The sequence below is a fragment of the Lissotriton vulgaris genome, chromosome 3_1 (genome assembly GCF_964263255.1).
Source record: "Lissotriton vulgaris chromosome 3_1, aLisVul1.2, whole genome shotgun sequence".
Taxonomy (NCBI): Eukaryota; Metazoa; Chordata; class Amphibia; order Caudata; family Salamandridae; genus Lissotriton; species Lissotriton vulgaris.
The window spans coordinates 1,083,808,652-1,083,880,740 of NC_141689.1; the positions used below are offsets into that span (position 1 = coordinate 1,083,808,652).

At 44.1% G+C, this 72,089-nt stretch overlaps 1 protein-coding gene across 1 annotated transcript; it reads left to right on the forward strand.

Moving 5' to 3' along the window:
- The first annotated feature begins 27,084 nt into the window (after window positions 1–27,084).
- LOC147727452 (interleukin-8-like) lies at window positions 27,085–34,204 on the forward strand. Its single transcript, XM_086963120.1, has 4 exons — window positions 27,085–27,217; window positions 29,231–29,366; window positions 31,951–32,034; window positions 33,275–34,204. The coding sequence occupies exons 1-4, from the start codon at window positions 27,148–27,150 to the stop codon at window positions 33,288–33,290; spliced, it is 306 nt and encodes a 101-aa protein (XP_086819246.1). The 5' UTR covers window positions 27,085–27,147; the 3' UTR covers window positions 33,291–34,204.
- The last annotated feature ends 37,885 nt before the right edge of the window (window positions 34,205–72,089 follow it).

Genomic DNA, 72,089 nt, shown 5'->3' on the forward strand with positions numbered 1-72,089 from the left:
AACGGTCTCCTGCGCCTCTCCCAGACAGGATTCAGGCCAGGTCAGGGCACCGACATCGCCCTCATAGCAGTGGTCGAAGAGGCAAGATCCATCTTGGACGCAGGGGGATCAGTGGCAGTGATCCTCCTGGACCTCAGCACCACATTGGACATGGTGGACCACGCCATCCTTGTCCACCGGCTGATCAGGGCTGGAGTCACTGGCCTCGCTCTGGCCTGGCTCGAATCTTTTTTAGAGCACAGAACCTTTGAGGTCACGGACGGACACGCCCGATCCGGAGCGTTGCCCCTTCAGTGTGGGGTCCCCCAGGGCTCCTCCCTGAGCCCCACACTTTTTAACGTGTATATGTCACCTCTGGAGGAAATCGTGACACCTTTTGGCATGAAGGTAGTTATGTATGCCGACGACACTCAACTTGTTGTCTCTCTAAACCAGTCTGCCCAATGTCAGGAAAACCGAGCTGCGTGCCTCAAGAACATCTCAAAATGGATGAGCGAATCTCTCCTCAAACTTAATGGGGAGAAGTCAGAGATTCTACTGTTGTGTTGGGCAATCCATCTAAACTCCCCACTAAGTTTCTGTGGCCACCCTGCATGGGAATAACCCCCACTCCAAAAAAAGAAATAAAGAGCCTAGGTATCTGGCTTGACCAGGACCTCGACTTTAAGACACAAGCCAGGAAAACCACTGGAATATGTTTTGGCCTCATGCGCACTGGACGCAAAATTCTCCCCCTCATACCCTCTCAGTTCAGGAAACTTTTCATTCAGGGCCTTATTATATCAAGGCTATATATACTCCCTAACCTACCCTATGAACAATTGTACTGACAATTATTTAATGTCTACGTTTCCTAAACATCGTTTTCGCGGTAGTATCACTGGTTGTGCCTTACTAGATGCTTGCTCCCCTATCAGGGATTCGAACTCCGATTAGCACAGCACTACGGGCCAAGTCAAACTACAATTCCCGATATTCAACGCGTTAACCGGCGCGCGTGCCGTGATGACGCGCAGGTGGACTCTAACTAACGCGGCATCTCGGGCCGAACGAACTACAAATCCCCAAACTCCAAGCGCGATGATTGATGCGCGTGCACTGATGACGCGCGAGGGGCGTCAGAACTTGCCCGACGCCGGACGCTGCACAGGGCGGACCCAGATCAGACATTAAAAGCCCCGTCGGTGCACCGAGTCGTTTCCTCCCTACGAAAGAGCTTAGAGGGACGACCGGTGTACCGACGGAGAGGTGAGTCACATTATGGGCTATGCAAGGATAAACCAATGTAGATCTTGTTGGTCTAAAGAGCGTTTGAGACCATCTTTTCTATAATGACAAACTCGACCAGGGAGAGGGTACTGGTGGCTGTATGCGTGTGACGCAGGGGTGGCGCCTGCATGGAGATGTTTTGCCATGGAGTGTATATAGATGTAAATACATCTCAGTTTGTTATCTTTTATAGTGCGGTGCATCCACTACCTGAGCTCGTGCCAGGTGAGGTGGGGCTGTTCCTTCTCATCAGTTGGGTGAGTGAACATATACTTATAAAATCACTATACTTGGTGTTTTCTGATTGACTCTGACGGTCTGTATTTTTTGGTCATTACTCACTGGATGACTGGCACATTGTAAACTTGTAGCATAATGTGGATGTCATTTGTTGTTTTTAAACTGTACCTTTACACATACCATTTTCTTCCTATATTTCAGGATGAGAGGATGATAATACATACACCTTCAGGTGATATGATTTATTTTATTTAACCTAGCAGTAGCTCTAATGGTCCTGAGGAAGCAGCAGGGGATCCTTAGACCTCATTCGTCTGCAGAAACATGTCGACCTTATATCCTTTTATAGTGGACATTTGTTACACCACTATTTAGCACTGTTTTTATTGACTTAGGAGTGTGAGGGTGCTTATTAAATTGTTTTCCCAATCACGACCTAATTTTAGATCTCCTTATCTTTTTTTCACAATTCACTTTTTCTTAAGCACTGCTATTCAGTTCACCACTAGAAACGCTATCCTATTCACATTAGCATTTCACATCAGCATTAAATACTGGGTTTTTCCTGTGTATGGTAACTAAGCACCAACACAGGTTTTTTCACCCCTGATTGTGAATCATTTATGCCAAAGAGATCCCAAATGATGAAGGGCGGTCTCGATGGTGGACTGATGGGAACTCGTTTTAGTTAAAACCACTTCCTTTCCTGCATGTAAAGGTACTTTGTTTTTGTTGGACTCTCTGTTAATCTTTGGTTGGTGTCAGTTCTGTTTAGGGGGCTTAACAGATAGGGTCTATAAACTTTCCCCTAGGACCTCTTTTGTGTTTAATGGATTATGGAAACGCCTTATACCTGGGCGCTCAAAAACTGGTCATCAATAAACTCCAATATGTCCAGAACGCAGCAGCCAGGCTGCTTACTGGCACTAAACTTAGATGCTCTGCAAAACCCGCTCTCAATTCACTACACTGGCTGGCAATTCAGGAAAGAATTACCTTTAAAACCCTCTGCATCACCCACAAAATCCTTCACGGCAAGGGCCCCCCTTTCTTGAGACCCCTCGTCAAACCATATAAAGCCAATAGACAGCTGAGATCCAGCATTCTCTCCTTGGCTAGCGTCCCGAGAATCAAAAGAGCGTGGTCAGGGGGTCATCTCTTCTCATACAATGCCCCTAAGTTATGGAATGCCCTACCTCTCAACATCCGGAGGGAAACTAATTTATTAGTCTTCCGTAAGCTATTTAAAACCTGGCTGTTCCCCTGAATCACCCCGCCCTGGATCTAATCTGACGAGTCACAGCGCTGGGACGCCCACGGGAAGCTACGCGCTTTAGAAATCCAAATCAAATTCAAAATTCAAGATCCTGCAAATAAAAATCAATATATTGGGAGATATTTTCACTCATACTGCTGAGTGCCGAGATAATCGGTCTTCCAGGTGTTGTAGATTTCATCTTATTTATTTTCGGAATAAGATACATACTTGGTATCACAGGGTTTTCAGAGTAAAGGAAGCCAAACTCTGTTGGTGATATCAAACCTTCCCTTTTATATGTTGTCAAACGCTTTTTCAATCCTTCTTTTGCTTTTTTGTATTCCATACCGTTCGTTTTAACATATCAATCAACATTTTCCAACTGCCTCATGGCTTCACTGATGTAATAATTTTTTTGCCAGAGTACAATGTTCCCTCCCTTATCGGATTTATTGATTACAATTTCATGGTTTTTGCTGAGTTTGTTGATTAGGTTTACATATTGTACTTCATTATATGTTTGGACGCGCTTATGACACTTTACTTTCCAATTCAAATGTTTGAGTTCCTCGACCATACATTCATGAAATATGCCCACCGCGTCTTTAGGCATCATTGGGACAAACATACTTTTCACTTTGAAAGGGCTTTCTCCTGCTCCTTTTTGGATAATGCTCAAACCTTGTAGAGCTCTCTGAGTACTTGATATTTCCATTACCTCTGGCTGTGATCCGGTGCTGGGTGCTTTTCCCAAATCACATAGTGTTAATAACAATTTTGTGTCCGCAGCTGCGGCTAAAGGTAGTTTGCCTTGTGTTTTTGCTGATGCAATGTTGCTGTCTTTTTCTGCTTCATTGGTTGATTTTATCGCAAAAAACTTTTTTAACTTCAATTTTCGTATAAAACAGAAAATGTCCGCCCTAGTACTTGTATAGTTGAAAGTACTCTCAGGGCAGAAATTCAGGACCAATGCTAAGAGTTGGTCTTCAGCTGCCGCAAGAATTTCATTTGTCAAATTTGTGATTGTGCAATTATTTATTGCTTCTTTTGGTACCACAGTTTCTTTTTTTGTTGTGGTGGCTTTTCGGCATTTCCTCCTTGCTCTCCTCCTCGCATTGCGACGTTTTTCCTGCTTTGTTGTTCAGTGTTCTGGGACGTAGAGTTTGCAGATGGTCCTCCACTAAAAAATCTACCTCCTCACCCAGATCCAGTATTATGTTATTTGTACACCCTTCTGCTGCACTTAGCTCAGAGCCCGATGTCCTTGACATACTTGACACGGGTACTGCGTCGGTATCTGACTCTATTGCATTACCCCCTTGGCTCCGTTGTCCATGTTGTTGCACTTTGTTCGCATTATTAGTGTTTAACCTTAATCTTTTGGCATGTTCGAATTTTCGAGAGAAGGTATAAATCTGTCCCAATTCGTAGTCCTTCTGGTCTCGCGCAAATTTGTGCACTTTACGTATTTTTATTTTTTCCTCGTGTTTGCGCAACCTTTCACTAATTTCTTTGTGAGATTTCACAATGAAGTCTTTTTGCTCCACTTGAACCACTTTATCTAATTCTTCGTTAATCTTGGCAATTTCTTCCAATAATGTTTGACTGTCAAGCAAGGCATACTTCATTAAAATTTTAACCAGGTTCATCGAGGCCAACAAATTACTCTCTCCCCATTCTTTCAACATCGCGGGGTTTGGAGCTTCAAAACTGGGTGCTAATAATATCTTCAAACCTCTGGGCACTCGTCCTATTTCCTCATATTTGGTTAGCGATTTGTGCTTCCACCACTTTGTGATTTCTGATTTGGTTTTTTCTCCAGGGTTTTCAACAACTGTTTTATGTCCTGATTCACACTGTTTGTTTCGCTAGTTGCCATTTTAACGCTTGTACTAACCTGCGGCAGATTACCAAATAACTCTTCTGCAGCCGCTTCACGTTCCCGTTCCAGACTACCTGACATGACTGTTCGGTGCAGAAAGGATTTATGTATTGAATTTTCGGCGTGAGCCGTTTTTAGGGCTCGGGCCTCCGCGTCACCACGAAGTGGTGGGCGGAGCTTCCGAGATCCTAATGTTAAAGAAAAAAAAAGGATATCTAGGGCTCTGGCCAGACAAATTCCTTACATTCCTTAGTGTTTTATGGCATCTGCCTAGTGATTCGTCTTCGCTGTGCAGTCTATGTAGTAGCCTTGATGTGATAGGCTATATTTACTTTTCGTCCGTCATTGATGTTAGTTTCATGGCATATTCTGTCCGTGAACGAGCACAGCAGAGGGATTAATCTTAATTAGGAGCTGTCAGAGTGCCCGTGTAATGCAATCCAGATGATGCGAGCGCGTTCACCATTGCATTGCATGTGCACGGCAGTCCATTCATTTTAATTAGGAGCTGTCAGGGTGCTGCGTTCACGGCGGAGATAATGGAAAGAAGTGCGTCCTTCTTCCTGTTGTCCTCCGCAGCTCTTTAATATTAATCCCATTCCACACGAGTTCCCCTCCAAGCAGAGTTTGCCTAAAGCACAGCATACAAATGGCTTTGCTCTGCTGATTGAAAATGCTCGCTTATTTGCTTCTAAGTTCACTTTACAAGGACCACCCGTGAAGGCAACAACATGCTGTCCAATAATAAATTAGTAACAGTAAATAACTGTCTCTGTATTGTCACTACTTCCTGCGTCTACAGAGAGCCACTTACATGTCTAAACATTTTCGAGGACTCTGTGGGGGACTCTTTATGATGCGAAGAGACTGTTCCTTCCTCAGTGCACTTTGCCTAAAGCCCAGCATGACAAATACCTTTGCTCTGCTGGTGTAAAATGCTCGCTTATTTGCTCGTAACTTTACTTTACAAGGACCACCGGTGAAGGCAACATGCTGTTCATTCATAATTTATTAACATTAAATAACTGTCTCTGTATTGTCACTACTTTTTGCGTCTACAGAGAGCCACTTAAATGTCTAAACATTTTCGAAGACTGTGTGGGGGACTAGTTATGTGTAGAGTGATCTAGGATTTGAGTATGCCTTCTATCTCAGCCAACAGAAATGCTTATTGCCTGCAGAGTCCACTCTTAACAGTTAGTCCGGGAAAATGGTGCGGGATTGTTAAAATGCGGGCCTCATTTCACTACTTTACTTTACTGTGTCTCTACAATGCATCTACAATGAAGGCAACCTTTGTTCACTCCTACAGTAGGTATGGAAGAGTACACACACTACACACAGACATATAGGCACACCCATATGCATTTAAGGTAGCAGCATTGTTGGTATTTCCACCAAAAGTATTCTCCTTTTATCCACATCAAAAGGATGAAATGCTGAGCTAGTCCCCGCTTTCATTCAAAACGGCGAAGTGAAGCTATCACGCTGTACTCACAACCTGCCACACGCGACTGCAGCAGGCGCACGCTGCCACTGAGCTATACGAGGAGAGCGGGAAATTAAAGGAGGCGCTTCAGGGTGTTCTGGCAAAACAGAGAATATTCGTGCAGTCTGCACTATTTTCAATATTAGCATTACTGCTTAAACTCGGTGCTTTTATTGTCAATGTCTTGTGTATTTGCGTCGGAGTGTGGTGAGCCTGGACTCAGGAGTAAATATAATATTTTTCAAAAAGTGATGTAGAGGACACTGTGCGGTGCTTATGGCGCTTTACTGGCCGTTGTTGGTATTTCCACCAAAAGTATTCTCCTTTTATCCACATCAAAAGGATGAAATGCTGAGCCAGTCCCCTATCCACATCAAAAGGATGAAATGCTGAGCTAGTCCCCGCTTTCATTCAAAACGGCGAAGTGAAGCTATCACGCTGCACTCACAACCTGCCACACGCGACTGCAGCAGGCGCACGCTGCCACTGAGCTATACGAGGAGAGCGGGAAATTAAAGGAGGCGCTTCAGGGTGTTCTGGCAAAACAGAGAATATTCGTGCAGTCTGCACTATTTTCAATATTAGCATTACTGCTTAAACTCTGTGCTTTTGTTGTCAATGTCTTGTGTATTTGCGTTGGAGTGTGGTGAGCCTGGACTCAGGAGTAAATATAATATTTTTCAAAAAGTGATGTAGAGGACACTGTGCGGTGCTTATGGCGCTTTACTGGCCGTTGTTGGTATTTCCACCAAAAGTATTCTCCTTTTATCCACATCAAAAGGATGAAATACTGAGCCAGTCCCCTATCCACATCAGTCCGGGAAAATGGTGCGGGATTGTTAAAATGCGGGCCTCATTTCACTACTTTACTTTACTGTGTCTCTACAATGCATCTACAATGAAGGCAACCTTTGTTCACTCCTACAGTAGGTATGGAAGAGTACACACACTACACACAGACATATAGGCACACCCATATGCATTTAAGGTAGCAGCATTGTTGGTATTTCCACCAAAAGTATTCTCCTTTTATCCACATCAAAAGGATGAAATGCTGAGCTAGTCCCCGCTTTCATTCAAAATGGCGAAGTGAAGCTATCACGCTGCACTCACAACCTGCCACACGCGACTGCAGCAGGCGCACGCTGCCACTAAGCTATACGAGGAGAGCGGGAAATTAAAGGAGGCGCTTCAGGGTGTTCTGGCAAAACAGAGAGTATTCGTGCAGTCTGCACTATTTTCAATATTAGCATTACTGCTTAAACTCGGTGCTTTCATTGTCAATGTCTTGTGTATTTGCGTCGGATTGTGGTGAGCCTGGACTCAGGAGTAAATATAATATTTTTCAAAAAGTGATGTAGAGGACACTGTGCGGTGCTTATGGCGCTTTACTGGCCGTTGTTGGTATTTCCACCAAAAGTTTTCTCCTTTTATCCACATCAAAAGGATGAAATGCTGAGCCAGTCCCCTATCCACATCAAAAGGATGAAATGCTGAGCTAGTCCCCGCTTTCATTCAAAACGGCGAAGTGAAGCTATCACGCTGCACTCACAACCTGCCACACGCGACTGCAGCAGGCGCACGCTGCCACTGAGCTATACGAGGAGAGCGGGAAATTAAAGGAGGCGCTTCAGGGTGTTCTGGCAAAACAGAGAATATTCGTGCAGTCTGCACTATTTTCAATATTAGCATTACTGCTTAAACTCGGTGCAGATGTGCAAGCTTCTCACACTCGCAAGAAAGACATCATAAGCAGCTGTGGTGCTAGGCAGTGGCTTTTGCAGGCGCAAGAAGGATGAAGACACAGAGTAGCCCTGCAGATTACATTAGCACAGATCAGGCTTCAGTGCCAGGCTTGGTTGTTTGCATACTCAAGAAGGATGATGAGACAGAGGAGCCCTGCAGAATACATCAGGCAGCAGCAGTGCAAACTTCTCACATCCACTAGGAGACCACAGGCAGCTGAGATGCCATCTTCTCCCACTCACAAGAAGCACATCACAAGCAGCAGTGGTGCAAGCTTCTCACACTCACAAGAACGACATCACAAACAGCAGCAGTGCAAGCTTCTCACAATCACAAGAAGGACATCACAGGCAGCAGCTGTGAAAGCTTCTTACACTCACAAGGAGACCGCTGGCAGTTGAGATGCAATCTTCTCCCACTCACAAGAAGGACATGACAGCCAGCATCTGTGCAAGCTTTTTACACTCACAAGGAGACCACAGGAAGCAGCAGTGCAAGCTTCTCACATTCACAAAGAAATCACAGGCAGCAGATGTGCAAGCTTCTCACACTCGCAAGAAAGACATCATAAGCAGCTGTGGTGCTAGGCAGTGGCTTTTGCAGGCGCAAGAAGGATGAAGACACAGAGCAGCCCTGCAGATTACATTAGCACAGATCAGGCTTCAGTGCCAGGCTTGGTTGTTTGCATACTCAAGAAGGATGATGAGACAGAGGAGCCCTGCAGAATAGATCAGGCAGCAGCAGTGCAAACGTCTCACATCCACTAGGAGACCACAGGCAGCTGAGATGCCATCTTATCCCACTCACAAGAAGCACATCACAAGCAGCAGTGGTGCAAGCTTCTCACACTCACAAGAACGACATCACAAACAGCAGCAGTGCAAGCTTCTCACAATCACAAGGAGACTACAGGCAGCAGAGGTGCAAACGTCTCACACGCGCAACAAGGAAAAACAGGAATAGCACAGAGATGCACAATGCTATATTCTCATACTCGCAGGCAGCAGCTGTGCAAGCTTCTCACACTCACAAGAAGGAGATCACAGCCAGCAGCTGTGCAAGCATCTTACACTCACAAGGAGACCACAGGCAGGTGAGGTGCAAGCTTCTCCCACTCACAAGAAGGACATGACAAAATGTAGTGGTGCAAGCTTCTCACACTCACAAGAAGGACATCACAGGCAGCAGCTGTGAAAGCTCCTTACACTCACAAGGAGACCGCTGGCAGTTGAGGTGCAATCTTCTCCCACTCACAAGAAGGACATGACAGCCAGCATCTGTGCAAGCTTTTTACACTCACAAGGAGACCACAGGAAGCAGCAGTGCAAGCTTCTCACATTCACAAAGAAACCACAGGCAGCAGATGTGCAAGCTTCTCACACTCGCAAGAAAGACATCATAAGCAGCTGTGGTGCTAGGCAGTGGCTTTTGCAGGCGCAAGAAGGATGAAGACACAGAGCAGCCCTGCAGATTACATTAGCACAGATCAGGCTTCAGTGCCAGGCTTGGTTGTTTGCATACTCAAGAAGGATGATGAGACAGAGGAGCCCTGCAGAATAGATCAGGCAGCAGCAGTGCAAACGTCTCACATCCACTAGGAGACCACAGGCAGCTGAGATGCCATGTTCTCCCACTCACAAGAAGCACATCACAAGCAGCAGTGGTGCAAGCTTCTCACACTCATAAGAACGACATCACAAACAGCAGCAGTGCAAGCTTCTCACAATCACAAGAAGGACATCACAGGCAGCAGCTGTGAAAGCTTCTTACACTCACAAGGAGACCGCTGGCAGTTGAGATGCAATCTTCTCCCACTCACAAGAAGGACATGACAGCCAGCATCTGTGCAAGCTTTTTACACTCACAAGGAGACCACAGGAAGCAGCAGTGCAAGCTTCTCACATTCACAAAGAAATCACAGGCAGCAGATGTGCAAGCTTCTCACACTCGCAAGAAAGACATCATAAGCAGCTGTGGTGCTAGGCAGTGGCTTTTGCAGGCGCAAGAAGGATGAAGACACAGAGCAGCCCTGCAGATTACATTAGCACAGATCAGGCTTCAGTGCCAGGCTTGGTTGTTTGCATACTCAAGAAGGATGATGAGACAGAGGAGCCCTGCAGAATAGATCAGGCAGCAGCACTGCAAACTTCTCACATCCACTAGGAGACCACAGGCAGCTGAGATGCCATCTTCTCCCACTCACAAGAAGCACATCACAAGCAGCAGTGGTGCAAGCTTCTCACACTCACAAGAACGACATCACAAACAGCAGCAGTGCAAGCTTCTCACAATCACAAGGAGACTACAGGCAGCAGAGGTGCAAACTTCTCACACGCGCAACAACGAAAAACAGGAATAGCACAGAGATGCACAATGCTATATTCTCATACTCGCAGGCAGCAGCTGTGCAAGCTTCTCACACTCACAAGAAGGAGATCACAGCCAGCAGCTGTGCAAGCATCTTACACTCACAAGGAGACCACAGGCAGGTGAGGTGCAAGCTTCTCCCACTCACAAGAAGGACATGACAAAATGTAGTGGTGCAAGCTTCTCACACTCAAGAGAAGGACATCACAGGCAGCAGCTGTGAAAGATTCGTACACTCACAAGGAGACCGCTGGCAGTTGAGGTGCAATATTCTCCCACTCACAAGAAGGACATGACAGTCAGCATCTGTGCAAGCTTTTTACACTCACAAGGAGACCACAGGAAGCAGCAGTGCAAGCTTCTCACATTCACAAAGAAACCACAGGCAGCAGATGTGCAAGCTTCTCACACTCGCAAGAAAGACATCATAAGCAGCTGTGGTGCTAGGCAGTGGCTTTTGCAGGCGCAAGAAGGATGAAGACACAGAGTAGCCCTGCAGATTACATTAGCACAGATCAGGCTTCAGTGCCAGGCAGCTGTTATTTGCATACTCAAGAAGGATGATGAGGCAGAGGAGCCCTGCAGAATAGATCAGGCAGCAGCAGTGCAAACCTCTCACATCCACTAGGAGACCACAGGCAGCTGAGATGCCATCTTCTCCCACTCACAAGAAGCACATCACAAGCAGCAGTGGAGCAAGCTTCTCACACTCACAAGAACAACATCACAAACAGCAGCAGTGCAAGCTTCTCACAATCACAAGAAGGACATCACAGGCAGCAGCTGTGAAAGCTTCTTACACTCACAAGGAGACCGCTGGCAGTTGAGGTGCAATCTTCTCCCACTCACAAGAAGGACATGACAGCCAGCATCTGTGCAAGCTTTTTACACTCACAAGGAGACCACAGGAAGCAGCAGTGCAAGCTTCTCACATTCACAAAGAAACCACAGGCAGCAGATGTGCAAGCTTCTCACACTCGCAAGAAAGACATCATAAGCAGCTGTGGTGCTAGGCAGTGGCTTTTGCAGGCGCAAGAAGGATGAAGACACAGAGCAGCCCTGCAGATTACATTAGCACAGATCAGGCTTCAGTGCCAGGCAGCGGCTGCTTGCATACCCAAGAAGGATGAAGACACAGAGCAGCCCTGCAGATTAAATGAGCACAGATCTGGCTTCAGTGCCAGGCAGCGGCTGCTCTCAGACCCAAGAAGTATTACGGGCAGCAGTACCACTACCACCAATGCTACTGCTACCAGTACCACCACCACCAGTACTCCCGCTACCAGTACCACCACCACCAGTACCACCACTACCAGTACTACCACCAGCAGTACTACCACTACCAGTACCACCACCTCCAGTACTACCACTACCAGTACCACTACCTCCAGTACTACCACTACCAGTACCACCACCACCAGTACTACCACTACCTGTACCACCACCATCACCAGTACTACCAGTACTACCACCATCAATACTACCAGTACTACCACCACCAGTACTACAACTACTACAGCCACCAGTACTACCACTACTACAGCCACTAGTACTACCACTACCACCACCAACAGTATTACCACCACCGCCAGTACTACCAATACCAGTACTACTACCACCACCAGTACCACTACCACCAGTACTACCACTACCAGTATTACGGCCAGCAGTACCACCACCACCAATGCTACTGCATGCAGACCCAAGAAGGATGAAGTCACAGAGCAGCCCTGCATATTACATCAGCACAGATCAGGCTTCAGTGCCAGGCAGCGGCTGCTTGCAGACCCAAGAAGGATAAAGACACAGAGCAGCCCTGCAGATTACATAAGCACAGGCTGCTTGCAGACCCAAGAAGGATAAAGACACAGAGCAGCCCTGCAGATTAAATGAGCACAGATCAGGCTTCAGTGCCAGGCAGTGGCTGCTTGCATACCCAAGAAGGATAAAGACACAGAGCAGCCCTGCAGATTAGATCAGCACAGATCAGGCTTCAGTGCCAGGCAGCGGCTGCTTGCAGACCCAAGAAGGATAAAGACACAGAGCAGCCCTGCAGATTAAATGAGCACAGATCAGGCTTCAGTGCCATGCAGCGGCTGCTTGCAGACCCAAGAAGGATAAAGACACAGAGCAGCCCTGCAGATTAAATTAGCACAGGCTGCTTGCATACCCAAGAAGGATAAAGACACAGAGCAGCCCTGCAGATTAGATCAGCACAGATCAGGCTTCAGTGCCAGGCAGCGGCTGCTTGCAGACCCAAGAAGGATAAAGACACAGAGCAGCCCTGCAGATTAAATGAGCACAGGCTGCTTGCATACCCAAGAAGGATAAAGACACAGAGCAGCCCTGCAGATTAGATCAGCACAGATCAGGCTTCAGTGCCAGGCAGCGGCTGTTTGCAGACCCAAGAAGGATGAAGACACAGAGCAGCCCTGCAGATTACATGAGCACAGGCTGCTTGCAGACCCAAGAAGGATAAAGACACAGAGCAGCCCTGCAGATTAAATGAGCACAGATCAGGCTTCAGTGCCATGCAGCGGCTGCTTGCAGACCCAAGAAGGATAAAGACACAGAGCAGCCCTGCAGATTAAATGAGCACAGATCTGGCTTCAGTGCCAGGCAGCGGCTGCTCTCAGACCCAAGAAGTATTACGGGCAGCAGTACCACTACCACCAATGCTACTGCTACCAGTACCACCACCACCAGTACTCCCGCTACCAGTAACACCACCACCAGTACCACCACTACCAGTACTACCACCAGCAGTACTACCACCAACAGTACTACCACTACCAGTACCACCACCTCCAGTACTACCACTACCAGTACCACCACCTCCAGTACTACCACTACCAGTACCACCATCACCAGTACTACCAGTACTACCACCATCAATACTACCAGTACTACCACCACCAGTACTACAACTACTACAGCCACCAGTACTACCACTAATAAAGCCACTAGTACTACCACTACCACCACCAACAGTATTACCACCACCGCCAGTACTACCAATACCAGTACTACCATAATCAGTACCACTACCACCACCAGTACCACTACCACCAGTACTACCACTATTACGGCCAGCAGTGCCACCACCACCAATGCTACTGCATGCAGACCCAAGAAGGATGAAGTCACAGAGCAGCCCTGCATATTACATCAGCACAGATCAGGCTTCAGTGCCAGGCAGCGGCTGCTTGCAGACCCAAGAAGGATAAAGACACAGAGCAGCCCTGCAGATTACATAAGCACAGGCTGCTTGCAGACCCAAGAAGGATAAAGACACAGAGCAGCCCTGCAGATTAAATGAGCACAGATCAGGCTTCAGTGCCAGGCAGCGGCTGCTTGCATACCCAAGAAGGATAAAGACACAGAGCAGCCCTGCAGATTAGATCAGCACAGATCAGGCTTCAGTGCCAGGCAGCGGCTGCTTGCAGACCCAAGAAGGATAAAGACACAGAGCAGCCCTGCAGATTAAATGAGCACAGGCTGCTTGCATACCCAAGAAGGATAAAGACACAGAGCAGCCCTGCAGATTAGATCAGCACAGATCAGGCTTCAGTGCCAGGCAGCGGCTGTTTGCAGACCCAAGAAGGATGAAGACACAGAGCAGCCCTGCAGATTAAATGAGCACAGATCAGGCTTCAGTGCCAGGCAGCGGCTGCTTGCAGACCGAAGAAGGATAAAGACACAGAGCAGCCCTGCAGATTACATGAGCACAGGCTGCTTGCAGACCCAAGAAGGATAAAGACACAGAGCAGCCCTGCAGATTAAATGAGCACAGATCAGGCTTCAGTGCCATGCAGCGGCTGCTTGCAGACCCAAGAAGGATAAAGACACAGAGCAGCCCTGCAGATTAAATGAGCACAGATCTGGCTTCAGTGCCAGGCAGCGGCTGCTCTCAGACCCAAGAAGTATTACGGGCAGCAGTACCACTACCACCAATGCTACTGCTACCAGTACCACCACCACCAGTACTCCCGCTACCAGTACCACCACCACCAGTACCACCACTACCAGTACTACCACCAGCAGTACTACCACCAACAGTACTACCACTACCAGTACCACCACCTCCAGTACTACCACTACCACTACCACCAGTACTACCACTTCCAGTACCACCACCATCACCAGTACTACCAGTACTACCACCATCAGTACTACCACCACCAGTACTACAACTACTACAGCCACCAGTACTACAACTACTACAGCCACTAGTACTACCACTACCACCACCAACAGTACTACCACCACCGCCAGTACTACCAATACCAGTACTACCATAATCAGTACCACTACCACCACCAGTACCACTACCCCCAGTACTACCACTACCAGTATTACGGCCAGCAGTACCACCACCACCAATGCTACTGCATGCAGACCCAAGAAGGATGAAGTCACAGAACAGCCCTGCATATTACATCAGCACAGATCAGGCTTCAGTGCCAGTCAGCGGCTGCATGCAGACCCAAGAAGGATGAAGACACAGAGCAGCCCTGCATATTACATCAGCACAGATCAGGCTTCAGTGCCAGGCAGCGCCTGCTCTCAGACCCAAGAAGGATGAAGACACAGAGCAGCCCTGCATATTACATCAGCACATATCAGGCTTCAGTGCCAGGCAGCGGCTGCTTGCAGACCCAAGAAGGATAAAGACACAGAGCAGCCCTGCAGATTACATGAGCACAGACTGCTTGCAGACCCAAGAAGGATAAAGACACAGAGCAGCCCTGCAGAATAAATGAGCACAGATCAGGCTTCAGTGCCATGCAGTGGCGCTTGCAGACCCAATAAGGATAAAGACACAGAGCAGCCCTGCAGATTAAATGAGCACAGGCTGCTTGCATACCCAAGAAGGATAAAGCACAGAGCAGCCCTGCAGATTAAATGAGCACAGATCAGGCTTCAGTGCCAGGCAGCGACTGCTTGCATACCCAAGAAGGATGAAGACACAGAGCAGCCCTGCAGATTAAATGAGCACAGATCAGGCTTCAGTGCCATGCAGCGGCTGCTTGCAGACCCAAGAAGGATAAAGACACAGAGCAGCCCTGCAGATTAAATGAGCACAGATCTGGCTTCAGTGCCAGGCAGCGGCTGCTCTCAGACCCAAGAAGTATTACGGGCAGAAGTACCACTACCACCAATGCTACTGCTACCAGTACCACCACCACCAGTACTCCCGCTACCAGTACCACCACCACCAGTACCACCACTACCAGTACTACCACCAGCAGTACTACCACCAACAGTACTACCACTACCAGTACCACCACCTCCAGTACTACCACTACCACTACCACCAGTACTACCACTTCCAGTACCACCACCATCACCAGTACTACCAGTACTACCACCATCAGTACTACCACCACCAGTACTACAACTACTACAGCCACCAGTACTACCACTACTACAGCCACTAGTACTACCACTACCACCACCAACAGTACTACCACCACCGCCAGTACTACCAATACCAGTACTACCATAATCAGTACCACTACCACCACCAGTACCACTACCCCCAGTACTACCACTACCAGTATTACGGCCAGCAGTACCACCACCACCAATGCTACTGCATGCAGACCCAAGAAGGATGAAGTCACAGAACAGCCCTGCATATTACATCAGCACAGATCAGGCTTCAGTGCCAGGCAGCGCCTGCTCTCAGACCCAAGAAGGATGAAGACACAGAGCAGCCCTGCATATTACATCAGCACATATCAGGCTTCAGTGCCAGGCAGCGGCTGCTTGCAGACCCAAGAAGGATAAAGACACAGAGCAGCCCTGCAGATTACATGAGCACAGACTGCTTGCAGACCCAAGAAGGATAAAGACACAGAGCAGCCCTGCAGAATAAATGAGCACAGATCAGGCTTCAGTGCCATGCAGTGGCGCTTGCAGACCCAATAAGGATAAAGACACAGAGCAGCCCTGCAGATTAAATGAGCACAGGCTGCTTGCATACCCAAGAAGGATAAAGCACAGAGCAGCCCTGCAGATTAAATGAGCACAGATCAGGCTTCAGTGCCAGGCAGCGACTGCTTGCATACCCAAGAAGGATGAAGACACAGAGCAGCCCTGCAGATTAAATGAGCACAGATCAGGCTTCAGTGCCATGCAGCGGCTGCTTGCAGACCCAAGAAGGATAAAGACACAGAGCAGCCCTGCAGATTAAATGAGCACAGATCTGGCTTCAGTGCCAGGCAGCGGCTGCTCTCAGACCCAAGAAGTATTACGGGTAGCAGTACCACTACCACCAATGCTACTGCTACCAGTACCACCACCACCAGTACTCCCGCTACCAGTACCACCACCACCAGTACCACCACTACCAGTACTACCACCAGCAGTACTACCACCAGCAGTACTACCACCAACAGTACTACCACTACCAGTACCACCACCTCCAGTACTACCACTACCACCAGTACTACCACTTCCAGTACCACCACCATCACCAGTACTACCAGTACTACCACCATCAGTACTACCAGTACTACCACCACCAGTACTACAACTACTACAGCCACCAGTACTACCACTACTACAGCCACTAGTACTACCACTACCACCACCAACAGTACTACCACCACCGCCAGTACTACCAATACCAGTACTACCATAATCAGTACCACTACCACCACCAGTACCACTACCCCCAGTACTACCACTACCAGTATTACGGCCAGCAGTACCAACACCACCAATGCTACTGCATGCAGACCCAAGAAGGATGAAGTCACAGAGCAGCCCTGCATATTACATCAGCACAGATCAGGCTTCAGTGCCAGTCAGCGGCTGCATGCAGACCCAAGAAGGATGAAGACACAGAGCAGCCCTGCATATTACATCAGCACAGATCAGGCTTCAGTGCCAGGCAGCGGCTGCTCTCAGACCCAAGAAGGATGAAGACACAGAGCAGCCCTGCATATTACATCAGCACAGATCAGGCTTCAGTGCCAGGCAGCGGCTGCTTGCATACCCAAGAAGGATGAAGACACAGAGCAGCCCACTCGAATTTATAAAAATAGGTAATATTTTTATCTTTTAAATGACACCAAAACGAAAATAATCCACTGTAGGGAACTAGAGATATGAATTTTTAAAGATTAGTCACTTTCTAGTGCTTAGAAACCAACAGTGCCCCTTTAAGTCATTTTGTTTTCTCTGGCAGGGACACACCTTGATAAATTGTTCTGAAGAATTCTCACCACTGTAGTGGGCCGCCTTCTTCAGCAAGCGGGGTCCAGTTAGAACACCTTCCTGACGTTCTGCTTGCAGGTACCAAAGTATCCAACACACAATCCAAGGTTCTGGAATCTCCAAGAGGGTCCTTGAAAGTGTGAAACTTCAATTCCGCAATCCAGTTTAACAAAACCCTTACAAATCCACACTGGTACTCCAGGCTTTGAATTCTTTGTGGGGCTGTTCAGGTGAGCTCTGTTAACCTGTAGCTTGCAGGGAGTTTCCACTCTTGAGTCTTTTGGCAGCAAGGTAATCCACAGGGCTGTAGTTTCAGAGGGTGCAGTCTTCATAGGTCATGCCTTAGAGTTCCTTGCACACAGCAAAACCTTCAGCAGGGCACTTCTTGCTTCATTCAGTTTCAAGCAGCAGATCTGGAGGGCTCTGCCCCTCTCAGATACGTATTCAAAATTCTCTTGGTGAAGCACCAGGTCACTGCTGACCAATGAGAGCAGGGCAACTCCTCCTAGTTATGACCACTTCCGGTGGAGTGTGGCATTTAGTTTGTCCCAGAGTTCATCATCCTTCCAAATCCATAATGGCTGATTTTCCAGCAAGGAGGTAAGAGCTGGCTAAACACACCCCCTGGGATATCTCATTTCCATGGATCCTCCCAGTAACATCTGCAAATTCCTTTCTTAAGCCTAGTCCTGACTCTGGGTCACTACTGTCAAAGTGGACTAAAACCCAGGCCTCCCCTCTTGCCTTTGAAGAGCGTAGTTTACGACGCCACCTCCTGGCCTGGAATTCCTATAGAACAGATCACTGCCTTCCCAGCAGCCTGGCTAATCCACTAACTCTGACCAATCAGGGCAGACCACTGAAAGGCTGAATTTGGACTTACAAACAAGAAAGTCTCTTAACTTATTGTATGTACACTTTAGGAGAAATTCAACAATATAATATCGTTGGATTTAATACGACCATTCTGGGAAGTCTTTGAATGGTCCGGCTAGTCCTCTCCTATCAATATTTATTAATCAATCACTTACTACCATGTTAACCTATGGGCCATGGGGTTTGCAATGGGGAAAATGACTTGCGCCACTTTTGTAGCACCAGGGCTTATAAAACCATATTTTATAAGTATTTCCCTAATTTCTACCGGACCACCACCCCCTGTGCAACTAGGGGAGACTTCAGGGGTTCTGAATCTGCAGAAATATTGCAGATCACCCTTACCTAATTCTTCCAGCATCAAAGTCGAATTTGAGCACCTCTTTAAGACAATGTGGGGAGTGAAATGTAAAATTTCACTTTACCCAGGCTTCTAAAAACTCATTTTATAAGGGCGCTGCTTATAGATAACTGACCCCCCAACCCCTGGAATACCTAGTGGTGACCCTGGGGGTCCCTAATATGCAAAAGCATGGTAGGTTTTTAATGTTTAAGGGCCCCTACCCCCAAAGTCGAGTTTGGGCACAATTTAAGGTTTAAAAACTGTCCTGGCCACCAGTGCAGCTTTTAAACTGACCTCAGGCTTCAGCGCTGCACACATGCTGGTTCAGAGAATCTGCTGGCCTCTAAACTGCCATGCCCCAGGATACTGGAGACGTCTAGGTAATTTCAATCCCCTGATTGTTAACGCATCCACAATTAACTATTGTAGCAATCGCTGTATGGTACTCTTTACTTTTAAACATATTCATCTAAAACACAGCATGCCACCATTGGTAAAATTACAATCTAACCCACATAATTCCACTACACACCACATGCACACACTCCATAACACATGGCGAAAACACATTGGCATTTACAATGCCATTCGCTCAAACTCAAATAAATCCGAGCCCGATTGCATTTCTAATGCTTGTTTCCTCTTGTCTTTAAAGCCGTTACCTCCCCACCTGCACAATGCTTAATTACACCACTCACCATTGGTTTCGCGCTCAAACCGGTCCTCCGACCCGTGGTCCTCGCTTGCCGTCCGGTTTCAGTGGATAACTACAGAGCTGCAGGGGGCCAAGCGTAATACTCCTCCCCGGAATCACGACACCTTTAGTTTTATCACGCGGCCACATTTTTGAGGAGGGTTGTACCACCAATGGAGACAACTCACTTCCGTAATGAAATCACCAACAATCTTCAAAACCCCCAAACGGCGAAATGAAGAGGGGGACCCCATCGCTTCAGGCAAGGCAATGATTTTATTCTTGCAACCTTTCTAGATGACGCGTTTCAAGCAACAAGTGCTCTTGATCACACGAGCACCGCGTCAGCCTTTCTTTTTAAAGTTTGTTTCATATGCCACCTCCTTCTGTGAGTCACATGACCACACTCATGGACATAATAAAAATACTATTTACAAAATTGTCCGAAACATTAAATCAATTTCTAAATGTTTCTGCTTACAACGTAAACTTTCATTATTGTGTAAATACATATTGTTGTTGTTGTAGATCAGTTAAATTATCAACCAATGCAAAAAATATTTTTCAACCGCATGAATGCTGTTACTTATAATATGCTACATGAAAGTAGCTGGTGCAATAAATATCTATAATAAACAATAAATACATATATACAATATATACATCTTAAATACATTCCTACATTTAAATATCTAAAATCAAGAGTGGCACTCATTTATACCTGCTTGATGCATAATATGCGGCTCATCGTGAACTTACTATAAACTTATAAAACATTTGCTCTCATAAGATGCAATTCATTATCCTCAGAAATGCATCAAAACTATTATAAGGTATATAACATGCTACATTAATACCCGTAATACACATAATGTTTAGTTTATATTTTTTTTGTAAGTTTATCCAACCATCTAATAATTGTTGCCATTACCTTGAACCCAGATTAGCACCGTCCACTACAAAATTGCATCAACCAATTTGCATAATTAGTGATCTACACTTAGTTTTATATCAAAGCTACATACTTAATTAATTACACTGCTGTTTTTTTTTCTCCTCTTTTTCTTATATTTCTTTCCATGAGTCTGTGTGGCATGTGCTTATATTTAATATTTAACGCGTCATATTCTGTGATACCCATTACCGGGGCTCTGAAACGTGTCTGGAATGATTTTAAAAAAAGGACTGAGGAGGCATGTTTTTTTCTTAATAAATGGTGAAAGGCCAGCTTGCAGTCAGCGAATCCTTGCCCCAGAGCACTTGTTTTTGGATTTAAATGTGGCAGCCCAGCCGCAAAGGAGATGCCACCAGGGGAGTTTTTATTCTTGGGCCAGAGGCTCAGCATCGTGTTGGGACTCTTATATGGCACTGCAGCGAAGGAGTGATTACAACGTGTCGCCCCGGTCCTGCAGCCCACTGGGGCAATACATTTTACATGAATAGTGCAGTCTGACTGGACCTACGGGGGATAATGTTGCTCCTAGAATATGACTACAAGTACCAGCATGCCGTGGAATTACAGGAAGGGGGCCCTGGGGACGTTTGCGAATACATTACCACCTACTTGAAGTAGGTGATAATTGCGAGTGTTTGGCGACCGCAATTGCAGTCGCAAAACATTATTACATGGTTTTGAGACTCGCTATTTGGAAGGAAACTCCCCTTCCAAATCCAATTCCAAACCCAATTCCAAAAATCCAAAACCTATTAAGCAAGTCACAAATAAATTGTGACTCTCTAAATAGACTTTGTACAAGGCCCATTATGTTTTTGCATGCGTGAACGGGTTTGCGAACCAGTTTGCGCCTGCAAAAGCGGGTCGTACATCTGGCCCCAAGTGCTTTGAGGAGGTTTACATGCGTAAACAACCCTTCATGCATATCTGTGGTAAATGTCCCATTTAAATGAGGGACTAGCTCCGTATGACTGTATCAAAAGCTTACAATTGTAGGTTTTTCCTGTACCACATAAGTCTGTATGACTACCTTCAGGAGTACCATTCTGCAGAGGATGCCAAATAACTTCTGCGAACAGGAGATTATGGTGGTTTGTGCGCTGTGCACAATAAGCATGAGGAACCTCGTCCCTTAATGCTCTTTTTGTCTCCCAATCGTTTACTTTTGTTATTGTTCCATATGGCTGACCATTTGCTCCATTGTGTCCAGGGCGGTGGGTTTCCTTCTAAGTCCTTCACCGTGACTCTACTCTGGTGGCGTGTGGTTCATATAAATACGATGTGCTTCTCCCATGTCGCCTTGTACTTCTGCACTATTTCCGTTTCATAACAAATTACCTTGCATTGAATATTAGTTTTCCCCTTCCAGACACTCTTCCGGCGCATTGCTCCAGCGAGAATTATGTAGGGGCTCCAGGAAAGCCTGCCAGAGGGCTTTGGAATGCGGATTATGGCCAGTACATGTGCGCCGGGCGCGCACTCGCCATTTGCCCCCCCACACCCCCATCAGACTTGAAAGGAAGCCGCGCGCACACCACCATTTGTATGAGCCTCGGCATCAGACTTCAAAGGAAGCCGCTCCTACTCACCCATCAGACTTCAAAGGAATGCACTCCCGAACTTGCTGGCCTCGCTTTCATGAGCCTTTATTTACTTGTTTCCTATTTCTCCTCAATCCCTTCAAAGTTCTTCCTACTCTGTCTTCACTTCCCCCGCTCTCTCTTGCTTCCTTTTCCCACCTTTCTCCTAACATTCCATGTTGTGCTGTTTATGTTATGCTGTTATATTATACAACGTTATGTAATTTTGTGACACACTTGTATGTAATGTTGATTTGTGCAGCGCTGCCAGTATTTCTGCTCCTACACAATATTTGCTCCTGTTCCTTCTCTCACCTTCCGCTCAATTACCCATTTCTCTTTTCCATACGCCCTCTGCCTACTTTCTCGAACTTCTCCGTTCTGTCCCTTGCACTTTTATTTTCAGTCCGTCACTCACTCCTTTCATCTCCTCACCTCTAGCCTCATTCTTTCCTCCTTATTCATTTATTTTCGTCTTCCTCATCCCACTTTTCTGCTCTTCGACTCTCCTTTCTCACTTAATCTTGCAGTTCCTCTCGGTTTATTTCCTCGGCGCTCTCATGCCGCAGTCCTTCTTTGCGGTCGTTCCTTGCATTGACTACCCACGTAGCCTCTCCTTGCTTTCCCTCTTCTGTTACTCCACTGCTTGTCTGCTGTCTTTCATTCTATTTCCAGCTGTATTGTCTGTCCCTGTCCACTGTCTTTTGTGGCGCCCCGCCTGTTCACTCCTTTATCTCTCCTCGTAATGTTACCTCTCTTTGATTTTTTTCTCCTCTGCGATCCCTCAGTTTTTCCCTGCTGTCTCCTACCCGTCTTCTACAGGTATGTCTCTCCCTTCTTCTCCGTCCACTCCTTCTGTCTCCTACAGGGCTGCCCTCTCCCAGCTCTGAGTCCTTAGCTGAGCTCCATTCCTTCTCTGCAGTCTTTCTTCTCTCTACCGCCCACCTTGCCTCTCCTCCCCCTCTTTCCGGTGTGCTCCACTCTGTCTTCCCTTCTCTCTCCTACAGATATGTTCTCTCTCTGCTCTCTGTTCTTCGAGGTGATTTTACTCCCTCCCTGTTGTCTTCCTGTTTCTCTCTCCTTTATATTGTCTTTCCCTGCTCTCTTTCTTCTGTTGTGCTCTGCACCTCCTCTGTTGTCTTTCCTTCTCTTTATCCTCTTAAGCCTTCTTCAGTGCTGTCTCGCCTTTTTTAGGTTTCACATAAAGAGAGCATGCGCTGTCAGCGAAAACAATTATCCTAAAAAGGGAGCTTAGAGCCCACCCATTACTTACCTTTATTTACCATTGGTAGACTCACACATCATTCTTGCTTCTTTGTTTACCATTCGTCAGCTGCTCCTCCTGGCACCCTCACATCCCCTCACCCACACATCCCCTCACCCTCACATCCCCTCACGCTCTCATCCCCTCACCCTCACATCCCCTCACCCTCACATCCCCTCAATCTCCCTCACACACTAACCCTCACACCCCCTCACTCTCACACCCCCTCACCCACACACCCCCTCACACACCCCCTCACCCTCACTCACCCTCTCACCCACCCTCACCCACCCTCTCACCTTCACTCACCGTATCTCACCCTCACACACCCTTTCACCCTCACACACCCTCTCACCCTCACATACACTTTCACCCTCACCCACCCTCACCTTCACCCCCCCTAACCCTCACACCCCATCACCCTCGCACACCCTCACACCCTCACCCTCAAACACCCCCTTACACCCTCGCACCCTCACTTCCCCTCACCCTCACACTCCCACACCCTCGCACCCCTCACCCTCACATATCCCCTCACCCTCACACCCCCTCACCCTCACACCCCCTCACCCTAACTTCCCCTCACCCTCACACCCCCTCACCCGCACACCCCCTCACCCGCACACCTTCACACACCCTCACTCTCACACCCCCTCACACCCTCACACACCCTCACCCTCACACCCCCTCACTCCCTCACACACCCTCACCCTCACACCCCCTCACCCTCACACACCCTCACACACCCTCACCCCCTCTCACCCTCACCCTCATACACCCTCACCCCCCACCCTCACACCCCCTCACTCCCTCACACCCCCTCACCTTCACACCCTCACACCCCCTCACCCTCACACCCACTCACCCTCACACACCCTCACCCTCACACCCCCTCACCCTCACACCCCCTCACACTCACACCCCCTCACCCTCACACACCCTCACACACCCTCACCCCCTCTCACCCTCACACACCCTTACTCACCCTCACACTCTCACCCTAACACCCCCTCACCTTCACACCCTCACACCCTCACACCCCCTCACCCTCACACCCCCTCAGTCACACACCCTCACTCACACACACCCTCACACCCTCTCACCCTCACACACCCTCACCCTCACACACCCTCACCCTCACCCCCTCACGCTCACTCACCCTCACACACACTCAGACACACTCACACACCCTCACCAGCATAGCATAACAAAACATAGCATAGCATATCAAAACACAGCATAGCATAGCATAACAAAACAAAACATAGCATAGCAAAACACAAGAAAGCATAGCATAACAAAACACAACAAAACATAGCATAGCATAACAGAACATAGCATAGGATAGCAAAACAAAACATAGCATAACAAAACAAAACATAGCATAACAAAACACAACATAGCATAGAATAACAAATCAAAGCATAGGATAGCAAAACATAGCATAGCATAACAAAACAAAACATAAGATAGCAAAACAAAACATAGCATAGCATACAGCATCACTCAGTACCACCACAGCATCACTCAGGGCTACCACAGCATCACTGAATGCCACAGCATCACTTGTTTGCCATCATAACATCGCTCAGCGCCACCACAGCATCAATCTGTGCAACCATTCAACAACAACTGATTCACATGTGTTCTCTCAATGTTTAGCAAAACAAAACATAGCATAGTATAACAAAACATAGCATAGCATAACAAAACACAACAAAACATAGCAGAACAAAACATAGAATAACATAACAAAACATAGCATAACATAACATAAAACAAAGCGTAGCATAACAAAACAGAGCATAACAAAACATAGCAAAACACAACAAAACATAGCATAGCATAACAAAACACAACAAAACATAGCATACATAACAACACATAGCATTGTAAAGCATAGCAAAGCATAGCATAGCATAACAAAACACAAAGCATAGCATAGCATAGCATAACAAAACACAACATAGCATAGCATAACAAAACATAGCATAACAAAACATAGCATAGCAAAACAAAGCATAGCATAATAAAACACAACAAAACATAGCATAGCATAACAAAGCAGAGCAGAGCAAAACCCAACAAAACATAGCATAGCATAACAAAACACAACAGAACATAGCATAGCATAGTATAACAAAACAAAGCATAGGATAGCAAAACTAAACATAGCATAGCATAACAAAACAAAGCATAGGATGGCAAATCAAAACATAGCATAGCATTACAAACCATAGCATAACATAACAAAACATAGCATAACAAAACACAACAACACATAGCATACCAAAACATAGCAAAACATAGCATAGCGTAACAAAACACAACAAAACATAGCATAGCCAAACAAAACATATAATAGCATAGCAAAACATAGCATACCAAACACAACAAGACATAGCATAGCATAGCATAACAAAACATACCATAGCAAAACAAAGCATAGCATAATAAAACACAACAAAACATAGCATAGCATAACAAAGCATAGCATAGCAAAACATAGCATAGCATAACAAAACATAGCATAGCATAACAAAACACAGCATAGCATAACAAATCAAAGCATAGGATAGCAAAACATAGCATAGCATAACAAAACAAAACATAGGATAGCAAAACAAAACATAGCATAGCATACAGCATCACTCCGCACCACCACAGCAAAACTCAGGGGCACCACTACATCACTATGTGCTACCACAGCATCACTGAACGCCACAGCATCACTTGTTTGCCATCACAACTTCAATCAGCGCTACCACAGTATCAATTTGTGCAACCATTCAACAACACCTGGTTCAAATATGTTCTCTCAATGTTTCAAGCTTTATTACAAATGTAGCAAAAAGATGTTAATATTTCACTTCTGTTCTTGGATTTTCGTCACAATAAAATGCACTGAACATAATCTTTACAAACGTTATTTACAAAACTTTAAGCTATTGCCATTATAAATTACAATAACTTTTATTTAAGTATTAATTATTGAAAAAAAATTAAAAGCCATTGTTATTTGTAATATCAATACATGTAAGTCATGTAAATACAACACATATTGCATTACAAATGCTATAGGTGTCACATTCGCGAAAGTTATAACTATTGGCATTGTAAATGACAAAGCATTTTAAATATAGTATCACATCTCAGGGTCGTCTGCAATGTATGTCACTTTTTTTATTTTCTTTTTTTAACTTTACCCCTGTCAGGTAAGGCGATACTATCACAAGTGTAATACTTCTCGAAAGAACACATGAAAATATTTTAAACTGCATTTTTCAACATTTTATACCTGTGTCTCGTCCATTGGTTTACATGTATTTTCTATAATGGATGCAAACCTTAATAAAGTTATAGGATGCTCTTTGTACCGTTATGGAGATGAAACATCGGAAACATTATTTTTGTTTGAAAAACACAGCAGGATGCGATTGTATTTCTACATTGATGACTAATATTCCCCCTCTTTTTGTAACTTGGGAAATATCCATTCTTTAAATTTGGAATTTCCCCCATTCACAATGACCTTATTTTAGTTAAATAATGCCGTGACCTGGTTTAAAAAATATCTCTGTGCGAAAACAGGCTTGCCGTTATCATTTAAAAGAAGACAGGCGTTGTGTGTGATTGAAAACCTGTCTTTGAAAATAACAAGATAATTTGCTTGCAACAGCCGTTTAATCAAAATGTTATTTTTCCCTTTGTTTACTAACGGGGACGCTTGGTCTTTGAATCTCGTCACCCACGTGTGACAGGGGACTTTGTGCTGGAATAGTTGGAAATTCCTACAGCGTCATCCCAACATGATGTGTCACCCACGGTGCTGGGTGCACTATAAATGAGCCCACTTCGCCAAACGGGAGAACAGAAGTCCTCAGAGAGCAGAGAACGCACTTACTTCAGCGTGGCCTTAGGGGAGAGAGTTAAGAGGAAGCAAGCTCTTACGCAACCATGACAAGCACAGGAAAATGCATGCTGGCTGTTTTAGCCATTTGCATGCACTATGTGGCTATGACTGAAGGTAAGGCCTGTTAAATATTAGTAGATGATTCTCCAATTTGTAAATGACTTGTTAGTAATTGTCTTTTGTGTGTGTGAGTGCTTCTATGTATATTTAATGAAAGAAAGGCAGCAAAAACGCCTTTGCAGTTATGGTTAAGATTGATTTTGTATAGGGAAAGCACATTTAATTTTGTGACTAACTTTGATATATCTGCACAACACTTCCTAAAAAGTAATCTTTATTTTTGCTTGATCGATAAAAGTTTTGATGACTGCTGTGAGGGTGGAGCGAGGCAGTTGTACAGGTGGGGGCAAGTGCAAAACGTTAGCTCTACAGTTTAAGTCGCAATGAATTTTGGAATAAGCACTCAAAAATGCATCGTGAAATATGACCAATTTTGCATGGTTTCTTTTGTGTGCTTCCTAATTTGGTGTAAATCTAGAAAATAGATGTATAGATATCTGGGTGGGAAAGTACCGAGTCAGCAGATATTTGGGGAAACCACAATAGTATTTTTTTTTTTTAAATACATTTTTATTTCAGGACATTCTGTTATAAAACACTCGCATATAACAAAATGGCCATAAAACCAAATGCAAACATTAAAGTAGACAGACCTACAGTACTAACAAATCTAAAATTTAAGATAGGACATGTTATGGAGACCAAATAAAGAGCTAGCGACTTAGGGGCTCATTAGGATGGTGGAGGGAACACCACCTCCGGGCCGCCATCCGACTCCTGTTTCCCCCTCCACATTAGGATGGCGTGGGAAATTGCTTGTGACTGCGGCGGTCACAAAGACCGCTCTCCACACTTCTTCCACAGGCAATCGTCACGATTAAAATGGCACTGCCTGCCAGATTACAATGCTAGCGTCAGTGGTGGAACTGCCATAGAAAGGCTGGTGGAGGCTGGGTTCGGGGGCCCGTTGTGGGCCCCCTCTGTGTAGGGAGGATGTATGTGCACTGAGGGGGTACCCATGGTACCCTCCTACATTTCCATGCACAAGGTGGCAGGCAGCGCGTGGTGCCTGCCACGTTGTGCATGGAAATGCAGCACATGGTATTTTGGCGTTGCGAACGGTGCTGCAGTTAGCAGCAACGTCCGCAATGATCAGGGCCCCGGATGCCCCTGTCATAGTGGCGGGCACATCCTAATTCACTCAGCGGTACTGCTGCCTTATCGGCGGGCCGTCCCAGAACCGCAACGATGGCGGGCGGACTGATGTTCTACCGCCATCGTAATGAGCCCTATAGTTTTGTAATTTTTCAGCATAATGTGGCACATTCTGTGGCAGTACTGTTGTGCTATTTTCCCATTTTAACTGGCAAATGAAACTCTGCAAGGGTCTACACTTCATAGATTCACATGTGCTGCAGGATTTTTTTAATGTATTGTTTTGTAATTTTGGATTATTTGAACTACAAACATTTTCAGCTGTGCAACAGGTGGTGATCCTATACCAATGGCATTAAATCCATATTTTTGCGTAACTAGACCAACAGCAAAGTCACATATCTACAGTGGCCTATTCCTCATAAAAAAGATCCATTCACATCCTTCTAATGATCCTAATTGGCAAATCAGTTATTAACTCTGCCAAATGTGCCAACCTCATTGTCATTTTTTTAACTGATGTGGAATCTGATTGGCTGTTCTCAGGTGAACACTTTTATCTATCTACCATATTGTGATGCTGGTATCTGAAAATGTTTTTTTTTTGGGGAGGGTGGGGAGTCATAAAAGGGAAGTGTAGGTCTGTGACTGTGTCTTGTTTACCAGTGATATCCTCAGTGGTGTCATTTAGGTTAACCTAATTTACAGGCATTGGTTGTCCACCTGACATTTACTAGTTCTCACCTCACAGCAAGAATAAATCAGGAACCCATTTTCTTAATTGACATCTAAGCCCTACAATGAGAGTACTAAACATTGTTATCCCTTATAGAACTAAAATAGGGATCTCATGCTGATACTCTGAGTTTAATATGCCTGTTTAAACTCATGGAAGTCTTCCATGTTCTTCAGGTATGTCATTGGCCAGAATGGGAACGGAGCTGCGCTGCCAGTGCATAAAGACGGAGTCCAGAATTATCCACCCCAAGCACATTCAGACTGTGGAGCTCATCCAGAGCGGGTCTCACTGTTCAAATATAGAAGTCATGTGAGTATCTTAGGCACTTCCTTTTGCTGTACCTTGCTATTCAAATTAATGATATTGACTGAGCTTTCACAGATCATTGTGGATGGAATAGAAGCCTGCAGTCTTATATTTCCTGCGAGACATCTGGACTCGCACTCACTTCTTGGCTGTCACCTGTCTTGGAATCAGTTGTGCCTTCACAGTATGCCAAATGCTTAACATACACTTCAAAGGGATTGTCTGAAGATAGCAGATATTTCACACTACCAGCCTACTAAAAGAGTTTATCATTGATAATTCCTTTCTTGACATCCTTCAATATGGCGTCAGAGTTGGCTGCAGCACCAAGGCAACTACTGTACAATTATCAATGATGCCTTATGTGTCTTTGATAAAAGTGATCCTTGCCTTCTGATTTTTTTCAACCTATGGACAGCCTTTCACACCTTAAACCTTGTCTTACTTATGCAAACTTTAAGAGGTTGCATGGGTTTTAATGATAAGTGTTGTGATTGGTTTGATTGCTACCTCAATAATGAATGTGATTGGATTACTACTGGCAACACAGTCTCTTACCCACTGCCTCTTTCTCGAGAAGCCTCTCCATGGTCTATTCTAGCACTTGGACTATTTGACCTCTATTTTGAACCTCCCAGAGACACCCCAAAAGGTTCTAGCTCAATATATCACTTAGACCAAACCAGCACTCTTTACTTTGTAAAGGTCTCCTTTGCTGATGGTATCTGCTGAAGATGCTAGAGAATGTCCTGGCTTAGCTGTCCTCACACCATTTTAATTCACCCCTTCCAAATCTGAGTTATTTCCCATAGCACTTCACCTCTTTTGTACCTCAATGAAAATTAGAAGATTACACAAATAATCTTAGAGTTAAATCAACCAATATTCACAGAGTTAAATATCTTGGTTGTATTCCAGACAACCACCTCACCTTATGTAAATACATATATAACATGTCGAGAAATGCCAATCATCAACTTAGTTTCATATGAAGGATACAAATTTTCATTCCTCAGCAAGACATAAATGATATGGTGTAGTCAGTGGTTCTCACCAGACTGGCCTATTGTAATTGCATTTTCTCATGAATGCCAAACTTTTTCTATGCTCCTATAACCACGACCCTTCCAACAAAACAAGTCTTGTCTCAGAAAGCCCTCACTTTTTAAGATGGCTTTCTGAAAGGGGGGTGTCAAATTTACTTGATTGATTCACACTCATATGCACTTTTAATCCTTTCGCACTATCTGGTCCAGAAACTGAAGATTCCTGTGGGATCATTTCTGCTTTGCAGTTCTCAAAACACTTCTTGAGATCTGTGCTTTCACCCAAAAAATCACCACGAAACGCCATTCTCTGCTTGCATCCCAAACATATCGACCTCCACGCCCCATCTACATTGGTTCATCCTATCCGTCCTTTAACTATGATCTGACAATTCCTTTTCAGTCACCATTATTTCCTCTTTCTCTGATTCTCTGCATATTCCACTAATTTCAGTTCTTGTACTAGGCTCAAGGATATAACTAGAATATAGACATATAACATAGGGACCCCATTTTGACTTCATCCTACTGTTTAATGATTTGTGGTTCTTTTCATATGTGCATGACGGTCGGAATTGAAAAATCATGCAAAACAATAGCATCCCATTTTACATGCTTAATATAATGATTTATGCTTAATGTTATTATTTCTATCAATCAGTAACTATATTTAGAAAAATAGAATGGGCTATTTCATCCCATATAAGTGTTGCCTGTGTTTTATTTAACTTTGCCAGGATAGGTCCAATTTTATAGTGAACATTTTGTCAGTAGCAGGGAATTAAATGTGCTCATCTTAGTTGCATTATGGGAAGCTATCAAGCAGCATGTAGGAACAGTCCAATATGGTAAAACGACCTGAATATGATAAACGTTTAGTTGAGCAATATTCTATACCCTTACCATAATTAAGAGGCAAGTGCTATCATTAATACAAAGGGATTCTTCAGCAGAATGTACCATCTATGTACCTGTTGAGATAAGAGGTGGTGCTTGTAGAAAAGCAATAGCTACCTTGAGTACTCGCTGACAGATCCCAAGGGCCATACCAAGTAGGAGTTTTACTAATTGTTACAAAGAAAATGCAAATAATCACCAATCAATATCCAGTGACTGTTATTTTATCTCATACATTAAATCCAGCAAGCCCGACCTGTGGATTCTTGACCATAAACAAGTAGTCCGCCACATATTTATGAGATATTATAAAACTATTATAGAGAAAGTAATAATGACAGCTTCATGAATCAAGGTGAGTAGTTTGAATGGAAGATTGGAGCCATGCCACCTAAATTCTTAAGCTCACTAGTAGTGAAACTTGTTATTTATCTCCCTACTCTTAGGTTTGAGATCATAAGTCCAAATTAGCACCACTAATTGACACTGTTGGATTGAACAGGACATTTTTCACGTTTCTGGAAATATTCATAATAGACATAATTATTTCTGAAAGTATTACTGTAAATTAAATAATAGACAACATCACCTGACACAGCTGACTGATATTCTGAAATAACTTTCTTGTCTTTCCCCCCGCACAGTGCCACGCTGAAGTCTGGGCAGGCGGTGTGTTTGGATCCCGCGGCTAAGTGGGTGGAGAAGATCATCAGGAGGATCCTGGAAAGGTAATATTCAGTGCTTTTTTAGAAAAAGTGTGTTGTATGTTAGGTGTTCTGCCACCCAGAAGTGGTCTGATTTCCATCCCAAGCAAGGAGAGTAGTCTCAACTTTGAAAAAAGCTGCTGACTTTAAGATGTTTTGGGAACACAGAGGTGGAAAATGAATCCCTCAGGTCTACATGACGTATCCACAACCACATATTATAAAACGGCTCAAGGTAATTAAATGTTTTAGATTGAACACACAATAGGGCTGGAACACATAAAATGAGCCTGAAAAGTGCTAATTTAAGACAGGTGTCTGCCACTGATTTGAGCTGACTAGTGTCTTAAATAGTGAAAGAGGTTGGTTATCTGCCTGTCTGTCACTGAAACCTAAAATGCTTGTGTTCCCCTGGCTGGAAATACAGCAGCATTTTTTGATATCTCTAAAGTAAATATGGAGCACAACTGAACACAAAAAATAATATATCACAAAGCAAAAAAAACACAACAGAACTGAAACACAATGGCAGAATGCAACAAAACAGTCAAAACCAAGTGCCATACAACAGCAGTACAGTACAACAAAAATACAGAGCAATAATGCAGCCCAAAAAACACACCAGTCCAAAATAACCAACATAACACACCACCACCTCAAAAAACATGCAGCAGATCAAATATGGACGAACATTCTTGTCATTCATTACCGCCTTCTCAAATCTGCTTTCAGAATATGGGAGTGAGGGATGTGTGTATTATGTAATGCATTGCTTACCAGCGACAAGTCATTGTGCCAATCATAAGCATTTCCTGCTCTGACCCTCAAGAAGCAACAGCAGATAAATAGGCTACTCTTTAAGACAGCCACATTCATGTGTATTCACCATGGTCACTGACTTCTTGGAGCCCTCTGGAAATCATAGGAAACCGTTTGTATTCAAAATAAATCACAACAGTTTTACTTGGAATTTCCTTTAAGGAATTACACAATCAGCCTTCAAAGGAATCTGAGTCAATCAATTATTGATGCAAATTAAAAAGTAGTTTGCTTTCTATTCCAAAATGTTGCCTGCACTAGCCTAATAGGATTGATGTTAATAAAAAAAACTTGCTTTTTTAAACAGGCGTGTAAAACGTATTTCGCAAGAGATTGGTCGGGATGAGGGAAATACCCTAAACTCGGGACTGACGTCTCTGTGTTTGATGTGGGGCTTGCTTTGTATAAACACCTTTAAACCTTGTCTTCTTTTAATCTTTTACAGGGCCAAAAATCAGTGATACAAATCTGAGAAGGAAAAGAAACAGGACTCAACAACTTTGCACGGGATTTTTTCTAATTGTTGTTATATTTATATTTATTTATTTTTATAATATAAACAATATATTTAAATTAACTTTATTCCAAGCTACACAATTATTTTGAAAAACAATATTCGAAACATTATACCCAGCTGGCCCTGGGGACAGTTCTTGATGTTTATGGGTGAAGGTTTTAACCTTTCACCTTTCAAGTTTATGGCCTGACACTTGGCAGTAGCCTGATTTGTGGAGCCTTTGAAGACCTCGCAGAGTTTGGGCCAAATTGATATCAGCACCGGAAGAAGTATTGTAAACACTGGATCCTATTTTATGGAAAGGGAAAAAAGGCACCAGAGGCAAGCACCTGTGTGGACTGGGTGCGGGCATCGACAACTACACTGCAAATTTGTCTTGATATAAGATATTAGCATCTACCGATTGAAAATTACATTTTTTTGAAGAATGTATTTTTGCAATTGTGCTCACAGGAATGGTACTTGAATTTTCTTCGCTCCAGGCAGAATTATTATCAGACCCTGGTGCATGTCGCAGTTGTTACCAATAAGGTATTTTCGATCTTTTTTTTTACTAATCTGGCACCCTGTAGCGGTGGCACCCTAAAACTGTAGCTTTACCTTACCTTAAAAAAGCACCATCTTGTTTTTTTCTAAAAATGCTTAATGTGGCATTCCACTTTCTGAACAGTGTTTTGCCCTGTTCATTGACATCTGCACTGATTTAACTTATTGTCTATATGTTCTCGATTGTTTATCCAATGCACTTGATTAATGTTTTTAAGATTATTTAAACATAAGTTATTTTTAACATGATTGTATCATGTTAGTATATGTTTGTGTATTTATGATTTCATTAAATGCACTGCTGTCCTGTTCCAGATTAAAAGTGAGCATTTTTTTCTTTTATGTATGTGTTTCGGTTTGATTTAATGAATGCTGCATGCTACATGCAGAGACTAATGGAGAAGCATTAGCAGTGGTATGCCAAGTATAATAGGTGATTTGCGACTGCTTGTAGGAAACATGTACACAAGTGTTATGTTTTAGGCATTGAGTTTAGCTTTTGCCCAATAATCAGGTTGCATTTGCTAGTTTCATTGGTCATGCTGATATAAATAAGGATTTGTCTTTAAAGAAACTATTCCGAAGGCACATCTTGACTTTGAAAGCCTCCATGATACATATGAAAATAGTGGCTAGATGATAACAGGTGACCGGTTTCTAGGGTGCTCTTTTTACAGACCTGTACCAGTAAAATCATTAATTGACTGGGACCATAGAAAAAGTAAACACAGGTAAATTCATCATCATCATCATCATCATCATCATCATCAAATTACGTTATTCGGTATACAACAATACCATAAAAATACAATACAATTAAAAAGCACAGGAAATGGAGCCTTCTACCGGAAACCTTTACAATTGATACAAAATTTTAAAAGGTAACAATACAATTCATCAAAGATAAAAAAGCTGTGCTAAAGGTTAAAGGGTCTAAAACTCCTAAACAAATTACATTTAAAATGGGCTGGTAGCGGAACAAGGGAAATATAAAACCAGCATATTAAAAGGGGCCCCCCCTCTAGAAATTCATTTATATGAAAAAAGAAAAGAAAGAGACATCATAAATACTAGTGCAAAAGGATTTAACAACCAATGCCATCATCACATATCTTTAGTTTTTTTCAATCTTGCGGCCATCCTTAAAAAATTAACGGTACAAAAGAGTGTGAGTGCCTCTTTGGATAATTTCAGAAACAACAGTGCCACCTTTGCGTGTTTGAACCTAGAATTCTTTAAATACTTTTTAAAAATAGCTTCCTGGGGTGAGCGTAGTAAGGGCACAGTAAAACAAAATGCTGCGTGTATTGCGGAGACTTATAGTCGCAGCCGCAAGGGCCCCTCAGCTCAATAGATGTTAAATACTCCGAAGGATGCCCCAGTGTGTGCAGAAGTAGGTTTAACCTAAATCGAGACATAAAAAATCTGTCTTGAGCATTATTAAAATAAGACAGATATGGCACCATACCTGGGCTAGATTTAGCCAGGAGGTGGGCTCTCACAGACAGCTTTACCATCTCTGTGTCTTCCCTAATGGAGGCCTTGTTCTTTAGGAATGCGGACTTCACAATCGCCTTATCCCGGGCTGACAGGTTTCTCTGGTTGTTGAAATAGTCAGCGTAGCCCAGGCCAGACAGGGTCTCCCTTACATTTTTAAGCCAGGGAATATTGTGCCCGTAGTCCTTGGTGATACAATCTGTTATTATCTGCTGGTTTAGAACTGCTTCAGGGTTAGTCCATATTTTGAGCAAGCAGATGAGAGGTTTCAGTTGAATCCTGTCTCTAATGTAAGTGAGACCTAGCTCTTCGTGGATCGAGTAGGAAGGTGTGCTCTGGGGGACTCTAAGTAGCCGTCGAAGGAATTTGTTTTCTTCAATTTGGATTCTTGATGGGTCAATGATGCCCCAAACTTCACTGCCATATTGTGTTTTGGCATTACAAATGGCATTGTACAAGTTCAGGATTTGCTCGGGAGCCCAGCGACCCAACCTGTGTGCAAAATTCATAATTGCCCCAGAAGTGCTAATAAGAGATCTGCATTTGTCATCTGACAATGTATTAAACCTGGTGCGGCTGTCAAATAAAATTACCAGGTAGGAAAATACCTGCACTTTTTCCAAACAGTGATGTATGATTTGGAGAGATTAGCGGACAGGTCCAGGTTCTCCATAAAGATGACAAAGCCATCAATGAGGTGCCGCAGGCCCCCGCAGTGCGTGACAAAAGCACTGTGTCGTCCGCATAAAGCAGAACCGGGACCCCTCTTCTGCCTATCCTCGGACAGTCCACCCCTAGTGCTCCTAGTGCCTTATCTAAACCATTAATGTATAAAGTAAATAAAAAATGCACCAGGAGGCAACCCTGTCTCACTCCCCTAGTGCAAGGAAAGGAAACTGAAGTATCTCCCTCGTCATTATATCTGACCTGGGCAGAAGTGTACTGGTGCAGGGTGCCTAAAATATTAACCAGACCTAAATCAACGCCCATGGCCCCCAATTGCTCCCACAGTTTTTTGCAGTTAACCCGGTCGAATGCTGCTGTGAGATCCATGAAAGCCAAGTACACCATCTCATCACTAGCGACAGTGTACTTGGCTACCAGGAGATAAAGGTTGAGACATTGGTCAGAGGTTGAACGACCCGGGCTAAAACAATACTGTATATCCAAAATTATGTCGTGTTCGTCTGCCCAGTCCATTAGCCGATTGAGAATTGCTCTCCCCATGACCTTCACTGTTACATCGATAAGGGAGAAGGGCCTGTAACATTGTGGGTTGTCTTTACTACCTGCTCTTGCACTACATTCACATCTTTTTCAGTGGCAAATTCTAATCCTACTTCAGAGCTTCCCTCCTTCTTAAAAAGAGGAAGAAGAATAGGTTTCCACTGTTAGAGGTACCATTTATTCCATGATTCCCTTTCTTAATGTGTTTTCTCTCAAACTTGCACTCACTTCCCCGTTGTGGGTATGAGCGACAGCAAAGCCATGTGGAGAAGTGGAATAGGTGATTTGGAACGCAACTACCAGGAAGTCCCCAGGACCCCAAGAGATGTCTATACTCTCAGCCTGGAACTCTGGCATCCCCTGACTGGAAGGGTTTTCAGTGGCAGTAATCCATAGAGTGAGACTACCAGTTCCTTCCAGTGTAATCATTGCCTTCTTTAACTCCATGGCTGCTAGAGCAATTCCCGCTGGGTGCTGAAATATTCAGAAACCCATGCTCCATGACAAGCTCAGCTCGTCATGAGTGTATGAGAGGTGTACATCATGACGAGCTGAGCTCGTCATGAGCGTCGAAGGTGTTAAAAAGAGTGATAGGGCTGATCCTGGTTACTAATGCCATGTCTTTCTAGACGTTATCAGTGAGATGTTGGACATTACCAGTGAGATGTTTGCTGTTAACATTGGGATGTTTTAAGGAAAATTAGGGAGTCAGTATAATCCATAGGCGCACTGACTACTGTTCAACATTGGTTTAGTAAAGGGGTGTCGTACATGCAAACAAGCACCCAGTATTTATTTACCATTTGGTAAATAAGTATATGGCCAGAAGGGAAGGCCAGGGCTGCTATTTTGGACATATGGGTTGCTTTTGGCAGTGTGAATGTCTTTGCTGTTTGGAAACAATGCAAGTTAAAAAAACAAGCATTGTCAATGCCCTAGGTATGGCTTTAAAAGAAAGTTGTATGGTAATGTGTAGCATTACAAGTAGATAATCTAGGAATGGATATGCATGTATTTGTTTGGAAGTAAATAATAGTAGAATGATATTGGTGAAGGTTAAAAGGTCAGGTGACAATAGCACTATCAAGCCAGACCTAAAAATCCATGTGGGGAATGATCGCGCTCCTTATATCTGTGCTGCTCCTGAAAGATCAGGCTCAGGCACTTGGATAAATAAACAAAATGATCACAGAAGAATGGAGGGTAAGCACTTTTTGTGGAAGCGCACAGCTTTTGCCCAATCAAAACATGCCCTCCTGACTCCCAACATGTGGGCGGAGCCAAAGCCTCTCTCCTGGTGACACTCACATGATAGTCTGGTGACAAGTATGCTTTCAAGCCAGACCATAAAAATGGCCTCTTTAGACAATTGAAGCAGCTGAATGAGGGCCTTGTCACACATGTAGCCCATAGGAAATAGGAAGCATTATAAACTAATTTCAGGAAGCAGTTAGAATGCACTAATGCGCATACCTAACTTATTTCCCTTGGCTCCCATGTGAGTGAATAAGATTGTTGTTAGTTCATACCTCCATAGCACATCCAGATTTAATTATAGCCTGTTTGCATGTTGAGCAGGCAAACAATGCAACCAGCAATGCAGAAAAATGCAGTGTTCTCATGGAGGGTGATATAACTGGGATGTCACTGAAATCCTAATCTGATGGTCAAGTGTGTCCACATTCTGGAAAGTATGTCTAATTGGAAATACACTTTTCTGAATAACTCTGCTGGGCACCCTACACAGACATAGCCTCGTGGCAATTGTGCAAGAAGAGTCCTGCATATGGAGTACCACAGGGCTCTTCTTTGAGCCCTAATCTGTTTAACATGTATTCAGCTCCATTAGCGATTCTCATTGAATCTCATGTAGTGGCTACCATCTTGTATGCAAATGATACTCAGCTGCTGCTTACTTTTAATAATTCATATCCACACAAACTTCTCTCCTTTGCTTCTTGCTTGAAGGAATGATGTCTTTGGATGCAGAGGAACTTTATTACTGATAAGACATAGATTCTCCTGTGCGGTAAAGCAAGAGATCTATGGACCAATTTTATTTGTCCACAAGTACCCCATCTCTTACCTTCCCATCAAGGACAACTAAGAGCATGGGAGTAATTATCAATGAGAGATTATCTCTTGAAGCTCAGATTGGTAAAAGGGACCTGTTATGGTTTCCTACTTTCCTTGAGGAAATTCCTGGATTTCATCACAGTGGCAAAACTGAGGACTGTAGTCCATGCTTTGATCACTTCAAGGGTGGACCAATCTATCTGTCTTTACATTGGCTTGCCTGACTATTTGCTCTGAAAACTGCAGCCTGTCCAAAATGCTGACACCCGGCTTAATATAAGCCTATCTAGAAAAAGACTCTGCCTCTGCTGTTCTGTGTGAACTGCACTGGCTATCCATTAAACAAGCATTTGCAATGCAATAGGTCTCGCATTTACGAAAGTTTGAGCTATTGCATTGTAAATGGCAATAGCTTAAATTCTCACAGATACAAGACCTATTGCATTGCAAATATTTTTTGTTTCCAAGCACTCCATGCCACACTTGCACATTAATCAATGCCACATCCCTTCCTTTAGACAAGACCCGGGCTAAAGAAAGTGGCACGTACGCCATTAAAATGAAAGTGCAGTATGGGGTGCTTTTACAAAAAAGCATTTGTTTTTCAAAAGTTGAAAAGGAAATGCTTTTTTGTAAAAGCGGCCCTAACTGTGCTTTAATTTTAATGGCGATGGCACCCCTTTCTTTGGACGTGGCTCATCTAAAGAAAGGGGTGTTGCCTCTATTAACGTGCAGGCATGGCTTGTGGCACTTGGAAACAACAAAAAACAAGCATAACAGCAGAGGTGGGGTCCTGAGAGTAGTGTCAGAGGAAAGAAAGCTGCATTATGCCTCGCTTACCTCCTCATTTATGAAGGGACCAACGCTGTCTCTGCTCCTAGTGCGGGAATCTTAAAAAAAGACGAGCCGGTTAAATACAAAGGCATGTGCCGCCTTTGTGAAAGTGAAAGCGTGCTGAAATAAACAAAAAGCGACCGCCATGGTTCAAGCCGCAGCGCCACTGCTGATGTGTGAGTGCGGAGCTGTGGAAAAAAACATGATTAATTAAAATACAAGGGAGCCTACTGTGATGGAAAAAAGCTGCGGTCGCCATTGTTTGTATGCGCCCATGTTAGGAGTGGCATGCGGCCAGCGGCTGCTGTGAAAAAGAATATGCAGCGGACACCATTGTTTGTATTGCACTGTGCTTTGCTAAAACATTAAGGTATGTGGAGCAGACAGGGGAGAGTACAAAAGCGGTCCCCCAGCGATGAGAAGCTTGAAAAGCCGTCTTCGGCGATGAGGAGCAGAGAGTTGAAAAGGGGTTCCCTGCAGGAAAGCACCTACTGTGTTCAATAGGAACAAGTCATTTAAATACAAGCATTTACAATGCAATGGTCTCGGCATCATTAAAGGTAGAGCTATTGGCATTGCTCATGACATTTCTTTTTTTTTCTTTAAATCATAAATAAATGGCATTGTCATTTACATTGCCAATACACAGCACTCTGCACTCAACAGCACTCACTACTCTGCACCTGCACTCACAACTCTGCGCACTCACAACTCTGCACACTCACAACTCTGCACTCACAACTCTGCACTCACAACTCTGCACTCACAACTCTGCACTCACAACTCTGCGCACTCACAACTCTGCACTCACAACTCTGCACTCACAACTCTGCACTCACAACTTTACCGCCTGCTTTCAAAGAGGAAGCAGTTTCCATTCTAAGGAGCTCTGACAGTCTTATAGTGTTGAAGATGTCAGCAATGTGAAGCCACTTCTTGCCATATGCTTACAATTTGGTGAGTGTTGGTTTGGATTGGAGTCCTACAGTCCATCCACAACATCAAATACACAGTGGCACAAGTGTCAATGAGGGAATCAGTTCGGATGATGTATAGTTGCCACCTTGGTTTTGTTTGTTTCTCACGCCTGCCACTTTTTGTAAGAGCTGAAACGAGGTGCAGGCTTTAGGCAACTAGGTGTTTCAGAGATTTCAGTGATTTTATATGTTAGTTACAATTACAGGTTGTGTGCGCAAACCTAAGGATCCCTCAATTGACAAATGCCAAGGGGCTGTTTGGATGTAGGAATAAATCACAAATTGCACATGCCTCAAATCCATTTAAAAGAGCAGTCATGATAAAGAGTAGCATGTTGATGAAGAAAACTTTAAGGTGTGCGGAATTGAAATGCGTGGAGGTGGTCATCAGGGATGAGAAGCAAATAGCATGGCTTAAGAATTAATGTAAAGTGGGGCTGGCGTGGCGCCTTCTCCACAAACTGTGTCTGTTACCACCTTTTGCTTTTTTCCCCATGCACAGCATTAAGGGTAGAAGTGGTCAAATACAACTCCACTTTCACTTGTGAAAATTTCCCGAGGCATATGGGACTGGCTCACTTAATATCAGAAAGTCTGGGAAACATCTCCAGAATAACGTCAGCTACTTACACCACTCTGCTTCCTTTTCGGATAGGTTTGGGGGAAGAGACTCGGGGGGAGCGGGGAGAGACTCGCGCGGGGGGGGGAGACGGGAGAGACTCGCGCGGGGGGGAGACGGGAGAGACTCGCGCGGGGGGGGGAGGGAGACTTGCGGGGGGGAGGGGGGAGAGTGACTTGCGGGAGGGGGGGAGAGTGACTCGCGGGGGAGGGTAGAGACTCTCGCGGGGGAGAGACTCGCGGGGGCAGGGGGGGGAGAGAGACTCGGGGGGAGGGGGGAGAGAGACTCGGGGGGAGGGGGGGAGAGACTCGAGCGGGGGGAGAGAGACCAGCATAAGCAGGCAATAGAGCAAAGACACCTACCACAGCGGGAGCCACGAACAGCGGGAGGGGGCGGGAGGGGGGACAACGGGAGCCACGAATGGCGGGAGGGGGCGGGAGCCACGAACAGTGATACACCGAGACCGGCCGAGCCCAGGGGACATGTCATGAGTGCACGCAGAGCTTCAAAGGGCCCCCGCGCGCCCGCTCCTTTATCTCTGACATCAGCCACTCTGCTAATGGAAAGAAAAATAAAACGGCAAAAACAAAACGGCGACCACAACGACTTTCGGATTCGGGGCGGGAACGAGGACAGCGGGAGCATGCGACCTACCTCATGTACAACAAACAGCTTAATGGCGGCCGGCGCTCCTGAAATTTTTCGGAATTGGGGGCGTGGTTTTGATGTTCTGAGTGACGGACAACGTCACTGTCTAAAGAACATCAAAAATGACGCCCCCAAATCCGAAAAGGACGGGGCTACATCGGAGTGACTGATCTCTCCTCCAATAGCTGGCCTCCGTTTAGGAAGCCAGCCAATGAAGGAGAGACAGGGCAGGGAGGCGGGACCTTCTGCGCTACTGAGAGTCATTAAATCTCAGACCTAAGTCTGCGCAAGCGCAGCCTTTTAGGCCTTCGACCTAAAAATTGTACTAACAGACTGAGATTAAAAGGTCCAGTCCTCATGAGTGGTTACAAATGCAGTCAAGGCGGTACTAAGGAGGGACTACTAAGCCTATTTACTAACCAAAAGCAACCACTTAGAAAGGGCAGTAATGTTAGCCATTTGAAAAGATAGCAGATTTCAGCGCTACAGTGGCAGGAAGTAACTCTATGCCACAATCCATATTAAAAAGCAGATCCTTTGCTGATCAATTGTTGAGACTTGAATCACATAGCCTCTAAACTAATTTGAATTTAGCCTGACTTTGTGGAGGAAACACCGGGCTCCAGCTAGGATAACAGTCTCATCATTGAAAGTCACCCCATTGGTACCCCATGAGCCCTCCTATGCTTGTTCAGGCTGTCCTATTACTGTCCAAGTCCTGATGAAGACCCGCACTGACACCCCAACAGTGCAGACCCTGGGTTGAAAGTTCGACAATCTGAACCGTGGACCGGTTGAGATACCATGCGATGAGACTTATTAATTCAGTCCGCAGAGTGTTTTGAAATATTGTGTTCTCTGGCTACCACCCCCACCTTCCGTTCTCCAATCCCGAAAACTACAACTATAATGGTTGAAACACATATTCGGAGGGCAAGAAGCTCAGGAGCCTTTGGTCCAGACCAAATCCCTATAAAGGCCCTACAAATAAATTCCAGGGAATGGAGCCTTTTTCTAACTCCACTTTTCAACCATATTTTTTCCACTGGCCAGGTTCCCAAGTCATGGCAAGGGAGCACTATAATTCCTATCCACAAAAAAGGTTGTAAAAAGGTAGCAGGCAACTACCGCCAGATAGCCCTGATGGACGCCACCGGAAAAATCTTCGCGGCAGAGATATTATTGCAATTAAAAAACTGGGCCTTTTCGATGGGTCTGATCCCTATGTTCCAGGCAGGTTTCAGACCCAAACACTCTGTCACGGACAACATTGCAATAATCCAGTTCTTTCTGGACAAATACGTCACAACAAGAAAACAGACGGTCTACATGGCTTTTATAGATTATTCAACCGCATTTGACCGTGTGGATCGTCCTACTCTATGGAAAAAATTGAGGAGTCTGGGAATTAACGAGCATTTGCTACAGGCAATAATAAGTCTCCATACAACGACATGGTGCCGTGTTCAAATGGGGGGCCAAAAAGGACTAACGAAAACAATAGACACCGAAAACGGACTTAAACAGGGTTGTCTACTTGCACCCATGTTGTTTTCGCTATATCTCAGCGATTTGCCAATACAACTGCAAAAGGGCTCAAGTCTGCCCCCAAAAATTAACCAACAAAGAGTTCACCAGTTGCTCTATGCGGACGATATAGTCCTCTTCGATCTTACTCCATACGGCCTCCAAAAAACTCTGGATATTCTGTTTAAATATTCAAATGATAATTATTTAATACCGAATGTAAAAAAAACCAAAGTTGTAGCCTTTTCTGGGAGGAAGAAAAGTGCCAAATATATTTGGAAGCTAGGTGAGGAAAAAATCGACGAAGAGAAAGAATATATCTACCTGGGCAGGATTCTCACCAAGAATCTAACAAATACACAACACATCGATAAGCTAATGAATAAATCTGAAATACACGCAGGTGCTCTAACGAGATTATATAACGCCACGGGGAGCAGACATTTTTCCTCTCTAATCAAAATTTACAAAGCTAAAATACCAGCGGTCTTGTCTTACGCTACGGAATGTATTCCAATCCAACAATGGGGCTTCATGGACCGTCAGGAGGGTAAAATCCTGAAAAAAATAATGAAGGTCCCAACTGCCACTCCAGTTCAGGTCCTACGTCTGGAATTTGGAATCACTAGTGCTTTTGCCACGGCCGTGGCGAACATAATTAGATGGGCCTACCAGCTACTTCATGCTACGGAGGGAACTCTTCGGTTTTTGTTACAAAAAGAGACTTTTGGCACAGATATCGTTAAACATACTTTCTTAGTGAACATGTCTGCGGCGTTCCAAATGGCTGAAATTTCGAGTGAAATCCTACAGACTTGGTCCACTTCACAACTGAAATTATTCCTTAAATCTTTTACACCAAGGTTAAGTTATGATTTGGACTATGCTCATAGCTATAGGCTAAAAACATTCAAGCCATTTACAACAGTAATTGAGTATAAACATATACAGCCATATATCTCTTTCTGTCTCTCTCATAGTGCAAGGAGGGTAATTTTCATGTACCGAGCTGGGATTTTACCTGTTCAAGTCTATAGAACAAAATGGTTACCCGGAGATCGCTCCAACTTATGCATGTTATGTCTAGGGGGTGAGCAGACTGTGGAGCACTTAATGTTCATTTGTCCTAACTCTAAGGTGGTAGCAGCTCGCGCCCGGTATATTTCACCGATTTACAGATCTTGCAGGCTAATCAAGGAAAAAGATTTTCTTACAATGGCCATAAATCCCCCAAATGAATATGTATGTTATAATTTGTACAAATTTTTTAAATCCATGTTAGTTTTATATTGATTATTGTGTACCTATTTTATGTAAAGTTTACCTTTTATCTTATGTTATATTTGTGGTCCTCGGTTGAGTACCAACACAAATAAAATCTTTTGACTTTGACTTTGACCTTTGTGTATATTACACAGTCACCACAGCACTGAGCACCAAATGTCACCTTCTGTCACATATTACTTGTCACAATGTATATATTCTTTGACAGCCTTGCAAATTTAAATTTGGGTATTTTTTATGAATGAAGCAATTTTTAAAAGCTCTTAAATACCCTACATGGTTTGTGTTTGTATTACAATTAATTTTTTCATTGTATGTGTAGTCTTTTGAGTAATCCAATTACCTAAAGAAATATTTCGCACACAACAGGACTATTTGTATTCTAGTACATTTGAAAAGATGGGCAGGAAATAGGCGGAGCTTCGATTCCATGCCTCAATATAGCATGTCTCGAAGAGACCGCTCAAAAGCTGCATAGGCGAGACTTAAACAAGGATTTGTTTAAACCCTAATCATGTATTGTGGATTTTACTGTCAAGACCCTTCTTATTTGATAATGAGAATCTCTCACTCCCCCTCAAATGTCTTGAGGTCTGCATCGTCTTTTTTAGGTCAGATTCCAAAACCCCACATGGTAAGCGCTGTAGGTCGTTCCTTTTCTGTTTTAGCGTGCAGGGATTGAACAAACTCCTGTTCTATTTGTTCTACAATCAACATGAAAGGCAGCTTATGAAAGAACTGAAAAAACATTTATTTGCTCTAAATTTATAGGAATTAGTTGGTTTCTCTTTCAGAGTAGCGCCGGGACACTCCTTGGAGATGCCGCAGGCTCTACAACTGGTCTCAATCATTCACTTATTGTGAGGCACAGAACTGCCAGTAGCATGAAATCATTAGGCACCTATTTCCACTACAGGAGATAATGGGGCGTATTATCAAGGGGGTTTATCTCCGCTCTTTTGGCTTTAAAAGCCAAGAAAGCGGAGATAAAATTATCTCCCTATTACCTAGCTGTCGCTAACACCAGTTAGCGACAGCTAGTAGGAGTTAGCGACCATCTTGGGCCCCGCTTTGCATGTCAGTGATATTTATCACTAATGACATGCAAAGTGGGTGTGCCAAGATGTTAGCGACTGGAAACAGTCGTTAACATCGCTATCTCCTATTACCAACTTTTGGAGATATTCGCGCTAAGCTAACGCCTGCCCCTGAGCAGTTCTTAGCCATGTTATCCAATGGTAGGTGGATAACATGGCTAATAGCATTAGCTCGGTAATGCATGAATATCGCTGACTTTTCAGCAATATTCATGCATTTCGGCCAATTTTTATCACTTAGGAGATATACCTTGATAATAGCAAGGTTCCTAAGCGATAAAAATCGCGGCAGCTCGGCGATAAAAATATCGCCGCTAAACCAACATAGCGATAATTATCGCTAGTTGTTGGTAATATGCCCCAATGTTCTTTGAGATTGGTCTCTACAAAATTTGTCTCAGTTAATGTGTGTAATCGACATATCAAAAAGGCTTAAAACATCTTCCTTTAATAATGAGGTGAGCCCAACATCTGCAAATACCTGCATTATACGGAACGTGCAATAATGAAGATGCAGAATAGAGTTCAAAACAGGTAATTGATCTAAGGGCATCTGTTTTGTAAAATCCTTATGCCGCATTAAATCAAAGCATGCTAAAGGATTTGATAGCTATTAATCAGCATTGTCCACCACATTGCTTAGTAATTTCAATTTCAATGTAAACAGTACATTTATTAGACAAATTTGAAGCATAACAGTTTGGTTAAAATCAAATCAAATTAACTGCAATCTTAACAAGCTCACTGTAAGAATGTTAATAATTTTTCAGTCCTATCTTAGCGTCCAGAAATGGCGTTTCCACTAATAAGTTGATTGGCCAGGGGGCTGGTAAAAGTAACCTCCTTTAAAGTTTGAGGGCGTAAATACAGATGCCTCAAATTTAAAATCAATGAACAGTCATTCAATTGATGGAATGTAAAATCTGAATTGTATAAATTAAGGCTGGGAACATGCTTTGATCATCCTGAGAAGTATCACAAGTAAATAAATCAGGAGCAATACTCCATCTTTGTATGACTTCCTCAGGAGATGAAAGGCCCAGTCTACTGCAATGATATATTTGAGACACAGTGCACATTTTCTGAACTCCCTATGGCTGTCAATAGTAGTTATGGGGGCAACACCAATGTACGGGGTTAAAAATACATCTAAAATTTTGCAGCAAAGAATCTGCTTTTAATTGTTTAGCACTTGTTTATGGATATCAGCAGTCATTTTAATATAGCCTTATAGCCCACCGTAGCAGGCTATACCGTTTATTAAAGGCCTGCTCCCTCGTTAAAGTCCTGAGCCGAAAGCGAGGGATTTTTACAAAGGGATCGGGCCTTTAACAGCCGGTATAGCCCTGCTTCCAAGGGCTATAAGGCTAGAAGAACATTCTGCCACTAGAGAGCAGAATGTTCTAACAAATAAAACAGGGGCCTCTCGAAACTCGAGGGGATTTAAATCCCCTCGAGCACCGAGAGGGCTTTGTAAAACATTGGGATGTTGCTCTGTGGGCCTTTACCGGCCCGTAAAAGCATGAAGCACTCCATTGTCTACAATGGAGCCCCCAACATTCTAAAGTTGTAATTCTTCTTTAAAGTACCTTAGGACCAAATTTTACGTTTTTGTTTTCGTTCGCAAATGGGCCAATTCGCAGAATCACCCTGTGTGCGAGCATAAACAGGCTTTATAAAATGTACAAAGCCCTATTTGTGATTCGCTAACCTTTTATTGAATAGCAAATTGGTTTTGCGATTTGGTATTAGGAAGGGGCGTATTGAGGGCATCCCTTCCTAATACCGAATCTAAGTGGCATGTGTGAATGTTTTGTGACCGAAATGCCGTTGCAAAATATCTGCATTTTACATCCTACTGCAAGTAGGTGATAGCGCATTCGCTAATGGGAAGGGGTCTCCAAGGGACCCCTTCTACTTTATGAATGTTTTAGGTGTACCAGGGACCACTGCCTACTCATAAAAAATGTAAAGAAAACTTTTCCTTTTTTTTTTACATAAATCGTGTTTTCCTTCAGGGAAAACGGGCTGCATTAAAAAACAAAATTGCTTTATTGAAAAAGAAATGACAGACACGGTTGTAGGACCTGCCTCATTAAAATTCCAGAGCGAAGTCTATTTGCGACCCACTGAGAACCACAAATTGTGTAAAGCACACATTTGTACACTGGTGTTGTTCGCACTGATGTTCTTAATCATTCTTTGCTTTTAGCTATGGGTATATAAAAGTATGTTACAATGTATTATCAAGTTTCTAAATTGAAATATAAGATGGCACTATATTTAAATTGGTTTATACAATTTGAGATAATGAACAAAAAAGAAACAAAAGTGCCTCAACTCTGTTGATACTGTCGCTCACACCCTCTGATGTGAAAAAAGGCAGCTAGCCCAGGATTATCTGTAAAAACGTCTTACTCATTGAAAGGAGGTTACTTTATCATGGATCGTAAGGTAAGACTTGCAGAAAAAAAGCACAGATAATATATGCTGATCCCCCACCTACTGTCTTCAATCAATGCATGGTCAGCCTTTAAGCAAAAAGAACAATTGATGGACAGAATGCAGAGCAATGTCCTACATTCACCCCAGTACAGAGATCTCGACCTAAATCCAATTTTTTTTTGCTCCCCATGCCATTCCAGTTTGAACGCAGCCATATACAAATCAGTTTTGACCCTGCACCCGATGGGAACAGTCCAGCCCGAACAGCCAGGCCAGGTCCTCCCTGGACTGGAAACATGCCTCCTGGGACCGGTTTCGGGGTTCCACCCCTTATCAGTCAGGATAGCTTGACTGCAGTGGCATGGAGAGCACAGGACCCACATCTGGGCATACCCGTCCCACTCGGGGTGTCTTAGAGATGGGAATTTTGGTAGTCTAGGGCATGTGCCAAAGCCAGGCAGAAACCACCACTCTAGTCAGGATAAGGGAGATACACTAAAATAACTCCTGTTAACCCCCTTGGTAGCTTGGAACGAGCATAAATACAATGCTTCAGCGACCTTTTGTTGAGCTTCCAAAAGCACGGCAGGCGTTGGTTCCGGAGGTCGGTGCAGGAGTCGTTGGGGCCCTTGAAGTCACACGCATTGCAGATCGAACTCCTCTCTGTTGAAGTCAGGAGTACTGGTGTCAACAGGCGTCGGGTGCTGTGGTGCGAAGGGCAGCAGTGCAGCAACGGTGCCCTCAGGTCACGGTGCAAGCAGCGGCTCAGTGGCGGCTTCAGATGGCATCATCGGTGAGACCAGGGTCACGGTGCGAAGTGAATGCGGTGCTCGTCGCGGTGCTGGCAGGTGGCAGTGCAAGCAGCGGCGTCTTCGTTGCTGAAGTGCTCTCGCTGGCTGATGAACTGGAGTTGATGGTGATGAAGTCGGTAGGCCAAGGCTGCAGTATGGGATAAGAGCGGTGTGTCATGTAACTTTACAAGCGGTGCCCTCGAACCACAGTGCAAGCAGCGGCATAGTTTTTGGCGTGGAGCGGTGGCGTCGGGGATACCAAGGCGTCGTCGCGAAGGGAGGTGGTGCGGAGTGCAGTGCCCATAGGTCACGGTGAGAGCAGCAGCTCAATGGCAACATCAGCAGGCATTGTTGGAGAGACCAGGGTCGCGGTGCAGCATTGCGGTGGTGCCCTCTGCAGTGCCTTTAGGACATGGCGTCGTCACTGGCGTAATAGACGGAGTCGGGTTGCCTTTTCTTATGTTGCAGCACAAAACACACAGTCCCCAGGGCAGAAGAGCTTGATGTCTTTGCTGTTCCTGAGACTTCTTGAACAGGGGAAAAGCTCTACCTCAAGCCCTTGGAGAAACTCACAAAAGTAGATTGCAGAAAGTTCAGTCCAGTCCTTTCACTGCCCAAGACATAAGCAGCCACTGCAGGCCAACACAGCTAAGCACACAGCAAAGTGGTAGTTTCTCCTCACAGTTTCTCCAGCTCTTCTTCTTGGCAGCCTTCTTGGTCCAAAAGAGTTCTAAAGTTCAGGGGTCTGTGCCCCAGTATGTATATCCCCAAATCCCTTGCTCTCTTAGGCAGCGAGTGTCTGTGCCCAGCCAGAACCAGTTCTGCCTTCTCTGGTGTGACTTCCTGGCAGGAGGTGGAGACGGCAAGGTTAGAGACAGAGGCAGACCAGGCCCTTTAAGGTGCAAGGAAATCTCCACTCCCTTCCCCAATTGCAGACCATGTGTATTCACCCTTTTCCTGACCCACCTAGACTATCCGGAGCCACTCCTGGTCCCCAGCCTTCTGTCATCCAAAACCCAGACAGGCAATCCACATTCCAAAAGAGGCACACAAGATTACTGAGCAAGAAAATAGGTACTTTCTAAAAGTGGTATTTTCAAACACAGAATGTAAAAATCACCTTCACTAAAAGATGCATCTTTGGATTCTGAGTTCAGGCATACTAAACTTTATTTTCGTACCTAATTCCCTGGGCTAGTTATATTGATAAGATGTTATAAACAAACTCCCCATTTTGTCCTATGGGGAAGAGGTAGCATTGCAATAGCAAAAAATGAAATTGTCCGTAATTCGCTAACAGGACCCGTCACACACGCCAGAGCATGTCCTACCTTTCACATACACTGCACCCGGCCCACAGGGGAACCTTGGTCCTACCTTAGGGGTGGCTGACATATAAGAAAAGGGAAGGTTAGGGACTGGCAAGTGTGAGCACTGGCCAAGTCGACATGGCAATTACAAACTGCGTGCAGAATCCGCAATATTTTTCAGGGCTACTCACATAGGTGGCACAATCAGTGCTGCAGGCCCACTAGTAGCATTTGATTCACAGGCCCTGGCACACTCAGTGTACTTTACTAGGGACTACCAAGTAAATCAAATATCCAATCATAGAAACACCAATCCATAACACAATTTACCACAGGAGCACTTGCACTTTACCACTGATCAGCAGTGAGAAAAGTGTGCAGTAACACTATGCCAGCACAAACAGAGTCAAAACCTGGAGTTCAGAAAGCAAAAACTAAGGGGAAATACACCAAAAGATGCCAAGACTAACAGGGTGACAAATGCAAAAAGAACAATTGAGGGACAGAAAGCCGAACAATGTCATACATTCACCCCAGTACAGAGATCTGTGCTGAAATCCATCGTTTATTAGCTCCACATGCCATTCCAGTCTGAACCCAGCCATATGCAAATCAGTCTTGACCCTGTGCCCAATGGGAACAGTTCAGCCTGAAATGCCAGGCCAGGTTCTCCCTGGACTGTACACAAGCGTCTTTGGTCTGCCTTCATGGACATCAAATAACATGTATGTTCAATTTTAATGCCAAATAATTGAAGTAAAACATTAATATCTTTGATATAAGATAATAGATCCTAATTCTCCAATCAATTCATAAAATCGGCTAGTAGCATTTATGTATACGTAAAATGGTCATCAAAATGTTGGACAGATCAAAAAAGAAGTTTGTCCAAAAGGAATCTTGGTAGCAATAGCTCAGAGCAATTTTGAATTTTAAACAAACTTTTTTTCTGATATTTGTTATGTTGTGCCAAAGAAAATTATAAGAGCTTTCTGTGCAAACGAAAACTATAAGCCTGGAGCTTCAAGACTGGGAGCAATAATGACCAAGCTTATACCAGGGCTGCAAATTGTTTATCAAAAACATATTTAAGCTCTTATAACCATTCTTCTTTAGAAGACCCTATGTATGTTCTTTGTTTTTTTTTAGCAATTCATGATTGTTTTTTTGACAAAAACATTGGTGGCACATGTCATATTTATAATTGTATTGTGGATATATGATATATTTTTTATGTATAAAGTTGTGTTGCTTCTTACTAGAAGCTGAAATAAACCTTTTGACGGACTATAGCAATGGTGTGTTCTATAGCCTGTAGGTTTTCAGATGTTCTGGTAATGTCAAATCATGTCCACCAAGTATCACTCTGATTAGGAAAGTACTGCATCAGTTAATATCACTAAGGGGATATTAACTGGTTAGTTAAGGGTTGTTACAAATAAAAGACGTGTTTGTACTTAAGGAGAGAGCAACACACTTTGAATTACAAGGAAACTCAATTTGACTTATCAAGTTATTGAAAAAGAAAACCACAAGAGATAGTGGAGTTTCATTAAAAAAAGCTAACTCTTTCAGGCAAATGTGCATACTACTATCTCTACTTTTCTTTAAAACGTTTTTGAGAGAGGAACCAACTTAAGTTCAAATGCCTCTTTCAAAATATATATGACCACTGAATAATCAAGGATGGTATGATTGATTTGACAATGAAATTAGTATGGCTCAATACTGCCATTATTCTAGTCCAATGTATAGAACCTATGCTCTGTAATGATGTAAGCCTATAGTTAGGCTATAGTGGCAGAAAGTAATAAACATCCAGAATACCATACATTTTCTTCATTGTATGAAAAGGTTTTTGGAATCGTTGAATACAATAGGAATCCAACTTGGGAAAAAACATTTTTATAACATTTATGTTGTACAAAGTATAGGAAAATTGGTACTGGTCCATTTATCCCCCTAGAGTATTTCTTTTTGGACTACCCAGTTTTTGGACTTCTGCAATGAGTTAGCCTAACTAATTAGCTCTCCTAAAATGAAATGGTAGTGCTAGCTGCCAGTGTCTGCCATTTAAAACAAGGTTGTGCTCGCCTCTGGCTTGGCTGCATGTAAACATGTGTGCACACATGTGTGGGCTGGTCAAGTAAAACTACCGTCCAGTTGAGCTAATTATCTGCACACCGGTAGCTTGTCTCCAAAGCTATTCTTTATGGATTGGTGCTGACCTCTGCAGGCCTTATTATATGAGTGGGCTTTCATAGTGTAAGTCTTTAGTGCTTTACTGTATTGTACATTATGGGTGCTCTCAACACCAAAGTACAACTATGCAATAGTTAGATCTAGAGAGGAGGGTGACACATCAATCTCATGAGAAGCAGGGATCTCAAGTGCAGATGTAATGTTAGTTTGGTCATGTCTGCACTCGTTCTGGCACTTGAAGATTGATAACATTTCTCTGAGCCAGCTTATACTTATATTTCTGCCTTCTGTTCATCCTGCTTGGGCAAGTTATACTCTGCTGGTGAGCCTGATCAACGGCTTCCTCACACAATAGCTCTATTTGACAATGATAAGCACTGCACCTGGTAAGGGAACGAGTGGAGGCATATTCTGAATGTGCTATTTACTTTCTGCGCTGTATCATGAATGGAAGTTTCATCTCAAAGAGAACAAAGGGGAGAAGACAACACCTCTGGAGCTAATCACAGGGGGCCTCCCCTCTGAAGTTTTAAAGGAAACAGACCATGCTGCTGTGGCAATTAGGGACAAGGTTTCAAGGTCTCAGAGAGGCCTTTTAACATACAACTTCAAGTTGCCATATTGGAATGTCTGGAATGGCAGTGTAGGAAAGTTGAGACAGTAGTAGAGTGATAATAATGTGTCCTCTTAGGACTGTGCAGAGGAGGAGCTTTCTCTCCCATCTTAAAACCTCCACACAGAGGAAGCGAAAAGATGGACAGAGAAGATGCATTTCACAGGACCCTGAAGTAGAATGGACCCACCCTGGGATGCTAGAGCAAACTGAATGTGGACTGGATGGAATGCGGATTCAGCTGTCCAGGGACAGTGGCACTTGTCCCCAACACACTTAGAGGGGCAGTTGAACAATGGATCTGCTAGGGGACCCTGGAAGAGAAAGGTTTCCTGCAACATCTGAGGACTGGGCCAGTACGCAGGTAACCCTCGTCAAAGGGCAGCCCCCTGATTTCTGTCACCACAAGGATGCCAAGCAAGTGGCCAAAGGATGCCTTGGGACCTGAAGCGTGCAAGGAGGTAGGATATTCCTCCTTGAGGGCTGCAGGGTATGGCTGGAAGTGACACCAGGGGCCAGAGAAAGAACAGGTCTTGAACTAATGGACAGAAGTCACGATCTGAGCTCTCTTTCATTGGACAGAGAGCAGTCAAGAAAATCAGGACAAGAAATGCAAACGTTTTACAGGACAGGAGCTTAAACCTCCCCCCCCCCCCCTCCTGGCAGTTAGAGGCCACCACAAGGAGCAAACAGAAGCCCATGATCGCTGAATTCAAACCCACAGTGCCAGAGAAATGCAGAGGAGAAGTTTGATCTCCAGGGTCTATTAGCTGGGATATAGCATTTATGGCATCATTTCTTATTTCCTATTTAATGTCCCTGGGGCTCCCTCACCCCATGGACTGCTGAGGAAAAATAGGGCCTGGAGGGCCTCGTGGAGCCTCGCCTTATTTTCAATAAACTGTCCTCAGATGTCGCCATCTCCCTAGGGACCAACACAACCAAAGTACCAGAGAACTGCAAGTCACTGCCCTTGACTATTTTATCATGTCGCCGGAGGCCAATAGAGCCCAGGGACTGAAAAAACAGTGAACGCCGCCATGCTCCTAATTATGGTTCCCAGGAAGGGCCAGAGGCAAGGGCGGTGTTGGCTACTTCTCTCTCCCCTCATACCTATGTCCAGAGGGAGGCGCCTACCTCCCAGCTGCGGTGAGTGTCGATGTCCTGGCTCCCACCCAAGAGGAAGGAGAGGAGCCAGCACACAGGAACTAAGTTCAGGTGTGAGGAGCTGGTAGGAGTCGCAGGACTGATGGGCTGAAACTCTGCCCCCAATGTGATCCCATTCAAGTAGCTAATCAGAAATGAGCACCCATATTTGCAAAGCAAAATAGATAAAGGGGTAAAAATGACTTTCTTTCGAGGCATGAGGCTGCGCTTTAAATGACATAGACTTGCGTAGGAGTTGCCCCATAAGCCCTGTGAGGCCAAAGAAAGAATATTGTCCCATAAGCCCCGACAATGGGGTTTAAATTTGCATATCTAGCTTGTGTTGCTCGCATAGGCACTGAAGGGACACCCAGGACCTGCAGTCGGTCCCACAAGGGCCCTAGAATCAGCCATTTATTAATTTCTGAAATAGCAGTTCAAGCATTCTTGGAGCTTGGGTTTTTGGCTTGAGAATTGTAGGGTGAAGGAACATTTGTTGCTAGGCCCTAAGTCTGCTTTCCAGTATGTGTAAAATCAGTAAAAAGACTCATGCACACAATTCATTGAATTTTAAAATGCTTTTTTTACAATCACAAAGTTAACAGTGAATCATTTCAAATCTTGGGCCTGATTTTGATCTTGGCGGACGAGTTACTCCGTCACAGCGGTGCTGGATATCTCTCCATCCGAAATATAAATCCCATAGGATATAATGGGATTTATATTTTGGTGGACAGGATATTCGTCACCGTTGTGATGGAGTAACTTGTCCGACGAGATCTAAATCAGGCCCTTAATGAATGGCATTGTAAGATGTTACCATCTTTCGTAAGTTAATGGTGTTGCATTAGTTTATTATGACAACCTGGCAAAACTAGTATGGCTGACTTTTGACAGCTACACCCTATTATATTGTGTCTCCTATATGCCGGGGGTTTTAGTATTTCAGGGATCACTAAGTGTTTGAATTGTTATGAGACTGTCACCCTAGGTACTGCTACCTGGTACGCAAATAAATAATCAACGGAATGCTGAATAAATCATACATTCACCCTCACTCAAGAGATCTGGCTTAAATCTATCATTCTTCTGCTCCGTACGCCACCCCAGTTTGGACCCAGCTATATGCAAATCACTCTTGACCCTGTACCTCATGGGAACAGTCCAGCCTGAACTGCCAAGCCAGGTCCTCCATGGACCGGAAACAAGCACTCTGGGACCGGTTTCTGGGCATTACCCTTTATCAGCCAGGCTAGCTTGAATCCAGTGGCAAAGTGAGCAAGGGGCCCAGGTCTGGGCATACCCATCCCACTTAGGGTGAAAATTGATATGCAAACAAATGAAGGACGAAATGCTGAATAAATCATACATTCACCCCATTCAAGAGATCTAGGTTAAATCCATTGTTCTTCTGCTCACTATGCCACCCCAGTTTGGACCCAGCTATATACAAATCAGTCTTGACCCTGTGCCTCATAGGAACAGTCCAGCCCGAACAGTCTATCATGCCAAACTGGAATGGCAGGCATGGTGAGCAAACAAACGATGGATATAGGCCCATATCACTGTATTGGATTGAATGTATGACATTGTTCTGCATTCTGTCCATCAATTGTTCTTTTTGAATGTGTCACCCGAGTGAGACGAGTATGCCCAGATGTGGTTCCCGTGCTCTCCATGCCACTGGAGTCAAGCTATCCTGGCTGATGAGGGCTGAAAGCCTGAAACCGGTCCTAGGATGCTTGTTTGCAGTCCAGGGAGGACCTTGCCTGGCAGTTCAGGCTGGACTGTTCCCATTGGTGCAGCATCAAGACTGATTTGCATATGGCTGGGTCCAAACTGAAATGGCATGGTGAGCAAAAAAACGATGGATTTAGGCCCAGATCTCTCTACTGGGGTGAATGTATGACATTGTTCTGCATTCTGTCCATCAATTGTTCTTTTTGCATTAGGTACTGCTACCTAACATCTTGAACATATTTGTGAATTAACATGCAGTATTGAGTTGTGTGGGTGTAATAAAGGACTTTCCCTTTTTATAAGTAAAAGTACTGACTGGGAAAGGATTTATTGGGTGCTGTTTTTTAGAGGCCTGTGGATTGGGGTATTAGCCCACACCATCCCCCAAGTAGGCCTTCCACTGCTTTACCTTGCTACCCTAAGAATGTCAGGTATTACAATAGGGTACTTGGTTCCCTCTAGACAGAAGGTTGTGGACTTATTACATGTGAAGGGCTCCATCCTTCCCAGATAATAACTCACTTTCTTACACAATGCAACACCTCAATTGCATTGCAGAAATGAGGCGAAGAAAAAAAACTAATAATACAAGTATATTGTTAAGTTATGTGGATTTGTAAAGCATGGCTCATCATGCATGAGGGTATCCAGGTGCACATCAATTCAATAATGCAGATGCTAGGTCTTTGTTATGACACTTCTTTCTATCACAAACCTGTGAGAAGAGAGGCACAGATGACAATAACAAGGCAGTATGATCGCATTCACTTTCTCTTGTCTTGTGTGGAGTGAATTTCAATCTTTCAGAAAGGTGTGGCAACATTTACCTGTTCTCAAACTTGTCTATTACACAATCCCATTTTAGTCCACCTAGTTCACTAAAATATTGTAAGATGTGTTTGGACTTCCCCTGTTTTGGTAAACCTCTTTTTGTGCTGCCATACACCAGTACACAGTTGCAAGTCCATTCTCTAATCATTGGTGTCGAGGAGCTGCCCTTCTTATTGCAATATCCCTTTTGGACACAATGAATCTTTGGATTATTGTTAGAAATTGGGGAGATGAGCCATAGCCAAGCATCAACCACAATCCCAGTAAAGATAAGAAGTGGACAAACCCTAAATGTACCTGTGCTTACCCTGCGGTAGCTTGGCAAAGAACAGTCAGACTTAACTTAGAGACAATGGGTAAAGTATTTGTGTAACGCTTCAAACAGTAAAACGGTGAAAACACCAGACAAGAAGATTCCACACCAGGTTAGAAAAGTTGAATTTAGTTCAATAAATAAAACAAGACCAAAATAACAAAAATCCAATAAGTTGAACTTGAGTTATGAATATTTAAAGAATAAACTCTAATTAGCTCTTAAGATCAATAAGCACTTACATGGGATATCTGGTCACGATGGACCGGGACAAAGTCAAAAGTTCAGGCCAACCGCGATGGAGCATGGGCCGGATACAGGGACCCAGTGACGCCCACTTAACAAAAGTACCTTGATCCTGGCTGCGTGAACATTGAATATGTGGGGTGCAGTCAAAGCAAGCCACTGGTATCAATCCACGTCAAAGGGGCAATGCACAACTCCTGATTGGCACAACAGCAACAATGCATTGGCTCCAATGAATTGGCTCTGATGAGCACAGAGCTGCAATGTAGAGATTCATCGTTGAGGATGCCCTAGACGGAGATGCAGAGATCCCAGTCCTTTTACTGAGTCAAACTCCTTAATTTGATCAAGCAATGTCAAGACAACTGTTTCCTCCACTCTTTCACCAAATGCTACATTTTTATACAGACTTCTCAGGTTAAGTCTAATCTACTCATAGGGTGTGAATCCTGATTGGTCAGAGTGAACAAAATTGGTAATCAGTGGGATTAGTCTGTGGATGGTAATTTGTCTAATGCCTTCCTGACATTATTCAGTAGCAAGATTGGTTGATAGGAAAAGCAATTTCTTCCAGATTTCTTTTTCTTACAAATAAGAACATCAATGCTGTTGGCATGCCTGCCATATAAAAATGAACAGCATCAGTTTTGCTGACATGTCAGTCATTGTTTATTGGATTATAGAGCAAGTAAAGTTGGACATGATGTTTTACTGGACTGTAATTGCAACAATGCACTCTTTGCTTCTTCCAATCCCTGCTTCTATTTCTCATTGAGGCGTTGGGACAAACATTCACATTTAAATAAATGAATTTCATTGTCTTTACATTTCAATATAACTTTATGAAAGGTTTGGAAATATGCAGTGAATGTTGCCATGTGGAGAAGTGTGGCTCACTGGTTAGAGGATTATATATATATTTCAAAAGACAGTGGTCCCTAGCAGTTCAGGGATTTTAGCAAAGTAATAGAAATACGCTAAATAGTGAGTATGACCTTTGTCCAGCTGGACAGGTTTTTTAATTGAAGAGAATTGATGACATAAAGGGATTTTTTACAAAGTGGGTACATCCAGTAACCCACAGGGGACAAGACAAAACAGGGGGGTAAAGCTGACGCAAACAAGGGCAGTCTGTACTAGTAGTTCAGTGGACAGACAAGAATACATTTCAAAGCATCATTGTATACAATTTCTAATTTACAAGATACATATGACGCTGTTATGTCGACGACATTTCGATGCCTATACAGAGATAAATGGCATCATCTTCAGGACAGAGAGTTAATGTGCTTGTCTTGAAAATTTTAAACAGTTTGTGTGGCCTACATATATAATACATACATTTATATTGGGGAAATAAAAAGGGAAAAAGAGACAAAAAAGAATAAAAGTAAGTCAGTAACAAAGGCTAGGCATGTGTACATATCTGACCAGTCGTGACAAAGTTACGTTTTCATGTGTGCCTTTACATTTCTTGAACTGTTTGTAACAGTTACGCATTCTATTCACGTGAGCATACATGTGATTTTCGACGCAGTGGGGGGACTGTGGGGGACGGCGCATAAATTTAAAAACAGGTGATATGCTAAGTGTTGGGCCATGCGTAGTGTAAAATCGATCCTGTGAAGTAAAAAACGGCTGAAGTGATCGGAAGATCGTGATGTTTAATGCCGTAAGTGCCTGGCGAGCGTGTGTAACAATTTATCCTATGAAGTAAAAGAGGATTGTGATGCTAGAGTCAAGGTGCATGGTTAGCGTAGCGGCCCGATTCTCTAGGGCATTTATCAAGTGAAACTTGCATGCGCCGCGTTGGTGAAAGAAGCATAAAGATCACAATTACCAATGTTATGGTCCAGACAATTGTCTGTTTACAGGGGCCGTTGCTTAGAATCAAAGCACACGGGGCGAGTTGTTGAGTTTTCCGAGCATATTACTCGATTAATATCCTGCCAAGAAATGCGGGAAGAGAAAAGTGAATACGAGCGTTTTTAGTGAAAAAGGTGACTCAATGGTGAGTTGCTCGTAAAATAATTACCAAACCAGGGCAAGGAAGCCTCTTCATAGGAGACCGGACCGGACGTGTCTCACTGGGGAAAGTAATTAAAATTATAGTTACAATTCCAGAAGGGTTGGTTAACATTAGCCAGGTGAAGTTCGGGGTTCGGAAGGTACTTACTTCCTGGTTTGGCTGCTCGATGGCAATGCAGGATACGGATGGGCGGGGATCGCTGAAGTGCTCGTGACTAAGAGGTAGATAAAGAAATGTTTAGAAATCGACGAGAGACTCGACGCAGTGAGCACGGCGGCCATGCTGGAATGGGTTGGAATAGTGTGGGAGTGAAGGGGAGTGGTGAGAAATAAAACATGTGCAGTATATACAAAGTTGCATATTTACAAGAATAACTTTGTTAAAAATTATGAAAACATCGCGAAACCTAGGGGGAAGTAAGATATACAATACAGTACAGCTGGTCACAGGAGGGATGCCTAGTCTTCGAGACGATTAAGACCTGTATAGATACTGTTGGTGCGTAGTATCCAGTGAAGTTCCTCCTTATTCAGTAGTTGAGATACATCGGCTCCCCGGGGTGGCGGTTTTGCCAAAGTGATGATTGTCCATGTCATGTCATTTTCGGTGTGGCCTTTGGCTTTGAAATGTTCGACCAGGGGGGCATTTGGGATGTTGCATCGGATTCTGCTTCGGTGTTGTCCGATCCGTAGCTTTACCTTCTGACTGGTTTGCCCGACATATATCAGCATACAGGGGCAAAAGATGGCATACACTACATTGGTGGAATTGCAATTAGTGAAGTGTTTTCTGTCAAAAGTGATGGTACCAAAGGTGAATGTTTTTCCCTCAATGGTGAAGTCACACACTATACAACTGCCACATTTTGCATGACCCGTTAGTGCAGGTAACCCCCAAGCATCATTGATTGTAGTTTTTTGATTAGGCTGTGGTAGGGATGCCCTTACCAAGTGATCTTTTACATTTTTCGCTCTTTTGAACGCAAAAATTGGGTGCTCAAGATTCAGTGTTCCAGCATTTAATACAGGCCAGTGTTTTAGAATGCTTTTCCTTATGGCATTAGAAGCTGGGGTAAACGTGGTCACGCACACCAGTCTATCTTGATTTTTCTTTGGTTTTGGTTCTAGCAGGGTTTCTCTGGGGCAGTACCAAGCCCTTTTGAGAGAACGCCTTACTAGTTTTCGAGGGTATCCCCTATTTCTAAGCTTGTTGATGAGGGTTTTGGCTTCAGAGAAATAGTCCTCTTTGAAATAGCAGTTTCTGCGAATGCGGAGGAATTGTGAGAATGGAAGTGAGTCTCTGAGTGCACGAGGATGGTGACTGCTATAGTTCAGCAAGGTGTTTCGTTCAGTCGGTTTTCTGTGGAGGCTGGTGGTGAGGCGGCCTTCTGTGTGTTTGCTTTCTAGATCCAAGAAGGGGATTGAATCTTTGTTCGTGGCCAGTGTGTATTTCAGGCCATTACTGTTATTATTTAGCCAGTGTAGTAGATGTGTTAGTGCTTCGGATGATATAAAAATGAACAGCATCAGTTTTGCTGTCATGTCAGTCATTGTTTATTGGATTATAGAGGAAGTAAAGTTGGACATGATGTTTTACTGGACTGTAATTGCAACAATGCACTCTTTGCTTCTTCCAATCCCTGCTTCTATTTCTCATTGAGGAGTTGGGACAAACATTCACATTTAAATAAATGAATTTCATTGTCTTTACATTTCAATATAACTTTATGAAAGGTTTGGAAATATGCAGTGAATGTTGCCATGTGGAGAAGTGTGGCTCACTGGTTAGAGGAGGCAGACCTGGAAGCGGAGGTCAGCCTGGGACCAGGGTTCAATTCCCGGCTCGGCGGGGTCTAGAGTCATAAAATGTCCATGGACTCGACAGTTCTTGCTCCGGTGCCTACTCGATTCATGGGTTCACACTCTGCGACTCTGGGCAATAGCTTGCTTAATCTCCACAACGGCCCCTTGCGGCGGGATGCTTGGCTTTCACCTTGCGGATACCCTGCTGGGGTTATCTCACAGGGGAATACCAGGATGGGTTCCCTAAGCAAGCGCTTAGAAACCGCTCGGTGATTTGCGCTATATAAATTCCTGTACATTTACATGTAACCTTTCCGTCAATTGCCTGTGAGCATTGTTACTGATGTATCACACTTGATGTGAAAAGTCACTTTACAAACAGTAATAACCAGAAGGTATCTATGTTGTGAAGTAATTACCAGCATTGACAACACCAAGTTCACCTTGATTGTTTAGTAATAAGAGTAGACCAAGCTTTGAATTAAAATAATTTTAGATTTTTTAAGAACTTCTTTTGATAAGTCTGTGGAATAGCCTCGGATTCAATCATGGCGTCTGATACAGTTTATTTATTTATGGATAATTTGGAACAATGTTAATATTGGCAACTTAGAACGGTGCTGCTGCGTTAGTTTCACATACAATAATCAGATAATAATACATTTTTGGATGGACAACCAACAAAATCAAATTAGTGGAATTTAGTATTTGGCTTGGTCAATTACCATTAAATTCACATTGGCAACCGAAAACAAAACCGTCATTGAACTTGATAATGCTGTATACATTTGAATTCGAAGTGAAAGTATGATGTGCTCATCAAGAAGATTAACTGTAACCATGTATCTATTTTTCTAAATTGTTTTCAGTCAAAGGAGGCAAAGAAGTTCCTTACATAGAATGAATAGTTAAGACATTAGATACATCATTGTCATTTCATTTTTATCACCCATTTCCAAAATAGAAGAGACATTTGAACATAAGCCAAGATCACGAGAGTGATTTGAACATTGTCAGTAAATGCAGTTGTTAAGTGGTAGCTTCAAAAAATTATTTTCCTACCCTTGGAAGCTTTCACCATTCAAGATCACGAAAACCTTTCAAGTTAGGACATGGTTTTATTCTTTGAGATAATTTCTACTCCCCAACAAGAAGTGACTTTTATCAGGTAAATGAACAGTTTTGCTAATTTTTCTAAGAGCTTTCATTCTGTCTGTGATTGGTAGCAGTAGATAGATTCTGGGACTGGAAGGATTTGACGTTTGAGTGGGAGTCTTGAGAGTTCAAGCCTGGGATTACAAGATGAATTACAAAGGGAATTGGATCTCTGGTATTTCTGGATATGTTTGGCAATGTTAGGTAGCCAAATACAGGAAGAGTTCAAAATGACACTAGAAGAGTAGTTTGGAGAATGTAAAGGTTATGAAGTCAGCTCATTTAGAATAGGGCAAACATAGAAAGCCCAAAGTGTGTGGTTTGGAGTACAAGAGCTAGCAATATGACAATTGCAGAAGTTCAAAGGCTAAGTCAGACCAATGTATCTGCTTGACCAGTGAGCCTCTTTTTAATATCTTTTTACATCACAATCACCCTCACAAAACAGTTTATTGCCGTGACTGAAAAGACAATCTATAGAAAGCAGCTTTGGTGCAAGAACGGCAAAGAAGAGCTTAAATGGTCAAGATGAGCGGAACTAGATGAGGGAAGCTTCAGCTTGTTTATAACTAAAATGATGCATTGTGTTTACCTAATTATCAACTGAGCAGAAAGATTTAGGCCATATGCACTTGCAGGCTTATGTCTAGTCTAGGGTGTATGTACATTTGTGGCTTTCCTTATATTTTCAAAAAAATCTAGAAGTACTCCTGGGAAGTGGAGACTGTTCCAGCTTCCCAGTGGTACTTAGTTGTGGGACCTGTGCTGGGATGAGAGGCAGTGTACTCCCCCCCCTTGTATTTAAATGCTCCTTTAAGCCAACAAGCGGACAAGCTCACATGGGACGCACTTGTGTGCCTTTGGAGTGGTACTGTGACCTGTGAAGACTTGTGCAGCATTTCAGCAACCCCAGATGACCTTTCTCTGCTCTCTAGTACTGTTGCTCTCTACTGATGAAGGGGTAAACCCAGAAACACGTGTCTAGAGATAACAGCACTACCTGCACCAACTTTGGTGAAAAACTACAGCAACACTAAAGTAAGGGTACTGCATTTGCCAGAGTGCAAGGGGGTGAACTGTGCGGAGATGAGAGGCAGTGTGCTACTTCTACCTCTTGTACTTAGACATGTACACATTTATGCCTAAATAAATAGATCACATACATATTTATAAATGTGGAAACAAAATTCATAAACTCGCTTGCAAAGTTTAACTTTTGTTATTTTTGTTTACCTGTAGGGAGTTCTTTTTCCCTGTAGTCAAAACTCTCTCACAGCACCCCACAATTTTGCAGTGAATTCTCCTTTCTTTCATCCCCAAATAGGGCCAATTTCAAGTGCATGTAAATCCATTTATGCAAAGTGAATGTGAGGTCTCTGCACAGAAGAAACAGGACTAGCAGAAGTGAAGCTCTCTGCCTTAGGTTTGGATTTTGTAGTATGTGGAATAGTACTACTATAATAATACTTTACATACTCTAAAATGCCTTTTGTGAATTAGGACTTTAGTGCAGACATTACAGAGTGTATATGTGTATTAATTCTCCATTGTTTCATATACTTGTGAATTATGTGAATTGAGTAAAAATGTAAACATAGGGCGAGTGGTCCAAAAGAACATGATTTGGCTGCAGTAATATATCAAATATTTCGTAAATATAGAGTGAGAGCTTTCTCCGAACTAGTCAAACTGTATGTGCTCATTTTTTTGAATGTGCAATAAGAGAATTAAAGTAATCCAAATTAAAGATTAGCAAACATATCAACTATTCATGTTCTGTTAGAACATCAGTTACTACTTTTATCAAATTAATCAAAAAAGGCATACTGTTTTTCCGTGCCTGATGAATTTGAGTTGAATGGACTGAGAATTTTAATCAGGAACGTTAAAAATAGAAATCAATAGTTGGATTGGGGTACCTCCTTAATAATAGCCAACATGCATTCTTTTTTTTTTTAAACAGCATTGTTATACACCCAGATGCTCTTTCTTGTCTACCATTTTAACAATTTCTCACTCACCAACCGGATCATTTACAGTGGTGAAGTATCTTGTCTAATCAGAAATATGTGCTGTAACCCAGTGGCTGCATATTTTCCAGATGTACAGGTTAAAGTGATATCCATATAAAAACAAGATTACTTTGAGAAGTGTCAACATTTTTCATATTTGCAGGAACACTTGAAAACTATGTTATATACTTCAATTTGTTGCACAGCTTTGGAATCTATAGTTGAAATCTATGATTAAAATACTACTACCTGAAATTTCAGAAATAATGCCTTGTGCATTGTTGGGTGATAAAGATGCTAATGCTAACCCTCCTAATACTACTCGCAATATTTAGAGGTCAATAAAGTTAGAAAAGACTGATGAACTTTTTAGTGAGGGTTATATTGTAGAGTGGTAAGCCAGATACTGCTATGGATTAGTGTGTTGCTCTATAGGTATGGATATGTGTGTGCCCAAAGACTTTGCCCTTTGCTCATCTCTGCTGGGCGACAGAGTTGCCATTTGCTCATTGGTGGCTTTCAAGTTTGGAGACGCCTTTGCTGATTACGTGGCTTTCATGCAGTGCTATGTGCAGCAGGTGTGATCATTTTTTGTCGAATTCTTGTGGATGGGCAAAATGTGGATTGATAAAAGAATATGGATGTCCTGTTGAGATGGCAAATGCTTAGAAAACTGGGGGGATATTTACCAGAAAATGCTGGAGCACAGTGTTACGCCTAATTTGGCAACGCCATGCTCCGACATTTTCAAATCGCAGGTATGCGGCATATATACAAAAATACAGTGTACCCCTGTATTTCCCCCAGTGCTGACACTATAAAAGCTACCTAGAACCAGCACATGCACCCTGCCGCCATGTGGCAAGGGTGCCTGCACTGCAGGTGTCCATTCCTGCATTTAAACAATCAATAATGGCGATTTACTTTAGCTATGTGTGCTACCGAGAACGAGCAAAAAACGAAGAAAAAATAATGATTCCTCCTTGTATCGCCATCCTAAGACCAGTATTACCTGGCCTTGGTTTTTGACGCTGCCCAAGCCTTGGAAATCTGGGGCAGCGTCAAAAAGGAATGGGTGTTGTAGTGGAATGCCCACTGCAACACCCATTGCCCGCACCTTTGCCGCAGTAAACTACTGCAGAAATTGGCATTTTTATAAGATGGCGTTAAGCCAAAAGAGTGGCTTAGCACCACCTTGTAAATATGGGGATTTGACAAATGCCACTGGAGCGTTAGAAAAAGTGACGCTCCAGTGATGTTAGGGGCTTGTAAATAGCCCCTATATGTCTTGGAGTATGCTGCATGCATGATGGCCGTAGGAGTTGAGTAGGATCAGTGCTCAATTCGTGAAAACAATAAGTACCAGGGTTCTTGTCAGGAGGCCACTGCAGCTTGCACCACACATTGCCTCTGCCAATGATAGTACCAACTCACTTACTAACCATCACACTCCTACAAGTTTGCAATTCGGAGGACTATTCCAGGTCCTCAAAGCTATAAGGATGGCTTGGGAGGCAGGTAATAGTAATTTTTAATGTATGTTGAATTAATAATTGACTGTTGTTGTGGTCAGCTCTAAATTAGGCAGACAACGCCACCTTGTAGCAGACTGTGACAAACGCTGGTTTTTGCAATCAAGTGCAGGTCCTGAGCACCTGAAACCACCGACTCAAATTATGCACTGAATATGATGTGCACTGTTGGCAACGGCAATGAATGTTACTTGATATGGATGAACTATTGAGAGCAAACACTAACTATATGGTAAAGCACAGAATGATAGAAATCTTTGCTAAAACATTCATGCAATGGAGGAAAAAGGAATCATTGGAGTTAAAACAGTGGTGTACTTGTTGTTATTACATTATTCTGCATGATAAAGGAGTGTAATGCCTCAGTAATCTTCTGTTGAGAAAAAAGCCAGTATCTTGGGTCAAGATGTTTGCTTCTATACACCGATTGCTTAGCATCTTTGAATGCCCAGATATTTGACATATGATTTTAATGGTTACCTGGAACAAGAATGGTCCAAAAGCTGGAACCAACCTTGTAGAGAATAAACTGTTTAATGGACTGAAGAAGCAAGGTTTTTCAAAGCACTTAATTGCTCATGTGTCTGTCTAGGCCCAGGACAAACGTTTGATCCCAGATTTTCAGAAACGCTTCTGTGTTGCTTGATCCTGAATAGATAAGCAAGCAGCGTTGCTTTTTGTTTTTACTAGGTGTTTGAATGCAGCTATTATACAAGGTCTTCATTGTTGGTATGTGGGTCTGAAGGTTGCTTTCAACAAACTGGATCGACTACTGCGATGAAAGAAATGTTTAGAGGCAACTATTTAAACGAATTGCCTCTATGAATAAATAGTGGGCTCATAAAGAAATATGTAGTTCCCTCTGTAATAACTTTGCCATTCCTCATGTACTCAGGTTAGACTATGTCCTGGCAGAGATTTGACTGTCTTTTTTTAAGGCACTCATCCTTCTAACGTTCGAGAAGCAAGGATTTTCACCCAAAACATCACAATAAACCGGTTCCATGCCGCCTATACGCAAACAATGCATGGCTTGTGTATATTGCGCCAGTAGTACTACATAGGTGATTAATGGTTGTGTGATTCAAGTCATTCAAAACAACATTCCCGATAATACCCACAAAACAAAACCCTTGGCCTTGGGCAAGTCATCAGGCAGAGTAACATTTGGTTGAGACAAGACACTGCTCATAAACGTTCATAGATACAGCAAATTAAGAATCATATTGACTGCCAATCAGACTATGGACCCTCTCCCAATAACGGCGGTGAAAAAAGTATTTTTTGCTACTGAGTTGCCCTTTTAATGCTTAGAAAGCAAAGATGTCTCCAATAAGCATGCAGGGGATACCTTTGCAGGCAGAGAAATGATTGCATGAAAAACAATTTGATGGGGACATTTTTGTGTAACCCATTAGGCTTGTACATGAACCCCTGTTTCACATTTGCACTGCACTACGTTTGGGAAGGATCTTCTGGGATGCAAGACTTACCTGCAAATCATATTGGCTGATTGCATTGACCATACATGCTGGAAAAAGCAATTGATTCTTTGCTTGAATTAAATAAAGGTCTGGAATTAAATTTGAATTGAATGTAACCTTTGTCTAAAAGGGAAAGGCCATCTAAAAACCTTGGTAAGAATTGTATATACAATGTGCGCAACTCACTTGTAAAGATGATTGAACTTCATTGACAGAATATCTGAAAAATAGAAAATAGTAGGCAGCAGGCACCCAGACTCTGGAGAACAAAATCCTTCTTAAATGTTGAAGTCTGATTTATTTTTTATTTTTTTTTATTTTTAGAGTTTTCTATAGCGCGAACTTGAACCGATTAGGTTATCAGAGCGCTTTACATAGCACAAGTTTCGTTACATGTTAACACAGCAGTTTACATAGAATCAGTTACGTTGCACATTTCAATAACTTGAACCGAATAGGTTATCAAAGCGCTTTAAATAAGACAGCATTCGATGTCCAGTGCCCTCCTCCGCCGTGTAGCGGGGGACCACTTCAAGCCCTCCGAAGTCGTCGAGCTGTCGGGACTAGGCTCCTGGAATGTCCAGTGCCCTCCTCCACCGTGTAGTGGGGGACCTCTTCCAGCCCTTCGAAATCGTCGGCCTGTCGGGACTAGGCTCCTGGAATTTCAGCTGACCCTTTACAACTACTTTATTTGAAGTCATGACGGAGTTGCTAGTGAACATAGTACAACTAGAGATATAGTATTGCCATATAAGAAGGTAGACATTCTATCCAGAAAATGGTGTAAACACATGAGTGTAAACCCCGGCTATCCACCCGAGAGAGAGACTAGGCAAAGATGGCCGCCCCATATGAGGAGAAGAGACAGTAGTCCTCTTTTTATTATTGTGGTTTTGTGAGCAGGGAGGGCAGTTTCGTTTTAAGCTAGCCCAGTTCCTGAGTTGCTGTGAGGGAGTCTTATCTTGCAGGGGCCTCGTGGGCATCTGAAGGCACAGGCGGTGATTTATTGCCTAAGGGTCACATAGGGGTGGCAGAGAGTACTAAGGTACACCACGAACACTAGTGATAAGAGTCAACTACAGTGATTAGAGCTATCGCTACACACATAGGGAAGGGATACAAATGGAGTCACATAGGAATGGTAGAGAGCACAACGGCCCACCGCACACAGTAGTGACCAGAGCTATCTCCATATACCCAGGGAAGGGACACGACTGGACACACTCCAAGAGTCACATAGGAACGGCAGACGGCACAAAGGTCCACTGCCCATACTAGTGACCAGAGTCATCCCCATATACATATATATATACATACTTGTTTGAAGTCATGACGGGTACACAAGGATATACTCTAAAAGTCACATCAACTGTATATACCAGTAATCAGAGTTATCTCTATATACATAGGGAGGGGATAAGACTGGTTTTAAAGTCACATCGCCAAGGGAGGGACAGAGAAGGGCAGGAAAGTGAGACAAACCAGAGAGGGAAGCAGATAGTCACAAGTAGGCATCAGGAGAGACAATAGAGAGGTCACTAGGACAGAGAGGGGGAGGTGAGAGATCGCTAAAAAGGCGGAGTAGAAAGGTAGAAGAAGAAGTGAGTCATAGAGAGAAAGTGGCAGGGAACACAGAGGTCTAAGTCTGAAAGTCCAGGAAGAGTGCTGCTGCAAGTCCGGGGAGAGAAAGGCAGTCCAAAGCAACGGTTGGGTGATTACCCTCGTGTGTTAATCATGTCCTTGCTGCAGAGAGAGAAAATCCCTTTAGGTTTGTCCCTGGAAGCGCGTGGTCCGCTGCTTTTCCCACTGCTGTGGGTGTGAAGTGCGTGATGCGAAATGTTCCAAATTATCGCATGTTACATGCCCTCAATTAGCGTCAGTCACCGAACAACTCGCTGTCAGTTGGCGTGGCGTCACTCCACTTTCGCAGCGGCGAGAGTATCTTTACCGCACTGTGTTGTGGTAGTTGCGAAAAGCGGTGGGTAGCACTGATTGTATGTCTGTGCGGGGGGTGTACGTAGTATTCTGGCCCCCCCCCTCTCCTGGGTACTCCGTCGTTCCCACCTCCGGTTCTCACCACCGACTACACCTGCAGCATTCCTTGCGTGTCAGCAGTATGTGATGTTTCTGGTAGTCTGAGGAGTGGTACACCTTGTTGCAGCCCTGCTCCCGGTCTACTGGCCTGACCTTTCCCAGAGTATGGTATGTAGAAGTCGAAGCCCACTGTCCGACCATCTGCCCTGGGCTCAACGTGTGAAGTTCGTGTTGCTGTTAAGCCTCGGTGTCAGCGCTATCAGTTAGTTTCGTCCCTCAGCCGTTCTTTACATTGCGCGCCGTTTAGTACATTCTCCTTCTTTGGTCGACGGGGTCAGCTGTGCAGTAGTCACCCTCATTTACTCCAGTGATGGTGGAGAGTGTGTGCCCCCCCGGCTCGGTTGTTATTTTATGAATGCCACGTGAAGCACAGCGTTGTGTGGGCTCGTTATGCTTTGGATCTTATTGCCACCATTTTACTTGCCAGCACTCCCTGAGGTCCACTATGTGCGTCTATACCTAGTGATCAAGCAGGCACCCGGTGTCCTTTGTGTGCAGCCTCGCGTTTGGCAAGCTCCGGTCTCAGCGCCAACAGTCAGTCTCCACACTCTCCAATACCGCAGTGCGCGCAGTGTATTTTATGCATCTTCATTTTTCTACGGGCGCCGCCATCTTGCCTGCCGTATCCGACAAGTAAAGTTTTATTGCCCCAGAGGTTCAGAGTCCGTTTTATGATTGCCTCCCTCCTTTATTTCAGCGATCTATTAGAGTGTTCGACAGTCCTGGCGAGGTTACTTCTGTTAGTGCCCCACGTAGACCCAACGTTGTGTGTACCCGCTATCATACGGACCTTGGTGCCGCCATAATGCCTGCTTTCACCCGCCTTTCTCAGTACAGCTCAGGCGCTTACGGCGATTGCTTACTTTTGTAGTTTTCGGCCGGTCGCTGATCTGCGCCCTTTCATTGCTGTCTGCACACTCCGTCCTCGCAGCATACAGTGTCCGCAGGTCACGCTGGCAGTTCACTCTACCTCCGACTCTGCCCGGACTCCGACCGCCATTTTCCGCTCGCCTTCGTCCTGACGAATTCTTATCGCTTACAACACTGTGGTGCAGCTGGGCTCCTCCCGATCACATTTTTCTGGGGGACTGTACTATCCCATCCAAGCAGTTGTGTTCACTTGTCCAATTCCGTCCGTCTAGTCGTGGTTTTTCGGCGTGTTTGTGATCCGCCCGGCGGAGCTGCACGGTTAGGCAGCCATTCCGCTGTGCGCAATTCGATAAATAGTACTTTTAGAAAGTTGGCATGTTCTTGTCCCAACAATTTGGTGCCTGCAGCCTCTATCCTGGGTCACATAGCTAGGTGTAGCTAGCAGTTGATCTTTGCGTAAGGCTCCCAGACAGTGAACCAGAGGGGGAACAGTTGTTGGCAGGTTGGGCCATCTCTGACAGGATAAGAGGGAGGTGCTGTTACCTACCACACTTGCACATCACACAAGCTCTGCCTCAGCACGCTCACAAAGAGTTTCACACTTGTCTTTTATGGCCTCAGACAAGCTAGGGACAGGGTAGAAAGGAAGGAAATTCCAGACACCTCTGTAGTGGGAGGACTCTGTTAATTTCTCCCACTTCAAAGTGAGCACCAGGCATAAATATTGGATCCTCAGATACAACTCTTCAGTACACTCCTGGACCTGTGGATACTACAGCGTGCTTGTTGAGAAGGAAGTCAGGACCTGCTTCCTTTATCCCAGGCTGAGTGACTCAAAGCCATGGATGACTGACCTCTTGCGCTCAGCCACAGGGACATAACAAGCTCGAGAGGCCTCCCTGCATCTGCCCAGATGAACTGCTGCCTGGACCTGCCTGAGTTCTGATGGCCTTTGCAAGATTGAATCCCTGATCTCCAAAAGGAGCCTCCCAGGATCTGGACTCTAGGCTGGCACTCCTCTGGCTCAAAAAGGAGAAATACTTAAGTGTTGGACTCTTTTCTACCATGAACAGACCCGTTCACATCAAGATTTTGCCACCCAAACTGACTGCCAATGCGAAGCTCGAGTGAGCCCAACTCTTCTTGCGACAGAAACCATCAGTGACAACAAGCAACGCAAGATATGCACTTCACACTACAGTATCGGAATCTCATGGTGACCACAAGGCGCGCAACGCACTTAGGGATCAAAGGGCTTCAGCCCCCCACCCATGTGTGTGACCCCGGTCTGAGACAGCTTTCTGGGCACACACACAGACAGTTTTTGAGCTGCTGTAGGCTGGCTGGTGTGACGTCCGTCATATAGCAGCTGCACCAGAGTACTTCACAGGTCTTTAAAAGACCATTTACTTGGTAACGAGGTTTTGTTGTTTTTTCACCCCTTCTTAGAGCCCCTGCATCTCCACTCAGCCTATTGCTGAAAAAATTATCCCCCCCCAACATTTTTATTAGCACCTCCCCGAACTTTGGCTCTAGTTGTGCCTCTGGTGACCCCTAATGCGAACCTCCAGCAACAACCACCTGACAGGATCTTCACGCTACAAGAACAACCATCCGCGATGCTCGGACTTTTCTTGGCACTACAGCGACAACCATCCACAGCGCTGTCCCTGCCCCTTGAATCCTCCTCCTCCATGAACAGAACTCTTTGCTCTGGACTTCAGAAGGGAACTTTTTAAGCGGGGCTCATCTGGTCCTTATATCAAGCCCATGCTCCATTGCTGTAGGCCTGAACT

Coding starts and splice junctions, on each gene's coding strand:
- LOC147727452 (XM_086963120.1), top strand. CDS start 27,148: ATGACAAGCACAGGAAAATGCATGCTGGCTGTTTTAGCCATTTGCATG. Junction 27,218..29,230: donor CTATGTGGCTATGACTGAAG/GTAAGGCCTGTT, acceptor CATGTTCTTCAG/GTATGTCATTGGCCAGAATG. Junction 29,367..31,950: donor TGTTCAAATATAGAAGTCAT/GTGAGTATCTTA, acceptor CCCCCCGCACAG/TGCCACGCTGAAGTCTGGGC.